At 40.1% G+C, this 60,948-nt stretch overlaps 1 protein-coding gene across 1 annotated transcript; it reads left to right on the top strand.

The window, feature by feature from the left end:
- The first annotated feature begins 2,254 nt into the window (after positions 1 to 2,254).
- Positions 2,255 to 42,907, top strand: plcl2 (phospholipase C like 2). The gene is made up of 6 exons (XM_080039130.1): positions 2,255 to 2,729; positions 17,586 to 20,069; positions 21,456 to 21,659; positions 28,904 to 28,979; positions 37,834 to 37,943; positions 39,377 to 42,907. The coding sequence occupies exons 1-6, from the start codon at positions 2,478 to 2,480 to the stop codon at positions 39,605 to 39,607; spliced, it is 3,357 nt and encodes a 1,118-aa protein (XP_079895256.1). The 5' UTR covers positions 2,255 to 2,477; the 3' UTR covers positions 39,608 to 42,907.
- Positions 42,908 to 60,948: the final 18,041 nt, after the last annotated feature.

Raw genomic sequence — 60,948 nt, 5'->3', positions numbered from 1 at the left:
AATAGACACATCCACAACAAGCAAGACTGTAAACCACTGCCCTATATCAATATGTGACTACAAATGTTTAACCTTTACTAGCAGTGTAGGCTACTGCCATAAGAAGACATACAGGATATTTAAAAAAATAAACAGCCCTGCACATAAACCATAAATGCAATAAATTGTGTAGACCAGCAGATGGCTCTGTTTTACAACACACAGCCCCTCTTGCTTTTGCGACTCACTCTGTTGAGTTTATCTGCCATCATCTGAACCAGTGGACTATGAATAAAATGTGTTAAATCATGTAGAACAATGTTATGCCTCATCACTTCCTCTCTCCGTCCATAACACAGCAGGCTATAGTATTATGCTATATATGAGCTACATGTATAAGGGTGGGTCTTTATACCATGTGAGACTAATATTAATGGTCACCACACCAACAATTGATGATTTGTGATGATATTCGGTCAAATAGCTTACCCTGTGGCTTTTTTGCACAAGAAAATATGATGCAACGGCAGAGGAGGCTGTAATTCAGTGAAGGCTATTGCTACACAGAGATCAGTCCAACATTTATGTGAGCTGTCCTTATAAAGAGGAAGACCTTACTGACACACCATGTGACTCTTAACTGAAAAACAATTATGTGAGCTTTTGTGGGAGATGATAGCTAACCTTGAGATACATGTCATGTGTAGCTTCTTCATAAAGATGACGTCAAAAGCAACCCTATTAGTAAGCTAATATAAAAAAGGGGTTCTACAGGGATATAGGCAATGATAAAAGTAGGCCTATACAGGCCTAGTAGTGACCCAATAGACTTAGCTTAGCCTACAGTCACATTTTTCTCATTGCTCTAACTAAGAGGGCTTGATGAAAATCTACATGAGAAAGTGACTGCAAATAGCCTCACATAATAGGCTATCACAGTTTCCATCTAAGCTATGTGTGAAACATGGCCAGAGATACACACATATAATTAGAATAGTTTGTCTTTAATTTTTATTTGTACGTGTTTTACTTAACTATAGGCAAATCTTTGTGTAGCCTATTTTGAAAGGCCCACATATGGGGTAGGCATCACATCGGCTTTGTAGTATTGCTACACATGTAGCATAAAATAGATAAAAGTAGGCATATGCTAGGCTATGACCTCTTATAATAGGTCAATGGCTATAACGTCAGCAAAGTAACCAAAATGATTTGGACTAATTCATTGTATTTGTGCTGTCCAAATGCTTTATGAACAGTAGGCTAGTTTGAAAGAAGATCTTTGAGTGCCATGCAGGTTTATTTGTACTGCAAGAAAAAGGGGGCGTTTCTTGCATGTTGATGTACAATAAATAAATAATTATGTATGATTGACAGCAGAGCCTGTTTTGCCTGTCGCGCGCTCACGAGACGTACACACAACTGTGTTCATTAGAAACTACTCATCAAGAAGTTACGCGCGAGACACCTAACGGCAAATCACCTTTTACGTTTTAGTTTTTTGTTGTTAACCTTAACGGGATAACAGCAACCTTAAGGGATAGTCCTGACAGCGGAGTGCTTGTCTTCTTCCCTTGGAGGTTTGTAATGACTGGACTTTGAGTTTGCTGTGAAAACTAACTTCACCCAACTGCTAAAGCTAGCGGATGAGGGAAGCTAAGAAGCTAACTAACTAACTCATCTCAGCCTGCAGCAGAGACACCAACGGAGAGTCAACTTATAAAGGAAGACCCACCTTTCCCATGAAGATACGAAACACTTTAAAAGGCAAGTACATTTAGCTTCAGCACGCTACATTAGGCTAATGGCGCGTTTTGTGGACGAGTTGTTTGATCTGAGAACTTCACCTGCCTTTAATGTTATTTATTTCACTTAACGTTACTGACCACTGCTAAGCTGAAGAGGGGGGGCTATTACTATGGTGATCATGCATCAAAGTGGGGGTTGTCTGTGGGATGAAAACGGTGGAAATGTGATTGGAGAAAACAGCGAACTTCTTTAGAAAAGCAACAAAGCCCGTACATTTAAGGGGAAGCACGTCGGGACGGGTGTATGCGTTGTATCGTGCTTCAGTTGCGATGACAGCCTACACTGATTGTAAGTAAGTTAACATCCGCTTTTATTGTGTGTGAGGACTTAACGCCTCAGCTTCACGCCTTCCTCGCGTGGCTGTACAACGCTAGATACCTGCTACTATTATCAACGTGACTGTTGTTACTAATGTCACAATGCCTAATTATGCTAATCCGTGTGGTTTCTCTTCACAGGGCACAATGCACGAAGCGAGCCCGTCTGTCTGTAGGCGCCTGACAGATATGTGCACCGAGTGATGATATGGCAGAATATTGTGCAAATGTTACAACGGGGCAATAAGCCAGGCAGGAAATTGGAGGAAACCTGAAACATAAGGCTTTGCTACCCAACAGCTTGTGTGTGTGTGCGTGCTTGTGAGAGAAGGAGAGAGAGAGAGAGTGTGTGTGTGTGCTCTCGAAGTGCCTATGGCGGAGTTTGGGGTGGACGGCAGCCTGCCTCCATTGAATCTTAGGGATACCGTGACCGAGCCCAGCGACGAAGCAGCTGCTGGCAAGACGCATTGCGAAGTGTCGGTGTTGAATGGAGGCTGTGGGATATCAGACAATATGGTCGGTTCAGGAGGATCCCTCGTCGCAGCCGAGGTGGAAACCACCAACAACACCTCTGTCGAAACTGATGCCAAATGCGAAATCCCACGCAGGAGCAGCATTATCAAGGTAGCGTACACATTGAAGTTAAAAGTCTGTGTGATCATGCCATTCATTCTGCTGAGCTAGCCTGCACACACACACACACACACACACACACACACACACACACACACACACACACACACACACACACACACACACACACACACACACACACACACACACACACACACACACACACACACACACACACACACACACACACACACTGAAAAGCCAACGTTGGAAGTTAACAATGCAAAAAACCATGCGCTAATTTCAATATTCTCTTTTGTGAACGTCGTTTTCCTGCTACTCATTAACCTCGCCTATTACATCGTTACACATAACATTTCAGTGAAAACGGTGGTGTTCACATTCACAACACAAGCTGGTAATGGGATCACCAGAAGCACATCCCGTCCTGTGTCTGTGTTGTACAGCACAGCTTCTGCTCGTTTGATCTTGACTGTCAGCAATTAAGATATGTGCTTGCATGTAGAGACAGGATAAGATGAGATGATCTTTATTGTTCCCAGAAAGGGAAACAACAAAAAAAGGATTTCACAGCAGCAGAGAAGTACAGGAACAAAGCAGTGCAATATCATGTGTCATGTACATATTACACAATAAGGAGCATGTGTGAAGATACTGTGATCGTTATACTAGATAACAAAACAAATGTTTCACAGGTATTACAAAAACATACTTTATATAAATTGCACATGCATGAACGTGGACTGACTGAGGTAATGTTTTGTAGAAAGCAGCAAAGAACGCAAATAACCTAAAATATAATGTCACACTTTGACTCTCCAAAAAGTGAATAGCATACACAGTTAAGATTGTGTCGTACAGCAGTAGACAATGTGGAATTGTTGATAGAGTGACTACTGTTAACAAAGTGACATGCAGGGCTTCTGAATGTTTTGTATTGTTACTTCACACATGTTGTCATGAACTCCTGAATAAGACACACTGAGCATGGATGCCCCTATGACTTCTGATGGCTTCTGTTTGAGGGATATGCAAATATCAAATGCATGTCCTAACAGATTCATATAACTAGATGGTCTTGATCATTGTGATTCTGCCATTCGGTCTAACGCTTTGTGTTTGTCTACTCATCTCATGGCTGTAGTCGTTGGGACTATTGCTTAAGGGGCACCAAAGATGATGACACTTCCTCATATTGCCTCAATCTACTGAATGTTGAAAGCCTCTCTGAGACATGTCTGTAGCTACTGTCAGCACTGCTGTAATGTAAGTCTCGCCTTTGCTGCTGTAGCTGTCACAATGTCAGCCATACGATTGGCAAGAAGCAAGTTTGAAAATGCTCTAGGGACATTTTTTGGCTATACTTCAAAACATATTTATTATTTTTCAGTATTCCATTATTCCATATTGTAACACATAACACATATAATGTCACAACCAAAAAACAAATCTATAATTGTTATGACATAACCCTGATATCGAATCGGAACTGAAAAATAGTAGATCAGTGCCTCTCTACTTTAGTATAAGATATTTCAGAAATGCATCCCTCCTATTTTGATGTTGTTTACATTTGACTTTCAGAGGTCAAGAGAACATTAGCAGTCAGAACCAGCATTTCATTCCCTGCAGGGCCAGCTAGATTTAAAATGCATGAGTTTGTTAAAGGAATCTGTTGAGAAGCACTTTTTAAAGAAAAGTGTCTGGTGTATTTGAGAGGCTTACTTGTTTGTTACCATGTGCACAATCAATAGCATTATAAGATCCATGATTTGATGACGTGAGATTTCTTTGCTTAGTTTGGAATACATTATTCACTGGCAGTGAGTGGACAGGGTTCAGCTGCGTATCTTTTTGCCAGCATGTTTTACTGGCAGCATATTCTTGGCACATTGGTGGGTGTTGAACTTTGACGTGCCCTCCTCGTGGAGATGGATGGGGGTAATATTGACATTTCTGCCATGTAAATTTAAAGTAATCTCTCACTGCACAAGGACCTGTCTCACCTTCCAAGGCCAGTTGAGCGCAATTTATTAAAGGGGGATATCCACACCTGTGAGCTACATGTGGTAGCGTATTCTAATAAAATAAATGTTAATAGCCTTTGATTGCTTTTTGAAGACCTTTGAGATTTAAAAGGTGAAGTAAGCGGTTTATTTATGTTAATATAAGTGTAAAATCGCTCTTTATTCATACAGTGATCACTTACATAATGTGTGCGTTTCATAAAGCCGATCTCTCCAGTCAACTGCTTTGCATGTAATCGGCAAATAAACTTATTGTAGAAGCGTATTCTAACGTAGCACTACCTCCACCTGTGATAAGCACACATCCAGATACCAGCAGTTAGATTCAGGGCCAATCAGAGCAGACTGGGCTTTTCGGAAGGCAGGTCTTACTGAGGTTGGCTCTAAAACGGAGCGTTTCAGAGAGAGGGTGAAAAATGGAGATTCAGCAGTGGCACTATGAGAAATATACAGGGTTTTTGGACAAGACGACTACACCATAAAAACAGTTTCTAGTAAAAACCCAAATTACAATTTGAACTTTAAAGGTCACATATTATGCTAAATGCACTTTTTAAATGTGTTCTAACATATCTATCTATCTATCTATCTATCTATCTAAAAAATAGGCCATTGTGAGATTAGCTGAACATCAGCATAGTACAATAAATTATCTGAAAGTTTTTTTCAGCAAACAATGAAAGAAAAACGTATTAGGGACCACTAAGACCATATAATATGGTGTATAATAGAACCGAAAAGTGTATAATATGGGAGCTTTAAAATGGGCATATAATGTGACCTTTAAGTGCCATGACATACTACACAAGGTAATCCTTCATGACAAGGCATACAACATGAAATGCACAACAGGTCAGTTTGAAATTATTTTGTGGCATTTGCTTAGCAACGCAGAACACAGATGAGTAAATATGCAGTGAGTCACAGCAGAGACGATGACTTCGGATAAGTTGGAGCCAAAATCATGTTAAGTTAGCGTTTAGAGAACATGTTGTAACCAAATTCAGTTTGATACAATATTTGGCTTTGGATTAAGAATGTTCAAACATAATCTCATAATCACTCATTTTTGCACTTGTGTGAATGCAAAATCACAATATCCTTTCCAAAAGCAATCAAGCAAATCAAATATACAGCCAACCGTACCCTTGTCTTCATGCCAATGTTTTCTCTGAAAGCAGTGGTTGTTGTTTTTTGACAGCTATGACTGATTCAATATTGCACCTTGACGGTGGTTGTGAAGGGTTGGACCAGTGTTAACAATGCAGCTGGTTTCACACTGTCAGTTATGGCCCTCAGTTCTTATAAAACCTCTTCTCTGAAGTGATGTGAGGATGTGGTCGTTACAACAACCACATTCTCATAGTAACAGCTGCAATACTTAGAGCTCAACATTAATTTGACTTCTAGAATTCTGTTCAACTTGTGGTGTGGTTGTGTGTTTAAGTTGATGGCACATCTCTGGAGACCTTTCTTCCACAATTGTATGTGTACTGAAAAAAGGCAGAGCTTGCATTTCTTGATTGGCAAAATAACACTTTAACAAATCTTTTAATTTGATGGTCGCTTAATGCTGAACTTAAAGTGATACTCCCACAATCTATACTCAACCTCCCACTCATTCTTCCAGTAGTGGCATGTTTTCAGGTCCAAAGAATCTTCTCTTAACATCATTACCATTCATTTTCATGCTGAGTATATTTTCAATGTTTTTTTTTGTTTTAAAGATATTGCCAAATACACTTCCTACACTTTCAGCCCAAATGAATCACAGATGCTCTTTTTCTCTGGCATGGTAAGGACGGTTTGCTGAGCAAATGGATTAGAATGAAAAAGAGTGTTCTGCAGGAGTGGTTAGATAATTATTCATGGTTGTTTTAGATTAGGGTTTGGGTTAGGGATTCTTTGAAAACCATTTTAACTGACGTGATTTAGAGTTGGCCAAAACCTATGACCACATCCTCTCTATGAAGATGACTAAAATGTTTAAACTACCATTTTTCCAGCCTCCACAGTGTAATGTTTCATACTCAAAAGATAGATTTTGGATAGAGTACCACTTTGATTTTACCTTTAACATAACCTTATTTTCACCAGAAGTACAATAGTCTATTCATTACCTCCATTAACGATTCAATGTTTCTGTTTCGGATTCTTCTTTTGAGCAAATACGCAATGGACCTTAGGTAAAGGGACTTGCTAAATATATATTTGAGCAATGTAGCTATACATGTTTGAGTGTAATCCAGTTGCCCAATCTAATGCCACTGGTAGTTGATGGAGTAATTTATTAAAAGATCTTTTGACAGCCATGAGGCCGGGTCCTAATGCTGTCTCACTTTCATTGGCGTCTAGCTGCAGCACTCAGTCGCGTACCTGGATAATTGCTTAGTCATTTGTCAGCTCAGATGTCACCCAGTTATTTCAAGGGTAGCTCAAATTACTTTGCAGTGATTACAGTTCTGTCACATTAATGGGATAGTCTTTTTGTGCTCTTATTACGAGTTCAATTAATATTTTACTGTGATGAGCAATGAAGCACGGAAAGGAGATTACATATTTAGACAATTAATATGGAGTTTTATTAACAATAATTATGTTTCTACACCAATGTCATGTATAATCGAGGCTGTGACTCTGATGACACTAGAGAGAGATTTAATAAATCAACCCAACTCTTGACTGTCACTCATAGAATGTATGTTGCTCTCACAGGAAATTGACTTAAATACTTTATGGGAATGGATCTGAAACCCAGTATTTCCTTTTAGCCTCCAGTAAAGGTTTCATACTCAGACATTTTATTTTTCTGGATCAAACACATTTGAAAAATATCTCTTTTAACTGCTCACGCAAATTTTATTGCAGGTTTTTGCAACTTGTGCATATCCACCCACCACCAGTGTTATGCAATGTAGTTTCTGGTCCGAAGAGGCCAGTCAATCCAGTGACTGAACTGTAGTACTGGCACAAAGACATGCTTTCTGTCGAATATACAAGATGGTATAATAATAAACAAATACAACCATATAGTAGAGATGAGAAACAATATATCAGAAAAAACTGTAAAACCAAATAAATTAAGTCAAAAACCGAGGTAAATGGAGGTCTTGATGTCCGATCATGTCAAATTATTTTAATATATTTTTCGCTGTTGAGGACATGGTAGAACTTTAATAGTTTACTCCCAGGGTAGTCACTCTCTTCACGCCTCACTTGACCAACGACTGATATCATATGCTACATAAGAGGCAGCTGGGCCTTTACCAGGTTCTAAACTCCTCAGGGATTTTACTTCAGAGCAGCTACAGAGAAAACACCATTCCAATATTGGTCAGTCTCCAGAATATTCATGTTGAATACACAGTGTTCATCATGTAGGCCCTCATTTTCTTGATTCAAGTTATTAAGTATTTTCACTTATAATTAAAATAAAAAGTCACAAAGATTTCTGGATTTATTAAAAAAAAACTGTTCCAACACATCTGTGCATTTACTGTACTCTTCTACTATTTAAAAATATACACATTTTTCCTTCTTCGGGCATGTGAAATAAATATTGTTGGCCTCGATAGTCATATTGTATTTTTCAGTATTTTTTGTGGTTTAATAAATGAGTAGTGTTAACAAGGTTTCAGTGTGTTCAAAGTGTCCTCACCACAAGTGTACAAAACATAATCCAACCCTTGTTTTGGTACCAGCCAAATGTTTTCATCAAAACAGGCTTTTAATACATTTCCTCTTCCTTACTATCATCAGGGTTTCCTTATGAATCATTTTGTTATATTATGTGTTGTTTTAGTTGTGTAAGTGATGCTCGACCCATCTGTGTTTTAAACACACTAGATATGTTTTTATCTCAGCCTCCTCTGCCTTTAAAGTGGTGTTAAGAGTCCTGTTATTTGATGATGCATCTTGGGAAGAAATTAGGAGTAGTAAGTTGAATGCAACAGATATCTCTTATTAGTTTTCTTAGAATAGTAACAAATAAAAAAGGGAAATAGGTGTGAAGAAAATTAGGATTTTAACATATTAAATCATTCATCCCTAAATTATCATCCGGTCGTAAAAAGGAGTGAAGAGAATTTATTAAACGTATAAACTCCATGACTTGCATTGTAGACAGCCAAGTCTCCTTAAGTACTACTGACCAGACCATCTGGTCTACCTGTATACTGTATGTCCTTCTGTTTGGTAAAAGGCGAACTCCACTTCATAATTGGCGATAATATCTTGGCATTTTTTTTGTGTATGTCCAATCATCATGTTTAAGCATTAGATTGATTTACCCAACCTTATGTAAAATAACACTTCCACAGAGAGAAACTTAATTGAGGAAATTTAAATCCTAAATATATGTAATAATCTTTAACTCATATCAAAATATGCTGCTTTCTTACTTTCTAATGTAAGTTTTGAAGTTGTACTGTTTAAGAACCTTTTTTGTGGCAACCAGCTATGTAAGTTCTTTGGTTATTTACTTCTCGGTTGGACTTTTATTCCTAAAAAATAAGGTATCCCACTGTCAAAGCTGTGGGATACATGGGCTTCTTAGGTAACCCTGCTGTTTCCTCAGCTTGTTTTGTATGTTGTGGAGGAGACTTTAATGCAGTCTGGGCCTGGGGTCTAATCCAGTTAGAAAAGGAATTCAGCGTCTGGCCCAACATCCTTGCATTGTGCTGCAGGATTTAGGAGTTTTCCCAGTTCCCCAAAAATATGTGAAGGATGTTGAAAATGTATTTGCTGCTTATAACATACAGGTGCATACAAAATAAAGGAATATCATGGAAAAGTTAATTTCTTTCCATAATTTAATTCAAACAGTGAAACTTAAATATATTCTCAATTCATTCCATGATGGGAAATGTTTCAAGCCTTTTTCTGTTTTAATTTGGATGAGTACGGCTTACCGCAACGGCTTACAAAAATCCTGTGTTTAAAAATATTAGAATATTATATAAGAACAATCAAAAAATAATGTAAAGTACAGAAATGCTGACCTTCTGATCTGAAAAGTATATTCTAATTGAATTGTACTTCTGTGTAATGAATCTAGAATATATAAAAGTTTCACCTTTTCAATAAAATTTATGAAATAAGGGGGCGCCCTTAGCTCAGTAGGCAGGCTATTTTTTGTAAATGCACCTGTAGATGCATTTGGCCTCAATAAGTATCATCCGTGCCTAAACAATTGGAACAATAAAAAGTTTCACTGTACAACAGGTCCACATTCCTATCTGTCTGGTGGTTGGTTGTCTGGTGTAGATTTGTATTCTTATTCTGAGGAAATTCTGCTCAGTGGATAGATTTACGTCATTGTGAATTAAAGCCAATGTTGGTCCAGAACCTAAAGCTGATTTATGCGACAGTGTGATTCAGGTGATTCACAGTCTTTGTTGTTGGGATGTAGGCAGAACAGTAGAGCAGAGAGAGTAATAGGTCCCTTGTTATGCTCTCAGTTGTACAGACAGTTCATAACTGCTCACTGAGCCAGAAGAAATGCAGGATTTAGTCCATTAGGGGATTGAGATTCCTATGGGATCTGTGAGCATCGTCTAATCCTATGTGTGCCTCTCTCTGACTCACTTAACACACATTCCCTTAAGCAGGGTTTTTCCTGGCTCAGAATGGGCCTTTGGGGGGTCAGTACGCGACCGACTTTTTTTGGGGTCGCGACAGTAAAGGCAAACGGTTTGTGTATTTCAAGAGGGGTGTTGGGTTGGGAGAGGGGAGTTTCTGTCCAGCTCAAGAGCATTTCAGTCAGCCTGTCAATCACTGCGTTACCATGGAGCTCACTGACGCTTATGAAATCACAATAAACAACCTGTAGATATGAAGTCAAAATACTAATAATGACTAAGCCTAACTGTTTAATACTTTAATTGTTTCTAATTGATCTAAACCATGGAAGAAGGTAGGGCTGCTCAATTATGAAAAAATCATAATCATGATTATTTTGAGTAATCACATTGTGTTATCACGATTATTAAAGACAGTTAATCATTGATTTAAGAACATTATGCATTTATTTTACTTTTAACAAGGTTTTTTTCTAAAAACACCATGACTTTGGACTTTAAACAAAGGCCTAATTGAACTGAAAACAGGGAGAATAGAAATAGGCTAAATAAGTGAAACATATTTTTAATAATTTAATAAAAATATGTCAAAATAAAAATAACCAGTTGTAAATGGTGTTGATAGGGCACGTCTTTTGCTAGCATTAAATGTAAGGGCATGATTTATTTATGTCATGGAGCTGGCTGGATAGGCAGTTGCATTGTAGTGTTGACAGTTGTGGTGGCAGGAGTTAAGGAGCTTTAAACTTCCTGTGTTTTTATTCATTGATTGCTTGGTCATAGACCACTATGACTCGACTTAAAGTGAATAAACAAATTGGTCGGGATGTTTAAAGGTGCAGATCAGGTCGTATATCACTTTTCTTTCTCTCTCTCTCTGTCTCTCGGTCGCGTATGTCATGTTACTCGCGTGTCCGCGCGTGACAAATCTTGCACATTATTTTAGTTTGTTGTGAGTCTGAAGTGTTTTCAGACAACACAATTAGTTTTACCTTTATTCTCGTCATCTAGAAGTTTTTCAAAACACCCGGCAATGCGCAACATCTCCCTCGTAGCTACTCTCTGGACTAGCCGTTAGCGAAACTATCAGGTGAGGGAGGGGCCGAGCGGAGCTCACGGCTGAAAGGGTTTGCTGCATTTATAAGCCTGCATGCCCCGGCGAGCGGAACAATGATAGTTTAATAACGATTATCCCCGACCTGATTTCTTTTTTTACAACTGAGATTGCAAGTAATATGACTGGAATGGCGCGGAAATGGAAACACATTTGGAGCCGTTTTAAGTAGATTTTTATTTATTTATCTATATAGAAAATATAAAAAAACACTTTGGCGCTGAGGATTTTCCTTTGGCGGGCGCTAAAATTCCTTTGGCGTGCGCCAACATTTTTTGAATGCAGGAAAAACCCTGCCTTAAGGCCAGGACACACCGGCCCGATAATCGCCGTCGTAGAGTTTCGAGGGGACGGAGACACAAATCTGTTTGGTGTGTGCCGTGAAATCAGTCGTAGTTGATGTCGTCGGGCTTCTTTTGAGCCGATTGAATGTTCAATCGGCGGCGGACAGTCTTTCAGTTTGAGCAATTTGATTTGTGGAGGGCTAGCGAATCAGTGAAGCCCGGAAGTGAGGCGGGTAGCACAAACAGCTAACAACAGTTAGCCATCGTTTTAATGTGTTTGTTTGTTTCGTTCAGCGAGTACTCACATGCATCAACCCTTGTTGACTGCTCGACACCATGCTCAACACTCTTTGCTAAAAATGGTGCTCTTTATGGTCCATAAATATAAATACGTATTTCTATCTATGTTTATGGTCTAGAGAGCCGTCCCATCATTTCCGGCTTCCGTATTTTTTCGGGCCACAATACAGATTAGCGCCGCCTGCTGTTATGGAGACATTAAGTCCCGCGCAAGCGCAGAGCGTACGGAAAGGCAACAGTTGGTTTGGTGTGTTCTTTGCACTTTTTCGGCCGCGACGGGAAGACTGGAGCTCCCTGAATCGGCAGTCACCATTTTTGGGTAGTCGGACTGGTGTGTCCTGGCCTTTACACCAAACACATATTGAAACTTATAAAGACATAAAAGTAATTCCTCCCATCGATATGAGCCTGATGGGATAAGCCTTATTGTTATGTCTTTATTATGAATCACCATTAAAACATTATTTTCTTTTCTTTGAATAACTTAAAAAGAAAAAAGAAACTCTTGAATAAAAAATTGTTAAAACAGGGTTATGCAAAAATTACTCACACCAGAAAAAACCGACTCAACCTTGATTCCCCCGACATTGTATGACACATTCAGTTAAGAACATTTCAAATATGTGATGAAAAATTAAGCTGTATAGTGTATTTTGGACATTTACCAACCCAAATCTAGTGTTCTAACCATCAATGATGGTTCTGATTAATAAAAAAAAATATGGTCACATCAAGTTGGGATTGGATTAAGTCGTTGATCAATAATGGTTACCATGCAAATAGTTCTGTCATTTTTTGCTTAGGAAATGTATTTTCCAGCTCAAGCTTTTAGAGCAAACACTCTGCCCTGTGGACCTTTTTATAGACTCAATTAAACTAAACAGGTGACTTCATGATCACAAGTAAAGGTCCATAAATCCTTGAAAGACATATTTTGCTAAAAACACGTTGTAGGAAAGATTAAAGCCTTTGTTGAAGATGTCCTGCTGCCATTAAGCACCAGGGATCTCCATTAAAAAGCCTAGTTTGGTACCGTGCTTTGGTCTGGATAACAAAAACAATCCCCATAATACAGTAGTTCACTTTGAAGATAAAGTTTATTGTTTAAACAAATCATGATCAAGGGAGATGATAAGTCAAATTTTTGTCCAGAAAAAATGTACCCATATAAAGGAAATATCCGATAGAACTATAATTAGACAATCTGATGATGCTGTTCTCGTCTTTTTAAAGTACAATTTAGGGTGTGATGAAACACCCTGCGCCATCTGATTTCCACCAGAGGCAGAAAGGGGACTGTTGCATTGGGAACAGTCTCCTCAGGAAAAAACATCAAATGTTGAGACAGAGATGGGTGTGTTCAGTATTGTTTTCTAGTTTTGGTAAAGGAAGCGGAGGGAAATCCTGAGGTGAATGCTTGGCATGGCAGCCCTTGCAATTCAGCAGGAAACAGAAACATTTCAACAAGTACTGTAAGATGTCATCGTATGTCAAGGTCAACATGAAGACAACACGTCTACATTCTTGCTCAGATCATAAGGATTATCCGCAGTCATGCATTTTGGTTTTAAGCTCCCCTTTTATATAACGGACTATCATTAAGCAGCAGACTGTGTAAAAGAATGTGACTCGTGAGTTTACATTAAACTTGGCTTGGTCCATACATGGAGAGGTATACAAATTTACCATTCAGAGTAAATATACCGGTCTGTGTGTTTTGCAATACTGCAACACACGGATGGGATTAACGATGATTCATTTATTTTGAAAAATCATTATATGATATTATTTGGCCTCATGTCATTTCAGAATTGCCCACTAACCAGCTATCCCGTGATCTGTTTATTATTTCACTTGATTGTATTTGAAATGTTTTTCATGTCGGGGAGGATTTTGTTTAAGCCTCCTCTGAACACATCCGTTTAGTTTTATTATTTTACTATGATGTCATCTTCATTTTGCAAACAAATACACAATCTGATCTAGAGTGTGCTTTCAGTCGCAGGCGCCACTGTGGGTCAGTATCCGTTGCTTCACGATCAGTCTCTTATGGCGCTTTTCCACTGCATGGTATCAGCTCAACTCGACTCGACTCAACTCGCATTTATGGCGTTTCCACCGCAAAAACATGGTACCTGGTCCCTGCAGCGGCTGCTTTTTTTGGTATCGCCTTGCTCTAGGTTCCAAGCGAGCTGAGCCGATGCTAAAAAGTGACGTCGGCCGGCCGTCTGCCGAAGTTTCTGATTGGCCAGAGACTACCGGCTTCAGTCTGTTGTTTATTCTCCCCAACTCTCCGGGACTTTTGAGTGTATTTACGCCGTGTGCAGCCTTATATGGAATTTTTTTTCCATATATTCGCTAAGCTCACCCAGTTGTGTTGGTTGTTGGGGAAGTTACTTTAAACATACGAGAGGAGACATGTAGGGCAGCTAGCAGCTAGGCTAAATAGCCTATGGTAGCCAGCTGGGACAGACATGATAGCGAGCGATTACATTAAGCCTCGGACTGAACTGATTACCTCAATAAAATATTCAGGCTGAGACACGGCTTGCATTTGAAAACACGTATCCTGAAACAAGCACTTAACAGTCAACTTTATCATGCCCGTGTTTACATGCATAGGGATGTACGTGACGCATCCCTACAGCTGACTGTGTGGCAGAGTTACACATCGGGACACCAACCCTCCCTTTTAATGGCCCGTCACAATATTCTTCTACTTCTTTTAGCACACAGATACAAGGGGGGTATTTCTAAAACATTTTTCATCCGTGTTTTTGCCGGTTGGTTCAGTTAATAGTGCAACAACTGCTCGTAATTTCTGCTTTGCTAATTTGCTCCCGAGTTGGCTTTCAGCCCTTTTGACGACCCCGCCCACGTTCAGGAGGTACTATTTGCAGTGGAAAACGACCCGTGCTGCTACCAAACCAAGTTGAACTGAGTTGAGTTGAGTCGAGTCGAGCTACATGTGCGGTGGAAAAGCGCCATTAGTTGACTTAGACACATTTTTGAGTATTAGTATTTTCAGGTTGAGTGAAGGAAATTAAGGAAGACATTTGAATGTCTGAGACGTACATATGGCCATAGTTACATCATGCCTCAGTCCTACTATTAAAAGGTGGAGTCAGTGATTTTGTCAAAATCAGTGAATAGCTCCTCGCATCCGCAACCCATAGTGTGTGTCTGCTGAAAAAAATCCAGTGTTAATACTAGTGGTGGGCCGATAACGGCGTTAACGGCTACGTTAACGCCAGACTCTTATCGGGCGATAAAAAAAATATCGCCGTTAATCTCTTAATTCCACCTCCTGTTCGGCTCAGGGGAGATGCTGTTCGCCGTCGGGGTGAACCCCCTTCCGCACGTGAAGGCTCGCTTCACGTGCGGGAAAGCTATAGTGTGAGCGGCCACAGCTTGTATTTTGGTCATATCTAACACTGGACTGCAGGCCTATATAAAAGTGTTGTACCTTTGCTTTCTTTGGGTTAAAAAAAACTCCATCAACTCAGTATCCGTCTAGTCCAAAAAAACTCTGTCAGCTGCTGCTGCAGACGGTGTGCAGACGTGCTCGGAGAATCGGCATCGGCGCATCAACAGTCATTCAATGCAGCGGCAGTAATCATACAACCGAACGGTGTAGAAAGTCCCGTCAGTTAAAAATAGTGATCCAGATTTTAAATCCATGTTAAAATCGGAAGGATATAAAGCTAGTTAGCTTAAAAAAAGTAGCAAACATGTCAACTGTGATGTGTTCAGGCCGGCTCAGTAATATGATTGATGTGTTCAAATGCAACACAAAAAAAAAGAAATTTGAGATTTTGGCGAAACTTGTTTTCCCAGCAAGATAAAATAGATAGTAAAGATGGAATGGAATTATGACCTGTTTAATGTCCTATCTAGAGCTATGATCATATCAGCAATTAAAGCAATAATACAAGTTCTATTTCAACAAAATAATAGAAAATTATCAATTTTGATATCAATAAAGACTTGGATCGTTAAGGAGTCTTGAAAATGGTATCAATATCAATACAAATTAACTCTCCTGTCATCTGAGAGAAATTAAGATGATTTAATTTTTTTAACCGTTAGTATTTACCGGTTAAAAATATTATCGGTTGACTGGTTTACCATGGACATCCCTTATACTGTATAAATGTATATCATACATTGTATGTTTTTTTTTGTGTTATCCCAGTTAAGTTTATTATTAATTTTTTATCATTTAATATTACTTTTAATAGTTCCGGGACGTTGGAGCAATAACCTGGTGTTTTGACACTTCAGTGTGCACTGTGAATTTGAAGTAATGTTCAGTTTTTGAATAAAGATGCAGCATTTACAAATGTTTATTTTTTTTATCCGATTCATCGATTAATCGAAAAAATAATCGACCGATTAATCGATTATTGAAATAATCGTTAGTTGCAGCCCTAAACAATTCATCGTTACCTCTTATGGCCTACAGTTCAAAGTTCATGTTTAACTGAATAAACAGTTTGTAAACACAAGTACATCTTGTTGAACATTATTTATTTTCATCACCAATTATCATAGTAGAACAGCTTCCTCAAGCAGTTTGTGATGCATGTTGGAAACAGGAGATGAGCCCCTGGTCTGATGCGCCACCTGGCTTGAGAAACACGTTCTCAAAGACTTACTTTGAGTCATTATTTAGGGAGCACACACATATTATGAATGAATTCAAATGAGCCATTTTAATCTAGATTAATCTAGATTAATTTCAAAATTAATCTAGATTAAAAAAATTAATCTATGCCCACCTCTAGTTAATACACAGTCTAGTCTCTGTAAACAGCGGCAGGTCTGGATTTCCAGGCTACTTGAGACAGTGATGTTCATGAGAACCGGTCCTTGTATGATAGCAGTGTATGCACATCTCAGTTTGTAAGAGGCGATGACGGTTTTGAGCATTGAACCACAAAAGGAAATTAAGATAAATGGTTTTTACTGGAGTGTAGCCTAAGACATTCTGAACTTGGCAACATCATATAGTTGACAAAATGAAGTATTCCCTTTTGTATAAAGTGGGACCAAAAAGCTGCCACATGATGATTAACAAGGGTCTGGGTTTGGCTGGTGCTAGTTTTGTGTAATTAGTTTTAATAATCCAAATTAATGTTCCAATGATGAGCAGGAAGAGCAGGTTTTATTGAAAACGTGAAGAATGTGGCCGCTGTAGATAGCTGAAAAAAAAAGTGTCTCTTATTCATCCCTATTTACGCGCAATGCATTGTATAAATGTAATCCAAGTGTCATGCTTTTACAACTTTTACTACTACTTTATATTTATCACCGTGCCATTGCTGAATCTTTTCATTCAGCCTCTCTGAAACGCTCCGTTTTGGAGCCCGTCTCTTTAAGCCCTGCCTTCCAAAAAACCTAGTCTGCTCAGAATGGCCCTGAATCTCTGCTGGTTTGAATCTAACTGGTGGCTAGATTCAGGGGCATAAGGGGGTGGGCTTATCACGTGTGGAGTGTTCAGTGTTAGCGCTATCAAATGACTTTATTTCAATATTTGTGAAAAGATTTTTTATGTTGCACTGTGTTTGGTTTCTCTGCAGGATGGTTCCAGACAGCGTAAAGAAAGAAAGAAGACTGTGTCATTCAGTAGCATGCCCACTGAGAAGAAAATCAGCAGCGCAAGCGACTGTATCAATGCAATGGTGGATGGTTCTGAACTGAAGAAAGTGCGATCCAATTCTCGCATTTACCACCGTTACTTTCTCCTTGATGCCGACATGCAGTCTTTGAGATGGGAGCCATCAAAGAAGGAATCAGAAAAGGCCAAAATTGATGTCAAATCCATCAAGGAAGTTCGGACAGGGAAAAATACGGACACTTTTAGAACTAATGGAACCTATGACCAGATATCAGAGGACTGTGCTTTCTCAATCATCTTTGGGGAGAACTACGAGTCCCTGGACTTAGTGGCAAACACTGCAGATGTAGCCAACATATGGATTACAGGACTGAGGTACCTGATATCCTATGGTAAACATACTTTAAATATGATAGAGAGCAGTCAGAACAACATGCGGTCATCCTGGCTAGGTGAACTTTTTGACGAGGCAGACAGTAACAATAGCAAACAAATAACAATATGTGCTGCTGTGCAGTTAGTCAAAAAGTTGAATCCAGGACTTAAAAATGTGAAAATAGAACTGAAATTCAAGGAGCTTCACAAAGCCAAGGACAAACATTGTTCTGATGTGACAAAGGAGGAGTTAATTGAGGTCTTTCATGATCTTTGCACCCGACCAGAGATTTATTTTCTCTTTGTTCAGTTCTCCAGTAACAAAGAATTTCTGGATACCAAGGACTTAATGATATTTTTGGAGGCAGAGCAGGGTATGGCAGAAGTCAGTGAAGACACCAGCTTAGATGTAATTCAGAAATATGAACCATCTAAAGAGGGCCAGCTCAAGGGTTGGCTTTCTCTCGATGGGTTCACCAACTATCTTATGTCCCCAGAGTGCCATATATTTGACCCTGAACACAAAACAGTATGCCAAGACATGAACCAGCCCTTGTCCCACTATTACATTAATTCATCCCACAACACATATCTGATAGAAGATCAGTTCAGAGGTCCCTCTGATGTGACTGGGTATATCCGTGCCCTCAAGATGGGCTGCCGCAGTGTAGAGTTGGATGTGTGGGATGGGCCCGATAATGAACCTGTCATCTACACCGGACATACAATGACATCACAGATTGTGTTTCGCAGTGTCATTGACGTTATCAACAAGTATGCATTTGTTGCATCCGAGTTTCCACTGCTGCTGTGTTTAGAAAACCATTGCTCCTTAAAGCAGCAAAGAGTCATGTTTCAGCACCTCAAGAAGATTCTTGGAGACAAGATTCACCTAGATCATCCAAAACCTGAGGACTGCTACCTCCCCTCTCCACTTGAACTGAAGGGAAAGATCCTTCTGAAGGGTAAGAAACTGAGCACGAACTGCACTGCTTCGGAAGGTGAGGTGACGGATGAGGATGAAGGGGCAGAGATGTCTCAGAGGATGAGCATCGAGTCTGTGGAACACCAGACTATCGCACCCAAGAAATTCCAGCTGTCAAAGGATCTCTCTGATCTGGTAACTTTGTGCAAGTCTGTGGAGTTCAAGGACTTCCCTACATCTTTCCAGAGCCAAAAGCAATGGGAGCTTTGCTCTTTCAATGAGGTATTCGCCAGTCGCTGCGCCACTGACTTCCCAGGTGACTTTGTAAACTTCAACAAGAAGTTTCTAGCACGGGTTTACCCTAGCCCCATGCGGATTGACTCCAGCAACATGAATCCACAAGATTTCTGGAAGTGCGGTTGCCAGATTGTGGCAATGAACTACCAGACTCCTGGCCTGATGATGGATTTGAACATCGGCTGGTTCCGTCAGAATGGGAACTGCGGCTTTGTGCTGCGTCCAGCAATCATGAGGGAGCATGTTTCATATTTTAGTGCCAACACTAAAGATTCAGTGCCGGGTGTTTCTCCGCAGCTCTTGCACATCAAGATCATCAGTGGACAAAACTTCCCAAAACCCAAAGGCTCAGGTGCAAAAGGAGACGTAGTAGACCCCTATGTGTATGTGGAAATACACGGCATTCCTGCTGACTGCGCTGAACAAAGGACTAAAACGGTCAACCAGAATGGTGAAAACCCTCTGTTTGACGAGAGCTTTGAGTTTCAGATAAATCTACCTGAGCTTGCAATGGTGCGCTTTGTGGTGCTAGACGACGACTATATTGGTGATGAGTTTATCGGCCAATATACAATCCCCTTTGAGTGTCTTCAGCCAGGTTTTCGCCATGTGCCGCTACAATCTCTGACGGGGGAGATTCTGCCACACACCTTGTTGTTTGTTCATGTGGCAATAACCAATCGAAGAGGAGGCGGCAAACCACACAAAAGGGGACTGTCTGTACGAAAGGGCAAGAAGAGTAGAGAGTATGCCAGCATGAGAGTGCTATTGATCAAGGCTTTGGATGATGTCTTCAAAACAGCCCTGCTGCCACTGAGAGAGGCAACAGACCTCAGAGAAAACATGCAGGTAAGAATTTTGAAATTGGACTCCACAAAATGTAATTTGATTTTCTCTAGTATCCTCAGCCTCTGCTATGTGTGCTACTGAGCCAACAATATGATCATTGATAGAAGGAGGAACTGCGTAACTTTTTCTTCCATCTTTTAGTATGGGATTGTTTTTCTTGGAAAGGCTTAACTGAAGAAAATGTAACCCCAAGTCAAGTAAAGATTATAACCAGATTTACTACAAAGAGTCTTCAGCATAAAAAAATGGCTCCCATTCTGGAAAGAGAAACACAAAACCACCAGGCTTTGCAGAATCAGATTTGATCTAATCCTTGTGTGTTGCGCTATAGTCAAAACAAATGGAGAGAGGTGAGATGAGTAACGTTATGATGAGCATCCCTTTGGGTAGAATGGTAGACTGCTGAATATTCTTAACTTCTTATGTGTAAATTAGAAAAGGTTAAGGTGGCATTGAAGAGGAAACAATCCTGTTGGGATCGTGACGTTCTGTATGATGTTTAAATCATTCTAGCTACAACATCTGATGGACATTGTCTTTACTAAGCATTAAGATGTTTTAACAAAGCACTTGCTAGTTTTATGGCTCCCAATACAGATACAATGCAGACAGTGTCGCCCTAAACCTTTTTTTCTTTTGGGTTATTGGCTAAGCTTTTGGCAACACAGGGATCATAAACACAGTTTAATGTTGTCCCCTTTATGTTCATATCTATGTCATATGTGTGGTCTTCAATCCTCATTTGAGGTCTCTCTGTAAATAAACATCATTTTTGAGAAAAAGCTGTTCTGGATTGTCACAACACTCTGTGGTTGGTCCCGTGTTGTGTTTCTCCAGGCATTGTATTAGGATTTATTTTGATAGCCCACTTTATATTGCAGTCATTGTGTGATAACAAGCAATGGCCTTGAGACTATAACACATCTTGGCCTTCCTCTCAGAGTTTGTGCCTCCGGGTGTTTATGTAGGGTTTAAATTTGGACTTTCACAGGAAGGTTAGGATTTGTGTGTGTGTGTGTGTGTGTGTGTGTGTGCGTGCGTGCGTGCGTGCGTGCGTGCGTGCGTGTGTGTTCCTTTTATATGTGATACTGGTGTAAGTCCAAAATGATTCTGGGATATGAGTAGCCTATTAGAGTGCCAAAATAATAGTTCTCATTGGTAATGATGACTTAGTTTCCAGCCACTTCCTCTGACCAGTTCTAATCTGTGTGATTGTGGCTATTTAATACAGATCATTTTCATATTTTGGCAACATGGAATATTAAGTTACTTCCTTTTCAGAATTGTACTAATGGTTATGCTAATAGACATATGTTTAGCTTGGCCTGTACAAACCACTATCCCAGCATGCAAGCCCAGCTGTAATTTTTATTTTCTTCTCTGCAGAATGCCATTGTGCCCTTTAAAGAGCTTTGCGGCCTTTCAACAGTGGCTAACCTAAAGCAGTGCATCTTGGCCATTTCCCCTCGACTGACTGGACCTGACAGCACCCCCATTCTGCTGTTCAACCTTGCTGACCAGTATCCAAACTTGGAACCCCAAGGCTTGCTCCCAGAGGTCCTGAAGAAAGTTGTCACTACCTATGACATGGTGAGTAGTATTTGGAACAAATAGTTAAACTAATTCCCGTGGACCTTTACTGCATGTCATTCCCCCCTCTCTCTCAGTCTCCCCATTCCAACTCTGTACTATCCAATAAAGCTTGAATATGCCAAAAAAATCATATAAATAAATAAAAATAATCATATAAAAATTACAGAAAAATAGATACAGGATTTTAATCTGTTAATGCTTAAGTTAAAAGTGTTTTTTTTTTTTTATTGTCCACCCTTAAAAAAATGCTGTGTTTTTGCATGGGTTATCTATGTAACCATCCATGAAGGGGAAAAGAAGACCTTAACAAGCACACAAGCTTTGACTCCATTCAAATCAATATCATGGCTTTACTGGACTTAATGGGGACATACAGAGATGGTTAGATAATGGGCTGGAGCTCTGTTAAGTAATACAAATCAATATTCAAGTTATGCAACATGTCATTGAGGCTATTGGCAGGCAACATTATTCTTAAAACATCCTGTTCTTTTACATTGATTCTCCGCACATTCTGAGCAAGTTGACCCTCCATCAATTTTTCAGGCAGGATGTAGAAATTCTCTGCAAAATCACACTGGTAGAAGTGAAGAGACAAATAAACAAACACTGCTTTGAATAACTTTGCATCCAGTGGTTAGTTTGTTTTATCAGATTTATCTCCATCCGTTTGGCTGTAACATAATAGCCCCAGAATATCTTTTGAACCTTATGCATGGTAAATGTAACCCGTCTATGAAAGTGGGACACAGAAACAGATGTAGTCTACACACAGTCATTGAACTGGCTGTCGCATCGCTCGTCAAAGTCACTTTTGGTCTTGCTGTAATATGCTGGATTGATGCAACGTTAGTGAGGAGAATCAGAAGGAGGCGGGTTTTACTCAGGGATTACTTCATGCCCGTTCTCACTGTTGCCTTCTGTGTGCACGCCGCACATATTCGCCGCCAGAATGATATAAATATGATCACTTCTACATATTATTTGGTCCAAATAAATTCAAAATTAAGGATGCACCCCTTTGTGCCGTGCGCAAGCCATATCCGGAAGCTTAGGCCGATCTGACTAACAGTCAGAGAGATATGCGAGCCACAGACAGACAGACGTTTCTTGCTTTATAGATAGAAGATAGATAGATAGCTACTCTAATAGTTGAAGTTGCACTTCATACAAAGATGAAATGTGGACCCACCTGTGTGGCAAGTGGAATACATGTCATATTGAATTTAACTTGTTATGGAAACAATACATAGAGAAAGTGTGTGAAAGAAAATGACACAATTAAGTGTTTTCTGCACCCAACTGTGATATCTTTATGTAACATTTCCTCCCTTGGAACTCGGAGATGAACATCTGGAAAGGGGGAGGATGCTGGAAAGACTCAGATGCAAGCAGACTAAGGTGACTCCTCTACTCTCTTTGGACTCAGGAGTGGAAGGCTAGTAATTGGCCCTGATGGAAACAGTGCCAGGAAAATTGAGTTGAAAGGAAGAAAGGCGAAAATGGACGAGGGTTCAGGGACCTAAATCAAATAAATAAAGAGCAAGGGCTTAAGTAGTTTGAAGCTGGAGGCCTTGATCATCAGTGCCAGAGGAGACTGTGCACAGCAGAAGGCTAGCAGGCAAATACAGAGGCATTAATGAAATAAAGAGAGCCAGACTTAAAGATTTGTAAATGATGTATGGAACAGTACAATTAGACGTTCAGGCACTGTGTCAAAATCCCCTACAGGGGAGAACCAGGCTTTCGCTTCCTAATTGGCAGAAATAGAATCCGGCTCTCAGTCCTTGCCCATTTGTGGACTGGGAAAAAGGTGGAAAGGCTTAGCACGGTGCCAGCTTGTGGTCTTAGATAATGTGGTCTAATTTCAGTTTTTGTTCACAACGGATGAACTAGGAGTACTGCCTATACATAGAGATACGTTATGAATGCACAACTCTGAAAGACTTAACCATAGACAGGGTTCAACATAACTTTTTTTTCCTACTGGCCCGCCGGGCCAGTGGATCCGAGTTTTACTGGCCCCTTGTATATTTTCACTGGCCCTGCACACACTTTTTTTTCTTCATAATTTAGTGTCAATAATTTTAATACCTGTATTAGAAAAATAACCATATCTAAAGGGAATATCTATACTGTAACAGTATAGATATTCCCTTTAGATTTGGTTATTTTTCTTTTAGTTAATTATATGAAATGTTGATATTGCTCATACACATAATATAAAACCAGACAAACATATTGAATTTGAAGCCTACAACTGAAAGTATGTTGAAAGAGTGGGCCAGTATTTTAAAGTCCAGTAGTTTGATGATTGTTTTTATTCTTGAATTTGGGCAGTTTAATGAATAGTTCACCTGCAGAAGTCATGTTCAAACATAAAAAAAAATAAGAGATGAAGGTCTGATCATTCTTTGTGGTGTGGTAAGCTGTTTTTATTACTTTCTCTATATGCATTAGGGATGTGAATGTGTCGACCGAATGACCGGTTTTCCACTTGCGCTTAAGTTGACTTTAAAAATAGAATAGAAATCCGAAAATCAGTGGGTTATGCCGTTTTTTTTAATGGGAGATTTCACCGTGTACGAGTTCACGTCTGGTCGTGAGCGCGCTGCAGGAGTGTCACTTCTCCATGAAGTGTCAGCTTCACATAAGAGTCCGGTGTGGGACCATTTTTTCAAACTATTGATAAAAAACAATGCAGTGCAAAATATGCAGCATAAGTTAAACACTCGTCTAAGACTATGACGTTAAATCACCTTAGAAACACACAATGCCTTCGTCCGATCACAGCAGCGTTTCACCGTGAGATCTCGCCAGCGAGTGAGCCGCTGCGCAGATGAACTGTGGTTTGTGGCTAAAATAATAACCAGGGATATTCTCCCCGTTAGCGATTTCAATGGGAAAGACTTCCGCGATCTGATTGAATGTCTCGAGCCTGAAAACACAGTGCCAAACTGCGCGACTATAGGAACTGTACAGTGAGCGGAGTCCCTCCGTTAGTTTCTGTCTACAACCGACACAATCACCGGAGACGCATTCACAGCGTTTAAATAAAGCCTCTCATTTGTATTACCATTGGGGCTTTGATGCAAATACTGCAACATTACGGCGGCAGATAAAGGAAAAGCGCAGTTATCATTTTCTGCACCTCAACCTCTGCTGTGGGAAGAAAGAAAGGGGGCAAAGCAAGTCGATTGATTTGCCGACTCGCAGGCGGACGGTAGGCAGCTCTGCCAACGGAGCGAGAGTGCGCCCGCTTGTTGCTCCGCCTGTCAAAACGCCCACGCATCGGTTGTCCACTGGCCTTTCATTAAAAAAATATATTTTATATTAGGTTTATTATATTGAGTCTTAAATAAACACTGCTTTCATTCCGACTCTCTACGCGCATTTCAATGAACCATGATGTAGTCTACAAAAAGATACTGAACTGTGATTGGCCAGTCACTGGCCCGGGCGGGCCAGTGACTGGCCAATCAACTTGCCCTGCATATGATTTTACTGGCCCCGGGCCATCGGGCTATACGTTATGTCGAACCCTGATAGAGAATACAAATCACGTCATGTCAGTAATAGTTTGTACAGGTCCTTCTCATATAATTAGCATATTGTGATAAAGTTCAATATTTTCTGTAATGTACTGATAAACATTAGACTTTCATATATTTTAGATTCATTACACACAACTGAAGTAGTTCAAGCCTTTTATTGTTTTAATATTGATGATTTTGGCAAAAAAGTAAAGAAAAACCAAAAATTCCTATCTCAAAAAATTTGCATATTTCATCCGACCAATAAAAGAAAAGTGTTTTTAATACAAAAAAGTCAACCTTCAAATAATTATGTTCAGTTATGCACTCAATACTTACTCAATACCACTTACCAGTGGTTTTGGCACTGTGAGCAGGTGCCAGGTCTTGTTGAAAAATGAAATCTTCATCTCCATAAAGCTTTTCAGCAGATGGAAGCATGAAGTGCTCCAAAATCTCCTGATAGCTAGCTGCATTGACCCTGCCTTTGATAAAACACAGTGGACCAACACCAGCAGCTGACATGGCACCCCAGACCATCACTGACTGTGGGTACTTGACACTGGACTTCAGGCATTTTGGCATTTACTTCTCCCCAGTCTTCCTCCAGACTCTGGCACCTTGATTTCCGAATGACATGCAAAATTTGCTTTTATCCGAAAAAAGTACTTTGGACCACTGAGCAACAGTCCAGTGCTGCTTCTCTGTAGCCCAGGTCAGGCGCTTCTGCCGCTGTTTCTGGTTCAAAAGTGGCTTGACCTGGGGAATGCGGCACCTGTAGCCCATTTCCTGCACACACCTGTGCACGGTGGCTCTGGATGTTTCTACTCCAGACTCAGTCCACTGCTTCCGCAGGTCCCCCAAGGTCTGGAATCGGCCCTTCTCCACAATCCTCCTCAGGGTCCGGTCACCTCTTCTGGTTGTGCAGCGTTTTCTGCCACACTTTTTCCTTCCCACAGACTTCCCACTGAGGTGCCTTGATACAGGACTCTGGGAACAGCCTATTCGATCAGAAATTTCTTTCTGTGTCTTACCCTCTTGCTTGAGGGTGTCAATGATGGCCTTCTGGACAGCAGTCAGGTCGGCAGTCTTACCCATGATTGCGGTTTTGAGTAATGAACCAGGCTGGGAGTTTTTAAAAGCCTCAGGAATCTTTTGCAGGTGTTAAGAGTTAATTAGTTGATTCAGATGATTAGGTTAAGAGCTCGTTTAGAGTACCTTTTCATGATATGCTAATTTTTTGAGATAGGAATTTGGGGTTTTCATGAGCTGTATGCCAAAATCATCAGTATTAAAACAACAAAAGATCTGACATATTTCAGTTGGTGTGCAATGAATCTAAAATATATGAAAGTTCAATTATTATCATTACATTATGGAAAATAATCAACTTTATCACAATATGCCAATTATATGAGAAGGACCTATATATTTGACAGTAACATAATTCTTAAAAAAATTATATATTTTTCTATGGCACCTAAAATATATTAAAACTGAAATATTATTTTGTTGTTATGTATCTCCATGTAGCTAAGCTAACAACACATTAAAAACAATATATGAGCTTTTGTTAAATGTGGGTAATAATACTAGAACTAAACATGCCACTAACATGAGGTAGTCTTTAGTTTGAAAATGGGGGGAGTTCATCCATTTACCTTCAATGTGCCTTTAAATGCATTCGAGAGGCTTCGTCTGCCACCAAAACGGTAATTTCTTCTCCCAACTGGGAATTAATCAAAATGTGTGCGACAGCTTTAAGTGTGGCAACTGCAGCTGCGGAGTGACACAACCAGCCGCAATCACTTAGTAATGACTGCATGTAGCATAACATATGGATTCACTCCATGGGTGGGTGAAACTCTATCTCTCCCCCATACAGTTTGCAATATTAGGGAATGGATTATGGTATTATGCTTAAAAAGGCAGCAGATTTATATATAAAAAATTTAAAAAATCTAAATTGTGATGATGTAATGGAAGTTTGAAACTTGTGGAGGTAATCAAATTAACTTTTCATTGTACAAAAAATAAATTGTATCAGATTTCATGGTTATCCAGTGTGATTTGGGAAAATAAATAGAAAAGGTTACGATAAGAAGATTTATTTTGTATACCCTCATTATTTAATACTTAACATTTTCAAACACAGTGCTCTTAAAGTATGAGTTTGATGTTGTTCCATATTTTACTATCAACAAATCCAATGAAAAGACCAAAACCAAAAATGTACCTACTTGACAATTCAATCATCAAATGACCTGGTCTGTGGCACTCAAGTTGATTGTTTCCTACTGATGACATACAGTGTATCTAAAAAAAAAAAATGGGTCACAGATATACGCAGTAGTTTCACTTTTCAAAAAAAGTGTTCTGTACCTTATCAAGCCATTACTCAAACAGGAACAACTAGTGCTATTTGTTGGGGATCAATACAGATTGATCATATCAGTATTTCCAGCAACATTATAGTGTATGAAGAATTGTCCTAACATAAACTCCATACCTTTATTCCATAGTAATGAAGGAACATGTCACCCGAACGTGTTTTATATCATTTTAAGACAACAGTGCAGCTCTAAGGCAAAGGAGAATATGCTATATCAACCTTAGGATGCACAGGCAAACCTGGATTTCTGATATTAGTTCCCTGCCCAGCCTCTCTCTGTTCTCACTAGCTGGCCAGAGCTGGCATGTTCCAGAGATCAATATAATCAGGGTGATCATGATGTTGTTCCCTGCTGTTTTTGTTGGCAGAGTGGCTTTGTTACATTGAGCTTGAATAGAATTCAGTCCCTTACAATCTTGGCAGCTGAGCAGGGCAGTCTGACATGGTGACACGACCTTGCTGTGCACATTAGTCACTTAGGAATATACAAGTAAATATACAAGCCAATTACAACAATGCTCTATACACCAAGGCCCCAATACCCAATGGGCCTTAGCAGTAGACTTTTTAAAATGTATACAGTATATACAGGTATATATTTAAAAAATTAATCTATTACTAAGAAAAGTGCAGAGAAAGATGAAGATGGCCTGTGTTCACTCAGGGATTTTGTGTCTTGAATATGCACCATTAACCTGGGCTGTCATCCTTGTGTTAGGTGGTTGTTGGGAGGGTGCGGTGTGGCATTTAATATTTAAAGTCTTTGAGTCTGCCCTAATGGCCACCATGGAATTTTAACAGGCTGCGTATCAGCAGGGTTTGTGCACTCAATTAAGGCTGAGCATAACACCACAGGAGCTAAATTTAGCTTTGTTCAAAGCTGCAATTTCACAGATAGCACGGCTGTGGTCGGTCCTCAAAATGACCCACATGCTCACGTTTTACTCGTATCATAATTAAATGACCTTGATTATCTTCCTTTCCAGAAATGCTTCCAAACTCAAGTATCAGGATCAACAGTTATATTTTTCCCCCAAAGAGAAGACACTGTTTCTGCTTAAAGAAGAAAAAAGGGACTTTTAATAAACACCCTAATTCCTTGTGTCTCCTTTCCCTCTAATTTTGGCTTTCAAAAATGCAATTCAGCGACCACACCCACCGACGTGCCTATAATAACAGCTTGTTTTTCTGAGCCCTCCCTGGATAGAAACACCCGGCCACCAGACGGAGACTGCTCCCTGCTTTGTTGTGGGATTCCAGTTTTGCTGATGTGGAAGAAAAGGGTAATATGAAGAATGTGTTTGTGTCATTTTCAGGTGATCCAGACCAGCAAGACTCTGCTAGAGAACTCCGAGGGCGTGTATGAGAGAATTCTTCTAACCCAAAAAGCCGGTAAGAGATGGTCAAATGGCAAGGGCGGAAAAAACATAAAATGATGTGTTTAAACCACGAGAGAGCGAGCTCATGAATACATACCCTGTGGCTCTGAAGCCACACAACACAGATCACACAATATTAAAATGATGTGAACTGATTATACTTTGCTTATTTACATAAGTGGAATTACCATTTGAATCATGTTTGGATGTGATCCAGTCACTGTGACCCTTTGAAAAGCTGCAGTTGAGACATAGGTGTTTAATTCACGCCACTAACAGCCTCTGTGCTTCAAAAGATGATTGAACAACATCAAAGCTACAGATGGCACTCTACATATACAAGCTTCTGCGCCAGATACTCCATACTGGGCAGAATCTAATATCTGTATTTCATGTGTTTAGGCAGTTCTGTCTTTCCAGCCCATTGTAACGTTATGCATTATGATTTCATATGGCCAGGGGGGAGTTTTCTGTGGAGTAAAGTAGGACTGTCTCCTTATAGTCAACCAAACGTTAGTAGACCAGAAAGGTCAAGATCTCTTTGGTAGCTTAGGCACGGGGGAAAAAAATTCCTCACTGACTATACCTATCTAACAACATGGCGGTCATCGTGCCAGACTTTTGCTGGAGACTCGTCTGAACAGAACATGGAAGATAATTAGCTTAATATCATGACTTTAAAAGCACCAAATGACTTTCTGTGACGTTAGTTTATCATATGAAGAATTGTCCGCCACTACCATTGTATTGTATAGGTCAATAAAACAGAAGGCTAATTGACCTAAATAATGGCTACTGTTCGACTAAGAAAATTCTAAGTCGGGCAGCCCTAAAGGAAAGTTTGATTTGCAACTCATCAGTGAAGGTTCTGCTGTAGTCAAGAAATATGCACTTAGACACAGCTTCAAGATGGAAACTTTTGGCAGAGGATGCTGTCAGGGCTGTCTGTTCTATTCAATTGAGAGGTCAGTCTTTATTCTGTGACAATCTGGTTAAATCTCTGTAAAAACCTGTTACTAAGAGTACTTTCATCTTTGACATTATGTGCTTTATAATGCAGCGGTAGGCTATTTATCACTGAGTAGGCCTTCTGGAAGCACTGTGTGAGAGTGAAAGGGAGGAAAGATGGACCATTATTACCATGGCTGTGCTTTATTGGTTTCCAGATGGGTAAACACATGCAATATTCAATTACTTTGTTCTTGGAACATCAGAGAGGAGGAGGAGGAAGAGGACTTTGTATTTTAACGAATGTGGATGAAAGGCTTTGTGCTGTTTTTTCCCTTGGTGTTTTCAGTTCAACCACCGTCCTAGCCTTTAAGAGTCACCAACCAATGGCATCAGGGTTAGGATGAAGAGGTGCTTGAGTTACTGGCATCGGAGAGATCCCTGAAGCCCCTGGTTTAGATTTGGCTAAAGCATGTGGAATTTAAAATGGCTACTGTATGAAATGAGTGAGTTTTGTCTTTGTTCTTTAGATACAACTTACAATGACTTTTCACTACAGCCTCTGTCAGCATCTTTCTTATTCTATGTCCAAGAACACAATCTGTTATGCCAGCAGTTTACAGATCTGAGGTGTGAAATTATTTATAATCTATTATGTACTGTGCGCGAATGTCTTGGCTCTGCTTACATTAATATTACACACGTTTATGATTCAAAGGGCACATATGAGCTCATAAGTGTGCATATGTGTTGAGTATTTTGCTGCACGTATTCTCTTATCTTCTACACTTGTAGAAATGACTAATTTGGAATAATTGTAAGTATTTCAGCCTAAAGGCCAGGACACACCGGCCCGATAATCGGCCATCGGACATGGTCGGAGAGTCTGGAGGGGGTGGGGACACAAATCTGTTTGGTGTGTTCGGTGACGTCGGCCGTCGTAGATGTCGTCGGGCTTCTTTTCAGCCGATTCAACATGTTCAATCGGCGTCGGGAAGTCTTTCAGTCGGAGCAATTTGATTGGTGGAGGGCTTGCGAATCAGTGAAGCCCGGAAGTGAGGCGGGTAGCACAAACAGCAGTGACACGCAGTCAATGTCGTAACACTCTCAACACATTGTCTGGCATCATTTTGTTGGCTTGATATTTAATACTTGGGATCATGAGGACCGAAGAAATCACCGGCTGTCCCATCACCGGCTGTCCCATCATTTCCGGCTTCCGTATTTTTTTCGGCCACAATACAGATTAGCGCCGCCTGCTGTTATTAGGTCCCCCGCAAGCGCAGAGCCTACGGAAAGTTTGTAGTTGGCTCGGTGTGTTCTTGGCACTTTTTTGGCCGCAACTGGCAGACTGGAGCTGCCTGAATCGGCAGACTCCATTTTCGGGCGACGGTCGGTAGTCGGACCGGTGTGTCCTGGCCTTAAAGGGATAGTTTGGAATTTTGGACATAGGGCCTGATTTCCAAGTTAGCCTGAGTGTTATTTATCATTGGAGACAGTTTTCAACACATTTCATTCGGTCCTTCTAGTTGCAGAGTTTGCTCGTGCTAGGCTAGCGCACGGGATAGGGGTCAAACAGAGCTGCTACTAAAACAGTCTTACCCACTCCACAGCACACCCGAGGCTAATCAATTATAACGCTAGACTACAGATGTAAATGTTTGTGTTGATAGAATAATGTTAGAAATAGAAACAACCTTGCATATTGAGAGACTTGGTGTGTCTCAACAGCAGTGTTTATATGCGGCAGCGGCGGACTGATACCTAGGTTACCGGATCTATAATAGGTATTTCACCTGCCGCTGTCATTGCTACAGACGCAGAGTAGCCTACAGTGCACGAAGGAATTTTATTAGCCTATTCAATAAACAAGATATGGCCACGTTTGGAGGACTTAGCGATGCGTCTGCTTTTGAAGATGATTATGAGGAATTTGTTGTATCCACCGAACCGTACCTGTACGAGCCGGAATACACTGATGAAGAACTGAGAGAGATGGATGCTCAAAGGGCAGAAAGAGAAAGCGTCTTAGAGACGGACAGCCCCCGCTGGAGCTGCAGTAGAGGACCGGGACAGAACAACGGGAGTTTGCAATTAGCCCAGCCAGGTACCTGTAGCTATACCATTAGCTAACGTTGTCACTCTCCAAATTGCATGTCATCATCAATCTATCAGTAGGCTAACATTATGAAAGGGGCAAGCTTTATTAGCTAGAGTAGCTTACCAAAAGTTATTACCTGTTCATCAGTGCTTGTTGGTGCATCTGAAAAGACAGATATGGCACCGCATTCGCTTTCAGGGATTTCTTATTGTTATTTTCTCGAAGTCGTCCGGTCTGAAATGATCGCTATAAATACACCGTTCGCGAACAGTTTCCGCCGGTGTTGTCCAAGCCAGCCGCAACAAGCCACAGTTTTGTCCTTTCTGGATCTTGCACTGGAAATGTGTGGAAACGTTGTGGTGTCCATCTGTAGGGTTTATTTGTACAATTCCTGAATGCACACTGACGCACCATGTTGCCTAGTCGTTCGTTTCAGTTTCTGTCCCACGCTGCTCTTTTTACTTTCTGCTGTAGTGATTCGGTTACATAGCAAAGTAAAATTCCGCTTCTGCTGAGAAAGTAGTCCCTCAAAATGCGATAATTCATGCAATGCGAGGTTGTTTTTATTTCTAAAATGATTCTATCAACACAGACATTTACATCTGTAGTCTAGCGTTATAATTGATTAGCCTTGGGTGTACTGTGGAGTGGGTAAGACTGTTTTAGTAGCAGCTCTGCTTGACCCCAATCCCGTGCGCTAGCCTAGCACGAGCCAACTCTGCAACTAGAAGGACTGAATGAAATGTGTTGAAAACTGTCTCCAATGATAAATAACACTCAGACTAACTTGGGAATCAGGCCCTATGTCCAAAATTCCAAACTATCCCTTTAAAGGAGAGGTCTGTCAGACATCATTAGATCTTTTTCCACTTCATTACTGAATCACTATCTTTTGACCTGTACAGTGAGCTTGAGCCATTATTGATAAATGCCTGAATCAATATTTTGTATGAAACAATAGTCAAGTGAATAACACAGCAGTGAAAATGCCCCAGGTAGTCCAAAATCTTTTTTCAACCATGCATCTCTCTACGGCTTTTTGTCTCATAGCGCCATTATACAACGTGATTATCTGAAATCAGCTGGAGAAACTCCAACAGCCAACAATTAAAAAACTGGGACACAGCAGATGGCAAACTGACAAACTTGAACATTGACTGATTTTCCATTCTGAACTGACATCATTTTATTCCAACGCCATGTGTGTGTGTGTGTGTGTGTGTGTGTGTGTGTGTGTGTGTGTGTGTGTGTGTGTGTGTGTGTGCTCATGTTTGCATTTATGTGCGTGTGGTGTGGCCCGGTTCACTTGTCTGTGATGTAGAAACTGGGTCAGTACAAACTCGATTCCCCCCTTCACAGCAAGGGGAACTTTCTGGCAGCAACAGCTATTAAAGTTGTGAATAATCCATCACATCAGCTCAGACACTTTCCCCTCAGAAAAAAAAGACGAAAAAAAGAACATGAAGGCGGTGTCAGAGAACAGTCAGGTGTTCTTTTCCCTCATACGAAACTCACTTAGGATCCAATTAACATTCAGGGCAGGTGGGTGGCTGAACCCGCTGCACTCTAACAAGATCATTAGAGAAGACCAGGCTCTTGAATGCCAAGTGAATAAATTATGTGTCGAGCCGCAGTGACACTATTCAGAATACAAAGCAAAGAGCCAATGTTTGTGTTACATATACTGACAAACTTATTGTTTAAAGTGGATTCTCCAAAAAATTGTTTGGATAGTAAAGCATGTAAAGCAGTGCATTACTATACGTTATTGTTTAAAATAGTTAAGGTTATTTTCCTAACATCAAACATTTTATCTTGTTTTTCAACAAATTGATTGTTTGTCCTTTTCAAACCAATGCAGCTTAACACCGGGTTCTACCAGCAAATGTGAGGACTTCCTGCTTTTCAGAGCCATATTTGATAGTAAATTGAATATCTTAAGTAGGGCCCGACCGATATGGATTTTTTAGTGCCGATGCCGATTATTTTCAGAGAAAAATTACGATAACGAATACATCGGCAGATAATTTTGTTTTTAATATAGGGGAGAACGGGGTAATCCGAGCCACTTTTTACATTTGCTCCCCTCTAAGCGAGCTAAAATTATGTATCACTCAAATGTACACATTTCCCATTAATTCAGGATGTTTCCTAGAAATGGGCATTAGCAGAATTTTTTCAAGACAAAGGGCAGTGAAAATATGATTGTTTTAAAAAAAGTTGTCAAGTGGCTCACTTTACCCCAGCTGTGGGGATCCACTTACTTTTTCCACTCTGAAACTACCATAACAACACATATTGTAACAGTAAGAATCCTGAAAGCTAGCCACACATTCCAGAACTAATGTCGGACTAGTAAAAGAATGAAGGGGTTTGGTCAATTAAGCAAAGCAAATTTTCTAAACACTTGAAAGTAACTCTGAACAAAATCAAATACAACATATTATAATTCAAAAGGTTTTAATAAGATTCAAATGAAAGATAGAACCAGTTAGATTAGAACACAGTCTGGGGGTCAGAACACAGGACCCTTAGAGCCAGCTTGTGTCTGGGGGTCAAAGCATAGGAAAATCAGAACCAGCGAGAACAGCCTGGGACTCAGAACACAGGAGAAGACCCAACTGGATTATAACATCAGCCTGTCATGCTCTACAACTAGGCCTACTCTACATTCCAGCCCTGAAGGTTACAGGGAAAGATGAGAAGGTGCTCTTTCCGTGTGGTTGCCCCAGGTCGTCTTCCTGGTGTATTTCCTTGGCATGATGGCTTTTCTACAATGTGTATGACATTAAAATAAAACATATGTTATGTAATATTACATTAAAATATGTTTAAGACTAAACTTAACTTGTGCCTCATGGTGGGGGAAAGTGAGATAGTGGCTCACTTTCCCCCACAGCATTTGGCTCACTTTCCCCACCACCACAAAAAACTACCTCTCTTAGCATTTCAGGCTAATCTTCAGTTATCAGCATCACATGGTTTCATATGTTGGTAGTTCATCAACACGTATGATAGAAGTTTTTCTACTTGATTACATTTGCTTTGGCACAACAGTTGATTAAGTTGACAGCAAGAACATTTACTTTTACATGCAAAATACCTATTTTGGTGAAAAAAAACATGCTTACCACAGCACCATGAGGTCCTCTCTTTCAGGGCCATGGGGAAATGAGAGGGGCTTGAAAACATATATCTCACATGACCACAAATGTTTTCCGTTGCCTAGATACAAGGGGTGGCTCACATTACCCGATGCCTCAGATTCCCCCGTTCTCCCCTATATATATTGAAAAAAAATTACTTTTTTGAACCCTTAAATATATATAAATACTTGTTACTGTCGATAGGTCTACAGGAACTTTTTATTAATTAAAATATGCATTATCTAAAAAAATAAAAAGTGTTACAAATATGTCTAAAGTGACATAACGCATTTTTAAACTCAGACATTAAGCATTTTATGTAACTGCACCCAACCCTCTGGAACTCCCTCCCTCCAAACATCAGCATCTCAGACTAGATAAACTCATTCAAAAGTCAACTCAAAACTCACATCTTTAAGAAAGCATAATTACACCTGACTCCACTCCAAACCTTATCTTTAATTTGTCTGTATTTTTGGTTTTCTTTTTCTGTAAGTACAGTATGATTTTCTATATGTATGATGTTAAGTGTCTTTGAATGACCTCTAATAAAGCACTATATTAATTCTATCAATTACTATTAACAGTCAAAAGATGACTAATGACTCTATTGGTGTCAGGGGGAACTGTCAAGTGTGAATTAATCCAATGTATTACAACGCACCTGCTGCTGCTGTTAATAGGCTAGAACTTTAATGCTATGCATGTAGGCTACCTACGGGGCAGCAATGCATCTCACTCAACATGATTGCTTGAATTTTTCGGAGATGTGCTATAATCGGCCGATTAAATCGGTCGGGCCCTAATCTTAAGGTTTTAAGCTGTTGGTCTGACAAAACTATTAGTAAATCTAGAAAATAACAATTAATTTAACACTTAAATAATTAATATGCAGCCGTGGTTGTCATTATTCTTAATCAATCATGATTTACAGCATTTCCTTTGTGAAGTCTAGTATAGTCTGGTACAGAACTTTGGCTTTTTGAAATAATTCAGTGTTATGAACAGATGCAATCATCTGTCATGGAAGGAATGATCAATAATCCATCCCATGAATTACTCAGGTCATGCACCTTTGATCTGACATTCTACTGTTATTTCATGCTTGAAGATATTCTAGCATCAGTCTTCATTGCGCTGCTGCTCGTCTTGCAGCATTACCTCATAGAGATCAGAGTGCTGAGAATGAGCTTCCCCCCTTTTCTTGCTTGCCAGACTACATACAATGTTGCTAGGCAACGAGAGCCATAGAGGAAGCTGTGCACCTTCTTCAGCACAGTCATGGTTCACGTGCACAGCAGCAGCAGCTCTGTAGTTACAAAACAGTGAGGAGAGAATGAGACAGGAAATAGAGGAGAAGGAAAGTGTGTGATTTAAGTCCTGTGGTGTGATGTCAGGTTTAGATTAAGAATAGGATCAGATTTTTCAGTAAATTCTGTCAGTATTTTGATGATATATTCACGCCTAAGATCTGGTGGCAGATTCATCTGACAGGCTCTAAAAACACCCCAGCCCACACCTATGATGGTGATTTCACACAAAGAGGGTCTCTCCTTCTCACGTGCACACCATGTTTCTATGGCAACAGCACCAACAGGGGCCAGGGCTGCCTCTTGATTATATCAGAGCTGCAAGCGGAAGTGTGTGCATTCTAGGCAGGGGTTTCCACTGCACAAATGTGTTACGCAGTTATGGGCTTTGAGTGTAGCAGGAACTCTGCTCCAGCTCCCTTCTGGGTTCTTAAAATCACCTCACAGTTGCTGCAGTGTCAGTTGCTGCACTCACCACTTAAAGATGTCCCTGCTCAGACCCAGTCATGCAATGGGGTGGGGGAGAGAGGAGGTGGGAAGGCTCCTCAGGAGACAAATCCCTCCTCTGTTTGTTGCCTTGATGCTAATCCACAGTGAAAGAACATCATGTCTGTCTGCCCACTCTGCCTCTCTCCTCCGCTTTCTCTCCATTTCCGGGGCTATTTCTACTCCCTCTCATCCTCACTCACTTGCTTCCTTCAACTCTGCCTTTGAGTTATATTTCTGTTCTGATGTCTAGTCCTGTCCCTTGACATCCCATCAATACCTGGTTTGGAAGCACCCCTGTGCTTTACTTTCCACTTACTAACATAACACTCCCATGTATAGATGTTAGATGTATGGCGATCAAATAACTGACACTTGCTTAATATACCTTCTACCATGATAACATGTTGATTTTTTCACCCCCAGTCATATCCACTATCCACAACGTAGTATGAAATATTTATATTTCATTGGCAGGTTTCACGTCTCAAATCCAATCCCTGGAGATTTGCACCTTCTTTTTTCAGAGCTGACATACCGTAAACCTTCACTAGCAGCTATCTGTTGTTTTGCTCGCTGTTATCACGCTGCAGACATACAGTAAGGAGAGAGGAATCCTTCGCCGCTGCCAGAGAATCTCAGTACTTCCACACACTCAAGCCTTCTGCTGCAGGAGCAGACTGTGAAATGTTGACAGTACATGCCAAGGTCTTTGTTTTAATGGGTTTCCTCTCCGTGACAACAGGCTTAGCACCCAGTCAAACTCTCCCACACTCCAGTCACCTCACAGTCGCTCTTCTGTCACGAAACTACCATGAATTCCAACCATATAAAAACCGACATGACATTTGTTCTGGTTTTTTGTTTTCCTCTCAGCAATGGAGTTTCACGAGAACCTCCAGGACTTGGCTGTGAAAGAAGGGTTGAAGGGCAGGAAGCTGCACAAGGCGGTGGAGAGCTTCACATGGAACATCACTATACTGAAGGTGAGATTATAGGGATTCCTCTGCCTCTCCAACATGTGTCACACGATTTTGTGTTTGATATTCAAGAAGCATGTGCTTCCCACAATGCATTTGAACTGAATTTTAAATGTGTTGTTCATTTGCCTGCAACACACAAGAGATGATGGATTTTCAGAGGTCAGGGTCAGTAGCCCTGGGCAGTTTTTCTCATGGAAAAATTTCCCGTAGCTGCTGGGGGATTTTTACTAGCGTTATTCCAGTAATATGACAGCTCCTGTTAGGGCTGGGCATTAGAGTGGTTTCCAGGCACAGCTGTCATGAACACTATGACTTCATAATCCCTAGCAGCTGATAAGTAATACTTATTGCGTCATTCACTTAGCCTGACTTTCTTATTCATGTTAGCCAATTACTGGGTGAGAGGGACATGTCTTATGTTAGCTACCCAGTATTGAGCGACGTATCCCACTAACTTCATTTGCACTCAAAATGGAAGTGATTGTGGTCGCTATCATGACATTGTGCTAATGTGTTTTCTGTCTCCTGTAATAAAGTAATCAAAGATTATATTTAATGTTGTGAATTACATCAGGAGGCACTGCTATGCCTACTTGAACTTTGGGAGTAATTAGTCTTCTTATTCTGCACCTCACGTATTTACCAAGGGTAGCTATTAATGAATGGCCTGTCTCCATAGTTATTTGTATTTGGTAATTAAGATTACCTCACTCTAACCTCAGCTTCAATTTATTTACTCTATCCCAAGGCATTTGAGGTAAACCAGGCAAGTGTGTGTAATTCATTAAGTGTGCTGCATTCTCTTTCCATGTTTACTCTGTGGCTCTACGTATATGGATCTTATTGTCGGAAGGCTTACTTAAGCAGGCTTGAGATTCTTGATGATCATTTAAAGTGCATTAAGCTATTGACTAAAGGTCCTGTATATTTAAAAATGGCCACTGTCCAACAAAGCGTTGAACTCAGCACAAAATGTTTCCAAAAGACCTTTTCAGACACAATACTGCTGGCCTGGCTTCAGCCTGCTGTGAAATGTAGACGTGTGTCTACGGTCTCAGGACTTTGTGCTTACTTTATGACTGTACCTCAAGCTCAGACAGAGCTTGGTAAAAAGGCTTTCAAGCTTTTATCACCCTCTTCATGGAACAACCTGCGGAAGGAGCTCAAACTTGATGACCTAATAGTCTCAATGAATTAAAAGCCTCTATTGGACATTGCGAATATTTTAATAAATCATTCAAATGTATTTTCTCGATTGCACTTAAGGGTGCGTTATGGATTTGTTCTTGGTCTTGTGTGTTGTGTTGTGACGTTGACTGTTACCGTGTGTGTACTGCTCTCTTGCATATTATATTTTGATCTCAATGAGACTAACCTGGTTAAATAATGGATATAAATGACAAAAATAACTTTGATCTATCCCTCCCCCTCCTCAGGGTCAGGCCGACCTACTGAAACACGCCAGGAGTGAAGTCCAGGAGAACCTGAAGCAGATCCACTACGCTGCTCTGACCTGTAACCTGTCTAAAGGAGGACCGGTAGGAGGGTCTGTAGGCTCCGAGTCCAGGAGCAGACGCAGCCTGGAGGCCATTCCTGAGAAGGCCACAGCAGAGGAGGTGGAGCTCACTGACGAGGACAACTCCTCAGACCCACAGACCCACGTCTAGACCAATACTCCTGTTCCTGCCTCCTGAGCTCAACAAACCCCTCCAAAGCTTTCTGTGTCTTTACCCTGGCATTGCCGCACCACATTCCATCATGCACATTCCTGTATCTCCTCAAGCACATCTTAGACGTCTGACTTGTAATCATCAATAAAATGCCATGACGCTAGAATACAAACCTTCCCTAACTTTAGAAAGTTTGGGAAAGTTTCAAAAATGACTTTCATTATTCCTAAGTCTTAAATGTTAAGCAGCTTTTAAAAAAAAATGATTTGCTACATCAAAATGCTGCCTAGCTATTAAGTGCACACATAATATATAAACCAAATCTTGACGTCTAGCAAAAAACTAAAACTTTAGTGAAAATGCTGAAAGGGATACTGTGTAGACACACTGATTAGTGCCAGTAAAATCCTAACTTCCCCCAAAAAAACCTCTTCAGTCTTAATGCATTCGTTTGTCGCCCTCCAATATTCCCCTGAGCTCTGTCATCTTCCTGGGTGAGCTGGGAGAGCCGAGGGAACGACCATCCACGGGACCGTTTCAGACATTGACCCACTGTTCACAGACAGTGCACTCTTACTCAGTAGACCACGGTGTCAACCCCCCGGGGAGACTTAAAAAGAGAAAGAGCCCTTGATTTGTTGTTAAAGATTTCTCAAAGCACAATATTTTTTGGAGTTATGAATGTAACTGGAGAGAGGGAGCGAGGAGGGAAACGGAAGAACTCAAAGAAAAGAATTGGATGCAAAATGTCATGAGAGTACAGAGCTGTTTACAATACTGAACTTGTCCATGTTCTTGTCTGCCAAAATAGTATAATATACTGTGTATATATGGAGTTTCCTGTTACCTTTTTTTTCCTGCAGAGTGCATCATTTTATTATTGTATACTTGGAAAAATATAAGATTTATTTTATGAAAGATATATGAACATGTCTGTGGAAAAACAAAAACAATTTGTTATCTGTCTGTAGCTATGGTAACTTGTGTTGTCACTAGAGGAAGTGACCTCAGACTTTTCCCGATAGAGAACGACTCCTACATGTGGAGACAGAAGGACTAATAATAGAATGTATTCAGACTGTTTGTGGTGCAAACAACAGCAGCAACGTCTCAAAAAATCCCAACCAGCAACAACTGCATGAGAAGGAACCACAACTGGGTGTTGAAAACATTCACTCAAATAACGAAAAAAAACTGTTTGGACGTTGACACATTTTCTTATTCTTGCATTTCATTTGGGAATATACTGGGCATTCATTTTATGGACCACGGAGTGTACCAATGTAAAACAATATATAATAATTTCAAAGCTCGTCAGTAAAAAGTGACAAGTTAAAAACATATTTTTATTTTTTTTTTGATTATGTTCCATGTGTGCTCCCGACCGATTCAACTGTTATTTAACACACCCCGAAGAAAAACTGGATCTGGCTGGTTTATTAACTCATTCCCCTTGCTTACTTGTGATCATTTGGTTCAGTTATTTCACCGAGCAGAATGATTGACTTTGGTCTCACAGGAAACCAATGAGATGTGTCTGGATTGACCTTTTGAACGGGAGGTCGAGTACAGAAACAAAGACTGTGGTTTTGTTTGAATTGTGCGGTTTCAGCTATTAGTCGTTCACAGATGTGTCCACTTGTGCTTTGCTACATTTCATATTGAAGTTAGTCACTGTTCAATGGGAAAGTGCAGATCATAAACTTGCAGTATTTTGAGATTTTGTCTGGAACACTTTGAGTGGGTTCCCGTCCGCCCGACAAATCTAGTGAGTCGAACAATACTCTGCTATCCATGTGTAAGAAATAAAAAAAACTCAGGTCTGGTGGGAGGTTGAGAAGGATTTGAATTTCAGAGTTATAATGGCTTCACAACTATTCCTGTTGACAAAGTTGTCTTTCATCCACAATTACCTTGTGATTTTCGTGTGCCATGTTATGGTTAACTTAAACCTTATGTCTCAGTTCACAAGTAGGACATGTGAAACAAGCCTTTGTCTTTTAAAATGCCTTTTTTCCCACATGCTGTCTCAATAGTGCTCTTCTTACTACTCATTTAACAGTCCACATTAGTGTCCTTATTTTCCTATATTAGAAAGTTCTAACCTTTTTTCTATGGATCGGACTAAGGATGCTTCAGAATAATAGGTATATGACACATTTGCTTTCTTTGCAAGCTGCACTCAGTGCAACAGTCGCAAGTTTAGGTAGATTTAGCGTATTTTAGCCCAGTCTAATGCAGCAGCCCTGCAATAAATGCTGCCTTCAGGTGAGTTGTAATGTTCAGTTTTTTTCAAAGCTGTGATGAAGAGATGTTGATTGAATTGTATGGTCATTTTGAAGGCTGTAGTTGATGGTAGCGCAGTTGATTATTGAATTATTCTGAAAAGTGTTTTTACAATAGCATCACAAACTACAGCCGCCGAATGATAAAAGCTGAATGAACTACTCTTAACCGGTTTTGACACACACTGAACAACATCAGAAGATTTATTGTCAAGCTGTTATTTCTGCATTGTTCTTAGCTAGGTCAGGTGTAATGTATACACTTGCCACTAAGTGTAACGTAGTGCTAAACAAATTGGATTCTGAAAAAAAAATGTAATTGTTATTTTGATGACCAATATCGCATTTTGGATTTGAACTTGAAATAGAACGACATGCTTGTAATTCTGCTGTACTTACTGGAATTGAAATTGATTCATTGACAGCTCATTAAGTTAGTATCTTGCGAATGGTATATCGTTGACAGCTGTGCTCTGTAGCTGCCTGAACCAATGCATTTCACAAGGTGATATGCTATAGTCAATGGGACGATCTCATTGCAATTCAAAAACGGTTCCCTAAATTGCAGTTTCGACAAGTTGTTCTTGGTTTTTTTACAATGGCTATAACATTGTTGTAAAAGCAACTCTAAACACACAGGCTTTAGATAAAACATTCAGCTTTACTGTGGCCAGGTATTGCCTTGTTGTGGGGGGCTTGTGCTTAACATTGATTTAGTCAAAAAATGTATCACCAGGGAGATTTCAACTATTAAAATCCACAAGAAGTTGCAAACATACCGTATTTTCTTAGTCTCTTGACACAAGGCTAGTGGACTGTTAAATGAAGCCTTTTTTAAATGTTTGTCTGCTGCTCTTTGGTTTGAAATACTGTCCACTTCTCCTGCTGATAACAAACACAACACAGGCGTCTATGAATTTCAGTGCTGTGCTAGTGTATTTATAATTGTTGTTGAGAGGATGAAACAAAAATAATTTCACCTGTACTCCATTCTCATCTCTTTACCTGTCAAGTCCACACATAAAAAAAAATTAAATAAAATTAATAAACAATGTTGGAGAGATTTGTGTGTCTGGTGTGCTCTGTGATTTAAAGCTGTGCTACGCAACTATGTAACAGGAATTTGTGGTCTCTTTATAAACTCTCTCTCTCTGCTATGTCTAAATAATTAGCCGAATATTTATTTAAAGCGTGTCTTTGGTTTTATTTTTTCTTAAGTGGAATGGTTATTGTGGAAAAATGCCAGTGAAAAAAATAAACACACCCTTTTATATTGAAAATCTTACATAATACAACTTTAACTATTTGTTCTGAAAGCAGCATTATTAACGTTCCATTTTTTCATCCCTTACATCCTGTGTTGACAAAGCAGATTAAGCCCAGGCCACACCGCTACACCACCAGCCTGCCCACTGTATCCGACCAGCTTATTACTTAGCAATAGTTACATCTGTGAAATCCCATCAGTGGCCCTCTTACTGCCCACTGATTACCTCCATCCTCTCCTCCCCTGCACCATATAGGACTGACCTTCCCGCTCTGGTCAACGTTTGCTATTGCTCCATATTTCACCTTCAATGGCAGCCATGAAAAGTAAATCACATTGTACCGTCTCTTTGAGTCTCCTTTCCACATGCTCTTACTGAAAGAATTATAAGAACATCGCCCTTGGGTAAAATATCACTCTCGGTTCAAAGGATTATTTAATCTATTTTTATTTCCTTTCCCTAGTGCATTTTACTCTTACGTGCCTGGATATTGGTTTCTTATCCAGAAATTATAGCTCGGTCTCCGATTGCTCTTTTAAGTCACTCAATTAAAACCTTACAGCCAAGGGCCGGAATTGCTAAAAGTTGCCCACGGTTAGCAGCACGTTTAAAGCTATAGTGTGTACATTTTTTATATAAATTCATGTTTATCACTTTACTCAAGATTGATTATGTCTATCAGCTTCACAGAACTCTCTCTATATTTCTCAGTATGGCAGAGTTAACAAACATATGTCTTTCACTGACACTGACACAGGAGCTCAGAAAAATCCAAAGAAGCGCCCTAGAAATGTTTAAAGGTGCTGTAAGCGGAATGGTTCTTTTAGCTAACTTCCTGTCAGTTACTGCAGTTAGCAGTCCCCTCGCTCGTCCCTACGTCACCACATTAATGCATTGCGGTCTTCAAGCAGCGAGTTATCTAGCATCATCTCAGATCCATAAGTGTGATAAAACATGATAAAAACCATCAAAACAGACATTGGGAAGGATTTCTACCTGCTCCGCCATTGTAGGCGCATACACATTCACCCATCTGTTGCCCTGGCGTGCACCGGCAGAGAGACCATGGAGTGTATATACTATATGAGTGAGACGAGTGTCGGTTTGTAGCATTCTGTCTTCTGATTGGATAAAAATGTTGGGATACTCCAATAAGTTTATTTGCCGATTACATGCAAAGCAGCTGACAGAGATCGGCTTTATGAAACGCGCACATTATGTAAGTGATCACTGTATTAATAAAGAGCGATTTAACACTTATATTAACATAAATAAACCGCTTACTTCACCTTTAAGTTTTTGACAATAAAATCCCTGCGAGATCACCAAAGGCAGAAGTTACACACTATAGCTTTAAAGCAAATTATACCTATTGTATACTAGTTATGTTTGCTGCACGGCCACAGAAGTACTGTATTAGATCATTTATTGTCAAGTGTGGACACACACAGTCCAGACTCTCTCAGAGTTTTTACCAAATCTGGAGGAGCATGCATCAGTATCGATTAGATCCAAGGATGTGAGTAGCAGAGACAGCCTGGGGAAATATAGCTTCAGATGGATCTTCCTCCAGTTCACACACACACACACACACACACACACACACACACACACACACACACACACACACACACACACACACACACACACACACACACACACACACACACACACACACACACACACACACACACACACACACACACACACACACACACACACACACACACACACACACACACACACGCAGAAGGAACAAGCAAAAGAACGGTCTGTTTTACTAACATGCCAGCTGTGTTACAGGCAATTGCACATAAAATGTATTTGTATAGGACGTAAATTACATTTAGGGCCCCATCATTTGACTTTCATTTGGAACGGGGAACAGTCAAGAGATTTGTCTGTGGATCTAAGATTGTGCTTTGTGGCATAAAACTAATTAAAAATTACAATATAGGATGTGACTGATGCAGAACGGCCAAATTCTTCAGACAGCATTTTCTTTTGAAAATCAGTTGGCAGATAATGTTGATTAAAATAAAATGGCAAAAGGTGAACCTTTATGGTCTGTCCTCTTATCGCCAGTTAAAAGCCTACCTGTCGTATTACTGAGCGATAAGCGGGGCAAACATGTATACACAGGACTGTCCCTGCTACACAGGACTGTCCCTGCTGCTCTATTGCCTAAACAGACGCCTCTGCAATCAGCTCAGTGCGTGTAAAGAACATGTAAACGGAACAGAATGACCCTCTAATGCACTCTTTAAAGAGCTTTTTGACAAACGTTAGCGTGTTCCACTTTGTTGATTTACTGAAATGGATTTTATTAGCCGTACAAGAGTTCGAATGGAGGGGTTTTCTGTTTGCACCTTTCGAGCCATTGCATGATGGGAATGACATTGTTCTGTAATGTCAATGCTGCAGACAGGTCTTGTTTAATGTTACTCCTTTTCAAACAAATTCAATTTTGAACTATTTCTGATCAACATATCATTTCTCATAGCTTTAAACTTGGACTTATCCAAACACTTTCTTCTTGGGGAGATGGCAAAAGTGCAGGTTTAGTTTAGCTAAGACTTGAAGTATGCTTTGTTTCACAGCTACAACTCCTGAAATGTGACAGTGTAATAATAGCAGTTCTTCTGGTGTCAAAACGGGCAGAAAGAATTCTCCATTTTAAGCTTTGGGGTTCTTAAATTACAGAGGGAGTCGGGCCTCGCAAAACAATACGAAAGTCATTGTGGAGGGTTTGGACGGTAAACCATGTCTGGAATAAATCATAGAATGCAGACAAGGCCTTCTTCTCACCACTGCAAGACCTCACACTTTCCCAGAAGCAGTGCATATAGACGATGAATGGAAGGATGGATGGATGGATGGGTCTGGTTCGGAACGTTGTGTCCGCACTTAAATCATCCTGTGCCTGTTTACAGCAGAGCGGTGGCACTCAAAAGGAGGGGGTGTGTGTATCTGGGAAAATGTTTGGACAAAGTGTGAAACAAAAAAGGGCTGCTGTCTGCTTAGATCATCCAAGGCAATGTCACTGCACCCTGCGGTAGCTCACAGCTGGCAAGACAGCGCGTCTTCTCTCTCTCTCTCTCTCTCTCTCTCTCTCTCTCTCTCTCTCTCTCTCTCTCTCTCTCTCTCTCTCTCTCTCTCTCTCTCTCTCTCCTCTCTCTCTCTCTCTCTCTCTCTCTCTCTCTCTCTCTCTCTCTCTCTCTCTCTCTCTCTCTCTCTCTCTCTCATCTCTCTCTCTCTCTCTCTCTCTCTCTCTCTCTCTCTCTCTCTCTCTCTCTCTCTCTCTCTCTCTCTCTCTCTCTCTCTCTCTCTCTCTCTCTCTCTCTCTCTCTCTCTCTCTCTGTGACCTTCAAGGATCACAACCTGGGTGAAAAGGGGGCCGAAATAGAAAATCAGAACCATGGTTTAATGCGAGGGTAGAATTTTTTTTTTTAACTTATAGATATCATCTTCAAACGTTGCCAGTTGATTGTTGTTGTTTTTTTTATATATATATGCAAATTTGGCATATTTCACAAATTACGCACAAATGTGTACATATTTAAAAACCAAAAATCTAGATATTGGATAAATCCAGAGTTAAAATCTTTATTGCATTTTGCCATTATATAAGTGTGTTAAGTTTCTACATAACAAACTTCCTCTGTGAGAAATGGTGTGATAATTCTGGTTTGATAGCGGTTAGATTGACATGATTTGATAGTTTTTTTCATTACTCTGACCCAAAAATCTCAACTTCTAAATCACTCACATGAACTAAACTTTCCATAATCATTCTTAGAACTATTCTGTGCGTTATTGATGAAGGATTTTTTACACAGCCTTTTTTAATTTTATGAATAAAAAAATACTATGTATACAGGTCTTAAAAATGCATTACAGCATGTTTTGAAGAAGAAAATATCTCATAAATCAGACTATGAACAACATATGAAAAAATCCTTCTTTAATAACCTACAGAATAGTGCTAAGAATGATTATGGAAAGTTTAGTTGATGTAAGTGATTTAGAAGTTGAGATGTCTGGGTCAGAGTAATGAAAACAACTATCAAATCACGTTTATTTATACACTATCAAACCAGAATTGTCGCACCATTTCTCACAGAGGAAGTTTGTTATGTAGAAACTTAACACACTTATATAAAGTCAAAATGCAATACAAATTTCAACTCTTGCTTTAGCCAATATCTAGATTTTAGTTTTTTAAAGATGTAAAAATGTGTGCATCATTTGTGAAACATGCTAAATTTGCACATATATTCAAAAATAAATTGAAAAAAACTTCAATACAAAAAAATCATTGTTTAAAGTTTCATGATGACATCTATGAGTTAAACAATTTCAATTTTATCCTTGCATTAAACTATGGTTCGGGAGTGAAATGAAATTTAAGTCCAGCAGTGAGTCCATGTGAGAGTAGTGAGATGGGTCTATGTGGTTAACAGTTGATACCACACAAAATATACTCATAGGTTAGATTTACCGATTTGTCCAGACAGTCCTGGAGTTTGATTTTCCACATGGGGGGAAAAAACATGCTAAACATGTTAAGACGCATTATCATATTACAGAGAATTTGCCCAAATTATTTGTTTTGGTCAAGCATCGCTCAAAAACCCAGCTTACTTTCCTATGACATAGAACATCAGCAAAATCCACAACAGCTGAGAAGCTTTTACCAGAGAATGTTCTGCGTTCTTGACTGAAAAGAATAATAGATAATCAATATAGTTGCAGATTGATTAACTAATCGACCAATCAAATGTTTGTTTAAGCTCTATAAAACATTACACAAGTCATTAAAAAGATATCGGCTATAAGAGCTATTGTGTCCTGCAGAGCTGTACTAAATTGATCTACAGTTATAATGAAAAGGTCACAAGGACTGTCATCATCCCTTGATAGTTTTCCTTATTGACTGATTTATTGCCAGTCGGGATGGGTATGGGAAACCGATACTAAATTGGTACCCGTTCCTGACTGGTCAGTACCAAAATATTGATAAGCTCCTTGACAAATGGTACTGCTATTTATGCAACGTTAAGTTATAAGTTAAGTTAATTCATTATAATGTAGCATCATTTTCTGATTTGTTACTGCCCCCTAACAATATTGCAGCCGCCGCTTTAGCAAATTGCCAGCAACTTTTGAATCTTTTCATGTAATTTCCTTATATTTCTGCATCAAATTATGGATAAATTGTTACAATAATTGTGTCGATATGTATCGGTAACAATGAGCAGTATCAGTATTGATGTGGGTATTAATACAATCCTAATGATATCCATCCCTAGTTGCCACTGCTGCTGATTAATGGAATTTTTTATTTATTTTAATTTTTTAAATGAGGATCTGCTGCCGTTTTATTCTTGTTCTATATCGTTGAGATTTAGAGCGTTAGTTAGTCAAATAAAGCTATTTTTAAAGACGTCATCTTGTGCTCTGGGACATTTTGATTGCCCCTTGACATTTTATAAACTACGTGATCAATCAAAACACAAAATTAACAGAATAATTGGTTAAGAGAACAATCCTTGGGTTCATTGAAGCATTGATGCAAAAGAACATTGTTTGTGGAAACAATTGTGTTTTTTAATGCTTTGAGCACCGAAGTAAAACCATTTTGAAAATCCTTTCACTTTCATTGTATTGTGAGGACAGAAAGAGTCTTGCAGATTTCTCAACAACACTAGACGATTGTTAAAAGAGCACAGACAAAGTCCCTCATCCTAAGCTACGGTTACATTCACCCTAACCACATTTGAAACTGCTCTAAATAAGATTTCATTGTGCTCCATTGGATTAAAATAACAACATTGTATAAAAAAAAATAAGGCCTTGGATCCAGAAAAAAAGACAATATATTGAAAATGGATTGTCCGTCTTTGAGTAAACATTGCTCAAAGTGAGACTCCTTCTGCAGAGGCATTTACATAATCAGTGACCTTCATCGACCTCTATTGACAACAGGAAACACAAGTCTCTGGAAAAGCCTTCCGGGGGTCGACTGTTGACGCCACGGTTGTCGACTTAAGACAGAAAAATCCTTATTTTCTCAATCAAGAGGGCGACTCAAGCTGTCTGGGAACACACAGAAATACCTGGCGAAGCGAATAATTGTTATAATTCATAATAATAGTAATAATAACAATTGACCAGCCTTGTCATGTAGTTACACATGTTTTGAGATTCCTGGTCGACCTTGTCGAGCTAATAATGCCAGTTGTGGAGGTTTTTAACCTGAAATACAGGCCAGAAATATGAGCTAAAGGAAACAAAATAAGCCTTTTCATGGGACACTAAAGACACCAAGATACCCTAGGAACACTGCACTCTTCTCCTACATGTGTATTGTGCCTTCTGCTGCTGAATCTCTTGCGCCTCGAGGCATATCCAGGGCCCGGGCGCACACCAACAACAACACAGTGCAATGCAGGGTTACCTTTTCAACCCTTCATATCCTTCTGAGTGAATATTACATGCTCTACTGGTCACTAAACTGCGGGTCCCAGGGCGCCGTCTTTTCCCCCCTTTTGTGGAAAGCAAGTGGTTGCTCTTCAGCAGCACTTAGTGCCTTTGCCGCGGAGCGAAGCCGTCATGATCGTGACCGAGTCATGAGCCCCGATGCTCGGTTAAAGGAGTCAGAGGACACATATCTACAGTATGAGCTGTGATCATAGGAGCTTCACTAAATACAGACATACACACAGTGCTCATTTTAAGGCTGGAAGACGGGCCTTTTCTTTCAAAGACAGCAAGGAATGTCCAAGAGGGCAGCTGGTGTGGACGATGCAGCAACCAAAAACAGCTTTTTCCTCAGATACTGGCTGTGTTCCATTACCCATACTTCTTGGCTATTTAATGGTAGAAAAAGATTTAAGTTGTCTCAATACATGTATGCAGCATGCTTGAAAATACCCTGGTGCCCTACTTCATCGGGTCGGGATTTTTACTGTGGAAATCAACATTCTTTTTTGGGTGATTCTGACCCACAATCCACTGCAAAATGGAAGTAACGTTTCATTGATGGAGCCTTTGAGTGGAAACAACCAGCGATGTGACAGATATATGGGCTAGAAGCACATTAATGGCTCGATGTTATGATGGAATAAATAAGTAAAAGTATGTCCCAAGGTTATGCATACTGCATGCAAACTACTGTTCATACTTTCTATGATCAGCGGTAGTATGTAGAACAGTAAAAAGAAAGAGTGTGCTATTTGTAACGCAGGAACTGTTTTGGCGCGGCTATCTCAAGAGATACTTAATGGCGCGAACATTTATATCACCCGCAGCCATCAGGGCACTCTGTTTTACAAGTTGCCTTGTTAAAATTGTGAAGTGTTTTATGTCCTTGGGCAAAGAGTTTTTTATTTTATTCTATTTTATTTTGCGTTGCCAAAGAGACACTGAAAGGTTTCAGGCTGAGGTGATTTTCACGTTGCGATGAGAAAATGATAAGATACTTTTATCTTTATCTGTCAATGTCTCATGGTTTATGGCTTACATTTTTTTCTTGGTGATTACCATGTTCTTTGGATAGATGCTCAGAGTTTGAGATGAGATTTAAAGACTTGATATCATATCGAATATGAATTAATCGTAATTTTTTTCAAAGCAGAACCTCAAGGTTTTTCTTGGCGGTAGGCTACTCTCCTTTTAGAGGAGAATGTTGAAAACAAGACCGCTTAATATATCACATTGGATCTGTGACAAACTGCTTAGAATACAGTATATCTTGAAATGTTTGACATCAAATCAATCAATCGATTAATTGAGACCTACGTCTCATTCAGAGAGAATGTTAATGAGATCATTTACCAAGATGTTGAAGTATTCTTTCCTACCTTTTATCCAAAATATTTCTATTCCTTGTAGTTTTACTGCTTTAGAATAATCATCACACATCCTATCAGTGCTGCTGGTAGACAAGTGACAAAAATAAAGTTCTGGCCGCCGACATTTCAAACGGGAAGTTGAGTTGAATGACCTGTTGTTAAGGACAATGTTACACTGCACAGCCCCTCGCAGTATTTCTCTGCAGAGTGTGTGACACAATAACGACTTGTTCTCGCCATTGAACGTGGTGGCTCTGTTTGGACTGCTGCCATAACTGCGCTGTCAGGATTTTCTCTTCCCCTCTGCCCAGCTTCCCCCCTAACAAACTCACTGCCCATGCTCTGGCTTCTCTCTCTGGCACATAATGGCCGCCTTCTTCTTGCCTCACAATGCCAGTCGCTCAATCGTACGGCAGAGTGACAGCAGCTGATGTAACGCTGAGGTCACCAGGGGCTGTTGTTGGTCTCGCCTGGTTTGCTCAGAGGCACGCTGGCAGAGTGGGGCCTGGGGGGTTGCTTTGTGCTGCCTCTGTGTCCATAACACACTAGCACTCGCCTTTGCCTGGTTGTAATTGTTAAGAAGAACAGTGTATACGCTTACAGCACTAATGGTGGATGAATGACCCCCATTCTCAATCAAGAGCAGATTGAGAGTGAGCCATACGCTATATGCAAAGATAGATAGCTTTGTTTCCATTGACTGGATTTAGAATGGTCGGCTAACCAATGAACTCCGGGGACAGATATTAATGTAATTGCTGAAGCAGCTGGTTCCTGGCCTGAGTTATGATCCATTGTTTGAGGGGGGAAGCGGTTTGGTACAATAACTGTTTGTTAAGAGAGAGAAATAGAGGAAGTCCACAGCATTTGTGTTTGCACAACAGACACAAACTGAGGCCGGGTGTGAAAGAGATTATGCTAACAACTGAAGGCCCTGGTTATGCATTGGTGGACGTTGCTCTCTCTCCCTATTAAAATTGTCAGTGCACATCAGAACTGAGATCGAACGTTGACTGTCGTCCTTGCCAAAGTCTTTAAGTGATTGGATGGATCTTCAGACAAAGCAATAGAAGGCAAGAGGATATCACATTAAAGTCCACATACTTGTCTAAAGGACATTACAAGACAAATGAATATGAATAAACAATAGTCAAGAAGATTGTTTGGTATCTTGTGGCTATTTAGCTTTGCATTCAAAGCTGCCAGTTAGTTTGGCTATGAAGCCTGATAGTTCAATCTTATCAAGTGTATTTTTGTTTATGACATTGCGAACATAATATTTTACGTTTCTTACTGTGAGGTGTCACTGGTAAACAATGTATACGATTGTGATGTTTCATATTGCTCAAATCAACTTAAATGTGTTAATAGGGTTGGATTCATATGCATCCCATTTTATTTATTTATTCTCATTCACTTTTATATAATGTAAACATACCCTACTCATACTCTGCTATTTATTTTATTCTATTTTCTATTTTTCAACTGCCATGTATAGCACATAATGCACTGTTTTTACATGGTACTGGAAATTGATTGAAATCTCCCATGACAGAGGCTTTGGTGAAGTATGTACTTTAGAGTGGTTGTCTACTACCACCTGGTGGTAGAAGAGGAGTAATGCAGGTGTAATGTAACGCAGTCCCAGTGGAGTTAGCTGCACCCTGTCCACACAGCAGTTCCCATTCTATATAAAGCCTCGACCTGTTTTAATGTTTAATGTTGTCTGTGCTCTGAAGAGGTAGGGCCAGCGTCAGCACATTTCAGATGAAGCCAAATGGCTGCAGCACAGACAGATAGCCTATCATAGGGTCATAATTACAATGTATCTTGTTTGGGACATATTTTTACCAGAGTTCTTGTTAGAGTTTCTTGTTATGGGCCATTAATAACTTCTGTCAAAGAGATTATTCCTCATGGACAGTTGGATCTACTGTGTACCAAAATAATCCCTCTTCAGTTCATGTATAGAAATATGTGTCACAGTAGGGAATGGGATGGGTATCGAGAACTGATACTAAGTTGGTAAAGGTTCTTAACTGGTCAGTAGTACAATACATATCGATAAGCCCCTGGACAAACGATTCTGCTATTGATATTACGCAAGCTTAAATAAATATAATGTATCAGCATTTTCACGTTCTCAACTGCCCCCTAATGTTAAGGAAATTACAAATGTCGAGCTGTGATTACATTTGACGTTGTGTAACTTCTTGTACAGTGCAATCATAGCTGACAAGGCAAGTTGGGCAACAAGTTCAAAAGTGCAGCTCACTTCACTGTATTAAATAAAATGCAGTCGAGTGCAATAGTTGCATTTAAGCATTTCAAACCATCAACCTCATGAAAATGTTCAATTACTAAATCATACATCTGAAGCAGTGCAATGTCTTAGGGCAGCTTCAGCAATTTAACTTATTTCTTGAATCTTTTCATGTCACGTCCACATTGATGCACTAATGTATAGAGAGTAGTAGTATCAATAGAAGTAATGCTATGTATCGGTATCAATAACATCATAACAAAAGCCTTTCCATATAGGCATGAGATTTGAACAAATACATGTGTATGTTAATGTGCACATAAATTAGATTTCCACTAGATGGCAGGTCGAGCTCAGACACTCTCTTTCCCCCTGATAGCTTCTCATGAGTTTTCCGATCTAATCGTGTTTCATTCTGCTGGGAGCTGCCTCCCGGAGCAGCACACCTGCCATTTCTTTTCTGCCTCCATGCCAGGGGAATGCGGTAACCCAGTATCCCACAATGCACTGCAGCTCCCCTCCGTCAGGGCACACTGTAGTGGAGCTGTGAGCATATGGCACTTTCTTAGAAAAAAAATAAAAATAAAAAAACCTACACAAAATAAGTCAGAAATGATCCTTGACTGTATGTGTAAATGGTGACAGGCTCTTCGAGAGTGAGGGATGCTGGGAGACTCTAGGGCGTCAGGTGACACCTTTGAGATGTTTTGACATTTTGCCTTTGAGGATATCGGTATATTTGGCTTTCACATGCAAAAAAATGCACAAACTGGGACTTGAAACTTTTTACTGTGATTGAAACCCTTAAACCTTCAATCATCAGAGAGCACTGTTACAGCTACGACCTGCAATTTACAATACATTTGACAAAAAGAGAGGGATTTCTGATTCACATATTTTTTCAGTCACACCCTACTAACCAGACAAATTCAATTCATTTGAATCTGAAAATGAATAATTAAAATAACTATTCTTAAAGGCAGAAGGGAAACAACACTGGACTGATTTGGTAAAATCTTCTGCTCTAGAGTTAAATCTCATCAATTTCGGCCTCCTAAAGGTGGAGTCTGTGATTCTGAAGAATGCTTGTTGTCATATCACTTGTTATCAAAATCAGAGAACATTTTCTCACAATACCTGTCTGTACTGTTTGTGGTGTGAAAGAAATCTGGTGTGAATACACAGCCTATGCTCTGTAAACTGGTAGCCTGGCTCCGCCCGCCTACCTACTTCCGCTCAATTTTCATTTCCCTTCAGTAGTCAGTCTGGGGCCCTTCTCATCCAAATAACTAAACATTAGGCTCTAGCAAGTTACCTTTTCCAGGTACCGGTAGATCCATAGACTACAATATGTAGTGAAGTCGGACATTTCCGAGTTCCCTGTACAACTGGAACGCATCGTCAGAAGCCGGCTCGTGACATACGTCACGACCAAACGTTATGTGGCACTGGGCAGATCCAATAGTTTTAAACTTCAACAGACACCCGCCTCCAAGTGAGTGAACGTTTGCCAATTACAGTAGTTCCAGACCTTCTGTACAAATGAAATGAAGTACGATGATCTAGTTGGACCAGGCTAGTAAACTGGCATGTGAACAAAGGGTATGCAAACAAAGGGGGCCCACCGTAGCTTTAAACATTACAGAGCTAGGCTGTGTAATGTTTAACACTGGATTGTATTTCAGCGCACACACAGTACATACAGTACAGGTAGTGAATCGTCAGGAGATATTCACTTATTCTGAGAAAAAAAGATTTTGACATCAAGCATTCTCCAGAATCGCTGACTCCACCTTGAAACCCTTCTTGATGAATATGACAAAGATATATTTCAAATGATGCAAAGACTTGTGAGGTGATAGCCTGGACTACAATGCGAGTTACAGTTCTCTCTGACTGCATCCTCGGCCCTTTGTTTACTGCAAACCACACACTGCACAACATTGTTTGTCAGGCTGAGGGAGCCTTGATGGAATCACAATCCATTAACATGGAAGGCAGCGTCGAGGTGACTTTAGCTCCTAATTAAAAACAGATGTGTCCATTTAATAGTCTTAATACTTTGTGGGAGAGCGAGACAATCACTGCAGAAATATCTATTTGCCTCATTAAATCGGGAGGCTTGATCATGATGAGAAGCAGGGTAATGAATGAAGACAGACATGTTTACCAGGTTGTTTAAACACTGTTTGCTGCGAGGAGAGAGAGAGAGAGAGAGAGAGAGAGAGAGAGAGAGAGAGAGAGAGAGAGAGAGAGTGGAATCGGACTGTTGTTTGGTGGCAGGGACGAATAGGAACCGATATGATGAATGGCATCTGAAGTCAGATGAAGAAACTGGATTTTCACCGTATTGTTGGGACTTGCACGTTTCAAAAGTTGTGTCAAGTTAAATTGTACTGTAACTGGCAGTGACTGCAGGGCCGTGCATATAGAATGTCTTAACTTGGTTGCATTTTTAAAGGGAATTGCCATTTTTAGTTGACTTGGTAGAAATGGAATAAACGATTCATAAGTGGTTTAAATTAGTGTATCATCGCTTAGTTGAAAATAAAACAAATTGTATTAATTATCTTAGAATTAGCATTTTATATCTACATAGGAGATTGCCTTACTGTCATGTTTCTACCGTAGCACAGAACGGACTAATTTACCGGCCTTACGCGTATTTATATACAGTTGGTGTCCGCCGGATATGCACCTGTTGGAAGAAAGGAACTAAGAAGGATGAAGAAGATGTGCTATAGAATAAATAACTAAATACATCTTCACCACCAATGTCCACATCATAGTGGCGCTAGAGAAAAGGTCTGGGGATCACCAAAGTCATTAGGATACATCGACCAACACTGATCGTTAACCTAATGATATTATGCAATGGCAACTAACAATGATATACAATGCAGAAAAGCATTCATTTCTAAAGCTGGAAACAGCAAAAGTTCAGCATTTAGTTTCAAAAGCGATTTTAACAATTATTCTTCAGTTATCAAAAATTGTTGCCAATTAATGTCTATCGACTAAACGATTAACAGTCTGTGCAGGCAGGGGGAGTTGACTGTTACTGGATTATTGCGGTATTAGTCTGCATAATATGCATGTCAAGTTCATTTAATGTAAAACATCAAGCATTTAATAAGGCACGCGCACGCACGCACACGCACACACACACACACACACACACACACACACACACACACACACACACACACACACACACACACACACACACACACACACACACACACACACACACACACACACACACACACACACACACACACACACACACACACACACACACACACACACACACACTACTATCTACAGATAAATATGCACAAAAGCAGAAATCTGAGCCCTACTGACTGTCTGTGTGGTGGGACTGAGCGTGTGTGTTTATGACAGGGACAAAGATGTGTGTGGACACTTCAGTCTTGCTCAGGGATCTGCTGTCACATCCCATCATCAGAGTGGTGCATTCACACCAGCTAAAGCTAACCTTCTACACTGGTGCTCATTTAAGGATTAGTGTATATTGTGAAATAATCCTGTATTATTCAAAAGCACACACATCACAATGGCTTTAACAATTCATTAACAGCTCTGTTTGACGATTTATTTACAGGCAGGAAGAGTGGGAAATAAACAAACTAATACTGTTCCAATATAATTATTTTGGTATACGGACTAATAGACCATGGTTTTACACATGTAACCTGTTTATGAAATAACTCTCTATTTGATGTTTTAATGGATTTAAAGACACAACAAACCTATATGCAATTTCCACAATTTCAAGCAAGCACAATTGTTTTTCATTCTACATACGACACATACATGAACACTATCTTTCACAAACTCCCCCTTGAGGTTTCTTGCCACGCCCCAATTGGATTCAATGTAAAAACAATAGCTTTGCTGCTTGTCACTCAGTCAGCCATCCAGTGCTTAGTTTGTTGGTGGAGTTGTTAGCGTAGATAATGAGATAATTGGCACTGGACGGATCTGCTGCGTGTGCTGGAAAATAAGAAAGATCCCGAGAGACCTGAACTCACCTCCAGTTGGGAGTTGATATGTGTGTGTGTGTGTGTGTGTGTGTGTGTGTGTGTGTGTGTGTGTGTGTGTGTGTGTGTGTGTGTGTGTGTGTGTGTGTGTGTGTGTGTGTGTGTGTGTGTGTGTGTGTAGTTGTTAATGTAGTGATAAACATGGGGAAGGGAAGACATGTGAAACACACACATTAGTAAGGTCAAAGTGGAAGGTGAGGGTTAAAAAACACAAGGTGTAGTCATAAAGGACAAGACATTGATGCTGAATGAGGCCAATAATACCACTTATATATTAGTATGAGGGTTTGGCTTGCCCATTGTATCCCACCAAAACATTTGAATTTTTTTTATTATTTTTAACTATAGAATTAGGTTTTTAGAACCATTTCAATTTATTTCCAAATAAAATCACGAATCACAACTGTTCGTTTGTGGGAAGATAAGTATGTTTTTGTTAAAGGTTTCATTTGACTAAATCACAGATGGTGGGCAACCTGAAAACATGTCTGTTTCGGTGATATAACAACTGCAGCTATATAACTATCATATAAACCTGCCACAACTCCAACTGTCCATTATTCACAAAAGGCTAGTATCAGTACATTGATATTGATGTGACTCCTCTCCACATGTCAAACCTCCCTTGAGCTTACCTTTATCAGAGCTCAGGGACCCAGACAGAGTTGGATGTAAACATGGCCGCACGAGCCGGGACCCAACTATCTTCTGAGGTGTAATTATAATTATTAGCACTCTGAACGTCAGCGCGTCCCCACGAGGTCTACACAACAATGAGTGGCCACATGGGTGCTGCGACACACACACACACACACACACACACACACACACACACACACACACACACACACACACACACACACACACACACACAGTCAGCTAGACGTTAATACCCAGGCTAATAATGGCTGCCAAGTGGAGCTGACAGTGAGCTAATAGCAGCGGTGAGGGACAGGCAGGTGGCGCCGTGGGGACGCGCGCTTCCGTCAAACTTGGCCGTCCAGAGGCCTCGTCCTCAGGCTGTAATTAGTAGCCGGTGACAACAAGGCCCCAGCAGAGGAGAAGCAGCATGCCAAACAGGTACACAAGGGTCTGAACAACAATAATAATTACCCGTCACCAAAACAATCAACTCCCAATGCTGATTATTCTATTACATACTCTGTGTTAAGTTCTTTAGTAAATATTACACATGGTGAACAAGTTCAGAAACAAAATGAGCAGAAAACCTTCAAAGTATGATCAATGTATAATCTACTGTGATTCAGCTCAGTAGATTAACAATAGTGCTTGTGAAGACATACACTCTTTGGTGTATTGGGATGGTATGGTCAGCTTTATGGTATTTTTGAGACTTTAGTTTATAGTGTTAAAGAATAAGTCTAGTGATAGGCTACTGTAGTATATACTTTATATATTATTACAGTCAGTCAACAAATTTTTTGAATGTTGCCTGTGCTGATCTACTTCCTATGTGCCATAGGGCCTTTGCCATGTGACATGTTCCATTATCACACTGAACATGGGCCAGCAATTTTAATATTACCTTCTAGTAGCCTATCACCCAACTAATGAGTATTAATTCTTGGCCGAAAAAAGTCCCCAACAAATGCACTATTCATACATTTTTGAAGATGTACATCTCGGGCATTCCGGTGGCGTAGCGGATAGAGCGCGTACCATATTGCCTCCGGCCTTCGTTGCAGTGGTCGCGGGTTCGAATCCGACCCGTGGACCTTTACTGCATGTCATCCCCCCTCTCTCTATCTCTCCCCATTTCAACTCTGTACTATCGAATAAAGCTTGAAAATGCCAAAAAATTATCTTAAAAAAATAAAGAAGATGTACGTCTCAAGTAGAAATCAATGAGCTTGAGGCTGACGGCCACAGACAGGCTGGGGAAGTCAAACAGTACTGAGACAAACTAATCCACTGTTGGTTGACAATAGCGATGATGAATAAAATATAAAATATCTCTAGCCTTATCCTTTGAGCAAACATAACATAAGAGCAAGGTATACTATAAAAAGGTGGCCATTACTATAAAACTCAATCCAATTAAACAACACAATAAAACCCACTGCCTCATATAATATCTTCATCTTTAAAATGATCACCACATCAACCCCTCTGTGACACAGTCAAAGCAAAACAGAACACATACTAAGCTTGGTACGGATAGTTTTTCTTGTGATTGGCTATCAGATTCCATTAATTGCACGTGTGCTCATTTGACTATTTATCCTGAAGCTTGACAGACTAGTGAATATATCTGCATTTCATGTGGTTTCATGTCAAAAAAAGTTAATTAAAGCAATGTGTCAACTGTGAAATAATAACCTCATGTAATATTCTTACAAATATTGACACAACAGAAAATCAAGTGCAAAAGTTTGAACAAAAATAAGGGAAGAAACACATTGCCCTTCTTCAAAAAACACATCAGGCTTTTTACCAAGACACAATGTGTGTCCTCACTGATGGTCTTAGATGCAATTACCACGTCCAATAAAACAGCACATATGTTCATATTTCATTGTCCCCAGTGTGTAAAAGGCTCTGTTGTGGAATTATTGACCTGCTCTGCTCAACTGGCTGAGTGGAGTTTTAAATATGAATGCCACACGACATCGTACGTGCATAACATTAGAATCCTCTCTGTCCTGTAATGTGGAAGTAAATGTGGTCTTAAGGATGTCAAACATGTTTCAAACCTGAGTAGATGGGACCGGGAATTGACCCTTATCGGCAAGTTCATTTTCCAAGTAAGAAGAAAGGGACGAAAGAAAGAAGGCAGTTTGCGATGGATTTTCCACTATGACACTCCACTATCCATTGAAAATGTGTGGCCTTTAGGACAATATCTCATTCATTAGTACATCTGGACAAAATAAGCATCCTTCCACCATTTTCAATCAATTATTTTGATGACAAGCTATAATTGTTTTTAAAACCCTGATTTCTAGAGACTTGTTTGCAAACATATCAAGATATTTTGAGATCCGAGATATTCTAATTCTTGAAAAATATAAAGTATATATTTGGCTACTCAAGACTGTAAGGCCACATCCAAAACTAAGGAACAAGTCAGCACCTTGAAAAGAACATTTGAAAAGTTTATGATTTATGTAACTTTCTTTGCTTTTACTTCATTATTAGTCCAAAACAAATACACTTGACATACACTACTGTAGGCTACTATACTGACTGTGATGAAAGGACCTTGCTAGTTGACAGAGCTCTTGTTTGGAGACCTCCCCGTGCGGCTGTTTGCTGCTACACAGTATCTAAAGCCGACCCCTCGCTGCACCGAGCCCAGGGGCTGATGGGAGTTCTCGGGGGAACCATTAGCGAAGCGGATCGGCAACGCGGCGCGCGGGGAGCTAGCAACAATTCATAGGAGAACGCCCAAAGAACTCACAACACTCCGGCAACACCTGTCACCCCCGCGCCTAATGAGAAACACAATTAGCAATTAACAGTGCGATCTGTCAGGTCTAATACCTGCCGCCCTGCACCGACACACACACACACACACACACACACACACACACACACACACACACACACACACACACACACACACACACACACACACACAC

The sequence above is a fragment of the Ammodytes marinus genome (genome assembly GCF_949987685.1).
Source record: "Ammodytes marinus genome assembly, chromosome: 13".
Classification (NCBI taxonomy): Eukaryota; Metazoa; Chordata; class Actinopteri; order Uranoscopiformes; family Ammodytidae; genus Ammodytes; species Ammodytes marinus.
The sequence above is the reverse complement of the archived record's forward strand: the minus strand, read 5'-3'. Positions and strand labels throughout refer to the sequence as shown.

What these genes read in the sequence shown, in the direction of transcription:
- plcl2 (XM_080039130.1), top strand. Translation starts at nt 2,478, where the DNA reads ATGGCGGAGTTTGGGGTGGACGGCAGCCTGCCTCCATTGAATCTTAGG. An exon ending in GCAGGAGCAGCATTATCAAG is followed by an intron (nt 2,730 to 17,585) that starts GTAGCGTACACA and finishes GTTTCTCTGCAG; the next exon opens with GATGGTTCCAGACAGCGTAA. An exon ending in GGAACATCACTATACTGAAG is followed by an intron (nt 37,944 to 39,376) that starts GTGAGATTATAG and finishes CCCCCTCCTCAG; the next exon opens with GGTCAGGCCGACCTACTGAA.